We start from the raw sequence: 54757 nt of genomic DNA on the forward strand, positions 1-54757 counted from the left end.
ATTCATTCCTTATTGAGTATTATTTTATGAGGAAAACATTTTGTTTCCCTTCATTATTTTAGTTGCAAACAAAGTGTTTTCTAGGGAAAACATTTAATTTAGACCGGATTGGATCAATTGGACTGGACTAGATCTGATTTGTATGAGGTTTGGACCAGATTTGGTCCAATCCATTTGTAAATGGACCAATGTTGGACTGAACCAGATTGGACCAAATCCAATCCAAATGACAGCCCTAGTTGCATTTGACATTCTTTGCAATTAATATTTCGATGAATTTTTTCATTTCAAGGATTATTTTAAGTTTTGAGTTATCAAAACTGTTAGAGTTAATCTTTCTGGTTCCAAAATTCATTTTAAGACTTGATACTTTGGAATTAAAATAATCAATTAACTTTTAATAATTTTTCGCTCAAAAACTCATTTTATCTTCAAATAATGACATTTTTTTAGTAAAATTTTAACCAACAATTGTTGATTGCATTTTGGAGTAAAATTCAACATTAAATATATATTCATTATTACATTCTTATTGACAATGTTGCTAGGAAGCATTAAGCATTTAGAATTTTTTTTTTTTTGGGGGGGGGGGTGAAAAATTAAGGACGACCTTTGAGGATGAGAGGAGTATGAAGTCGAACCCAAACAGTCTGCCCCCGCTAGGGTTGTAAGCGAGCTTAGCCAAATAGCCAACTATAGTTAGTTACTTAGACTCAATTCATTAAATACACAAACTTGGGTCAAGGATTATTAAGTTGAGCTTGAGCTTAGTCTAGCCAAGTTTAAGCTTTTATAATACCCGATTCAAGTAGTTCATGAGTCACGAGCCTTATTGAGCTTCTAACAAAATATTATTTATGATGAAGGAAGATTTGGCCCGACCTCGCAATCACTCCATGTGGCAAAAGCAAATAGCTCGGCACTTAAAACAGCAAACCCAGGGCGCAAGCATCAGAGGGAAGAAACCAGCAGTCCGAACTCCCTTCGAGGAGCCTGAACTCCCTATGAGGAGCCCGACCTCCCTACTAAGAGCTCGAACTCCCTACGAGGAGCCCGACCACCCTACGAAGAGCCCGAACTCTCCCTTAAGCCCCGAGCCACACAAGGCAGTGACCCAAACTGGCCCGCCTCATGGCAGTTCGGGACACTCCCCTATCCGAACTCAAGACTTCACCTCGTTCGCCACTCCCGCACTTCGCCTCCGAGACGCCGAACTGAACAAACGTACCATACCTGACAACGAGGTGGTCCGAATCCAAGGGCGCCGCATCTGACTGACTTGGGATCTGACGCTTGACAGCCGCACTTCAACAGTCACCTACCACCGCCACCTGCCACCGTCATCGCCAGTCGCAGTCGCAAAGACGGCTCCGACAAAAGGGAGCAGTGGCGGTTCTGACCAGCAGAGGGGATGACACCCGAACTGGCAGGAGACCAGAGGTAATCGTACCCGACCTGACAGAAGCTTAGGAGTAAGTGCACGAGGTGGCTATAAAAGGCTCCCTACCCCCAAGAACAAGGTACGTGAATTTTGCGCCATCTGGTTTTATCTTGCCTTTTAAAGAATTCTAACTTGAGCTTCGAAGCATTCATACCGGGTTCCTCCCGAAGCTTCCTCATCTTCTCTGTTTCAGGCTCCCTGTGGCTCCGTTCAGAGGCAAGGTCGTTGACAGCTAGGACCAGCCGGAGTGCACACCATCAACCGTGGTCAAATTCCTCAAGCTCGCGGATAAGTTCATGAGAACAGAGAAAGAAATGAACCAACGAACCGAAAGCGGGAACGAGAAAAGAAAGAGGGAAGGCAAGCCCTCCAACCCAGTCGACAGAAAAAACCCGACCCGGGAACCAGTCGTTCTGAGCTCCCTTAGCAGTTCGAACGGATTACACGCCGTTAAACACGAGGCGGACCGAGATCTTAATGACGATCAAGGACGCCCCATACGTAAAGTGGCCACCTCGCCTAAAGGGAAATTCGAACGAGAGAAATAAGAATTCGTACTGTAGTTTCCATAGGGACCACGGTCATAGTACCGAACAGTAATAATCTCCGGAATGAGATAGAGGGACTCATCCGTCGCGGATACTTAAGGAATTTTGTACAGCATGACAATAATAACAACAACAAGGTAGGTCGGCAAGGGGAGCACGGAAAGGATGCCCCCGAATCTAGCAGTAGACCAGCCGAACCGTTGCAGTGACAGCCTCCGGAAGAAAGGCCGGTTCGGGGAACCATCCATGTAATTGTGGGAGGTTCGGTGGTAGCAGGGTGTACTTCGGCAGCGGCCCGGACGTCAGTTCGCAAAGCGACCCTCGAGGAACAGAACCCCCCAGAAAGACCCAAGACTGAAGAGTCGATCTTCTTCACGAAAGACGATGCGCGAGGGGTCCACTACCCCCACGATGACGCGCTTGTCATTAAACTAAGGATCAGCGACTTCAAGGTCCGGCGCGTACTCGTCGATTCGGGCAGCTCAGCGGACATCCTCTTCAAGTCAGCATTTGACCAGCTACAGTTATAGAGGAGCGAGCTGAAGCCTGCGAACACTCCTATGGTGGGTTTCAGCGGAGAGGAAGTCAGGCCCCTCGGAAAAATAATAGTACCTGTGGAATCAGCACATGACCTTGTGCGGTCAGACTCAACCATGATTTTCTGGTGGTCGCGACCCCCTCCCCATACAATGCCATAATAGGGCGGCCAATTACGCATATCCTGCGGGCAGTGGTCTCCACATACTATTTGGCAATGAAGTTCCCTACAGACTTCGGTGTGGGGGTAGCGCGGGGTGACCAGCTCGAGTCCCGTAAGTGTTATGTTGCCACCCTGAACGGAAAAACCAAGGTGGCTGACGACCTTGAACTGGAGCGACCTACGGAGCAAGGCGAGGAACGAGCTTCGCCCATAGAGGAAACGGTCACAGTCCCGACTTCGGCTACAGACCCAGCTCGCACACTACAGATCGGTGCTTCCGTCAAGGAACCACTACAAACCGAACTGTCAGACCCGTTAGACAGAAGAAACGCAACTTAGCCCCAGAGCGCTGGAGGGCGGTCGATGAAGAGGTCGAAAAGCTCCTCGCAGCAGATTTCATAAGGGAAGTCCATTACCCGAGCTGGGTAGCCAACCCAGTGCTGGTGAAAAAGGCAAACGGCAAGTGGCGCATGTGCGTCGACTACACTGACCTAAACCGAGCTTGCCCGAAAGATTGCTTCCCCCTCCCCAGAATTGACCGCCTAGTGGACACGACCTCGGGACATGAGTTGCTAAGCTTCCTAGACACCTACTCGGGCTACAACCAAATCAGGATGGACCAGTTCGATGAGGAAAAAACCAGCTTCATAACTGAGTTCGGCCTGTACTGCTACAAGGCCATGCCCTTCGGATTAAAAAATGTCAGGGCAACCTTCCAAAGACTTGTAAATAGGTTGCTTCAACTCTTGATTGGCACGAAGATAGAATGTTATGTAGACGACATGGTCGTCAAGACGTAGTTTTCACAGGAATTAAAACAAGATTTAGATTCTGTCTTCCAAATCTTGCGTCAATTTAGCATGAAACTGAACCCTAACAAATGTGTCTTCGGTGTCACCTCGGGCAAGTTCCTAGGGTACATTGTCAACCGGCACGGTATTGAGGCCAACCCGGACAAAATAAAAGCCATCCTAGATATGAGATCACCCCGGAAAGTAAAAGAAGTTCAGAGGCTAAACGGCCGCATAGCCGCTCTAAGCCGCTTCATGTCCAAATCAGCAGACCGCTGCCTGCCCTTCTTCAAAGCAGTCAAAGGCAAAGGGTTCGAATGGACCCGAGGCTGCCAGCTCGCAATCGACGAGCTAAAAAGCTACCTCACTAGTGTGCCAACCTTAGCCTGGCCCGAGGAGGGCAAGGTCTTAGAACTGTACCTCTCAGCAAGCGACGAGGTGGTCAATTTGGTACTAATAAAAGAAGCAAACCGGGTCCAACGACCCATCTATTATTTTAGTAAAATTTTGCAGGGAGCAGAGACAAGGTACCCGCAGATAGAAAAGCTAGCATACGCACTGGTGATAGCAGCTCGGAAACTCCGCCCGTACTTCCAGGCTCACACCATCATCGTCCTGACTGACAAACCTCTGAGGCAAGTTTTACTCAAGCCCGAGGTTTCCGGTCGACTGACGAAATGGGCCACCGAACTCAGCGAGTACGACCTCCAGTACAAGCCAAGAACTGCTATTAAGGCCCAAGCCTTGGCAGATTTTATCGCCGAGTGCACGTTTAGCCTCGAAGCCCTTGAGCCGGTCGAGCCCGAGATCCCCAGTTCGGGCAAGCTCGGAGCTCCCAAGCCAATAGAGTCCGAACCCCGTGAAGTAGCAGCCAGTGTAGCATCTCTCCTGGTTAGGCCAAACGCGAACTGGGATGAGGAGCCCTGGATCCATCACGTAGATGGCTCCTCGAACCAACAGGGCAACGGGGCTGGAATAGTACTACGCGGCCCGAGCAAAACGAAATCGGAATACGCACTACGCTTTGAGTTTGCGGCATTCAACAATGGGGCAGAGTACGAGGCACTGATAGCCGGGCTGAACCTAGCGCACAAGGTCGGAGCAAAGCACGTAGTTATCTGCAGTGATTCCCAGCTCGTGGTCAACCGGGATACAGGCGAGTACGAAGAACGCGAGCTCACTATGATTGCATACTTGGCAAAAGTAAAGGAGGCTCTGCTCAACTTCCAATCACACTTCATCAGGCAAATACCGAGGTCAAAGAACACTGAGGCCGACGCCCTGTCCCGGTTAGCCAGCACGAGTCACAACGCCATGAGAACCGTGTACATAGAGGACTTACCTCGGCCAAGCATTCTCGATGGGGCCGAAGGGGTCGCTCCCATTCTTGAAGCAGAGCCGAGCTGGATCGACCCACTCGCGAGCTTCCTACTAGATGGAACCCTCCCTGCGGACCGCAATGCATCCAAGAGGGTGCAGCGCCAAGCAGCCAAATACGTCATAATAGACGAACGGTTGTACCGACGATCCTACACGCTCCCCTACCTGCGTTGCTTGCGACCTGCTGAAGCCGAGCTCGTACTCCGTGACACTCATGAAGGTCTGTGCGGCGGACACCTGGGGGGCAGAGCACTCGCTCAAAAGGCACTTCGACAAGGATACTACTGGCCAACGATGAAGGCAGAAGCCGTTGAGCTCGTTAGAAAATGCGACAAGTCTCAGAAGCATGCCAATATCCACCATCTGCCAGCTACCGACCTCAAGTACCTCACCAGTCCATGGCCCTTTGCACAATGGGGCATCGACGTTCTAGGACCATTCCCGCCAGCAACAGGTGGGAGAAAGTTCCTAGTGGTGGCAGTATATTAATTCCCAAAGTGGATAGAAGCTGAACCTCTGGCAACAATTACAGCCCGAAACATACAGAACTTCTTCTAGAAGAACATAGTATGTCGCTTCGGGCTACCTCGGGTACTGATCTCCGACAACGGCACATAGTTCGAGGATATCAAGTTCCAAGAATGGTGCCAAAATATGGGAATTCGTTAAAACTTCACGTCGGTCGCACACCTGTAGGCAAACGGTTAGACAGAAGTAATGAACAGAGCCATCCTCCGCGTACTGAAAGCACGACTAGACCAAGGTAAAGGGTTGTGGGCGGACGAGCTACCAAGTGTCTTGTGGGCTCACCGAACTACGGAAAAAACCGCCACGGGAGAAACCCCCTTTAACCTCACCTACGGCACCGAAGCGGTAATCCCGACGGAAATCGAAATACCTACACTACGACTAGAAGATACGACGACCAGACAAACGGAGACGAGTTACGCACCAACCTCGACCTACTGGATGAGGTAAGAGATCTCGCGCACATCCGAATAGCGGCCTACCAGCAAAAAGTAGCTCGGTACTATAACGCCAGAGTGAAGAAGAGGAGTTTCCGCGTTGGCGACCTGGTTCTCCGTAAGATCATGGTACCCGAACCCGGCATGGGCAAACTCGGGCCAAATTGGGAAGGACCCTACAGAGTAAAGAAAGCACTCGGGGGGGCATACGAGTTTGAAACCTTGGAGGGTAAGCAAGTACCCTGAGCATGGAACATCGTCAACCTAAGGCGATACTACCTATAGACCACCAAGCAAAGTGGATAAAATCACCACCAAAACAGGCCGCGAGAGTGCGGTAACCCGGGCAGGAAACAGATCAGACGTATGGTCAGTTCGGAAAATACGCTCAGTTCAGGAGAAAGAATAACCAACACTTAACCAAAAGAAAAGTCATTCCATTTCAAAGTAAGGTAGTACATTTCAAAAAAAAAAATTTACAAGCCCGGAGCTACTTCTTCATTATCAAAAGGCACTTCAACGATACCCGAAGGCCCCGCCTCGCCCTCGGAGTCTGGCTCACCATCAGCAGCATCGGCCATCTCCTGAGTTATGCGCGAAGTGGATATGGCGCTAATATCGAGCTCGGGGTACGTATTCCGGATCATCCACTGTCTTAGTTTAAAACCCCTCCTATATGAATCCACCATCAGATCATCAAAGCCCGGCGAAGCAATGTACTCATCGACAGCCTTCTTCTTGGCATCTTCAATACCTTGAGAAAAGATCTGCGTCCTCTCCCTGATGTCCTCCTGAAGGTACTCAACCTGATGTTGCAGATCTAGCCTCAAGTCCACCATGTGCTTCACCACCACTCCCATAGCCTCGACATCTCTCTGAGACCTCGCCTGCCTGATCCGTGCAAAACGAGCAGCCTCGGCAGCACAAGCAACCCCTTCAGCAACTCGCGAAGTCGTCTTAGCAACGCGAAGAGCCTCTTCGGCAGCTCGCGCCTGCCTCGAGCTCCTCTCCACCTGGGCTGCCAAGGCGTGAATAGAAGAGTTCACATACCAAAAAGAACCGAGTGATAAAAATAACCAACAAAACGAAAGCCAAAGAACTCTAAAAAAGGGAGATCACTTACCACCATGGCATGGGTAACGGCACGACATGCCACTTGATGCAGAGGGAGATCAATCCACACCGTGACCTCCTCGGGGAAAATGGTCTCCTTACTCTTTTTAAGAGCATGGGTCGGTGACAGCACACTCCTGAAATCCCCCGGGGCCCCCGAGCCTGAGGGCCCAGCTCGCGTATGAGCAGACCCAGAGTTAGCAGGAGCACCAGAGTATGTAGGAGCCCCTGTGTAAGTAGTCTCAGCATAAGGGACCCCTACCGGCTCCTGCATTGGAGGAACCATCTCGGGCTCCCTGGGCAGATCTTCTGACGGATAGTCCGGCACCTCGGGCTCCGCATCCCGGGGCAGCTCGGCGCGAGTTCGCTTGGCAACCCGCTTCCTCCTCTTCATGCCTTGGAAACAGTGCCCACCACGGGTCCCTCGAGAGTCCATCACACCTGCGAAAAGAAGTTCGCCATCAGTAAAAAGCAAGAAAGATAGCAAGACATAATCTCTAAGTGAAGAACCTACCCGAGCTCAGGCCGGCCGCAATGAGCTTGAACTCCGTCAGATACTGTTGACACTTCAGCCCAAGCCGCGCCCATTGCCGGAGGCCCTTCGCCGTCTCTTTATCAAGCGTGACCCCGGAGTCAGGAGCGGCCATCCCCCACCCGGTCTGAAACGGCCACCCTAGCACACTTCGCACCCCGAAATAGTCCCGCTTCCACGCCGGAACCTTGTTGAGGAGTTCATGTAAAAGCTTAAAGCCCGGGCGAGGAGACAGGTAATATGCCCGCCTACGCCCGGGGAGGGGACCCACTTGCTTCTTAAGCATTAAGATTGAAGAAAAAACCTCTAAGTCCAAAGGAAAGCTCTCTTCGCAAAATAAGGAGATTGTCCCCACCAAATTTCGAATGGAGTTCGGGTGAAGCTGGCCGACCGTCACGCTGAAGTGGTTCAAGACTTCGACAAGGAGGGATGGAAAGGCAATCGCAGCCCCGTGACGAGCTGCTCCCGGAATATCACAATCTCATCAGGACCGTGTTCCCAAGGAAAGCTACCCGAAAGTATGAAATAAGCGTACTCCCCGGGCAAGTTATAGTAGGTAATAAGGGATTGGAGCCCCTCAGGCGTCATGGTCGAAGGGCCAAACTTGTCTAACATCCGACCCCGATGAGAGGTGGACGCCAAACTACCCGAGGTGCCTCGGCCTACGAGTTCGAACTCTTCCTCGAGCTCTACCTCCTGCTCGCTAGAGCTATCAGGGGATGCAACTCGGTTCGTAGAACCTGCATCAGACCCACTTGAAGGACTATCTGAGCTATCCAAGCTAGACATTGGGGAGTAAGATGGATTCCAGGAAAGTACTCACCCAAAAAATGGCTGTAGACCACGGGAGCTCGAATGGGCAAAAAACCTTGAACCCGAACTGAAAAAGCCTGGACACGAACTGAAAAAACCTAGATGCGAGCTGAAACTCGGACGCGAGCTCGAGATAAATACAGAAGTGACATCGACTGGGGTCCCCCCCGCTATTTATACTCACAGTGATCGAAAAGCGACGGCTTAGATCAAAGCCAATCCGACGGCCCACAGTCGCACTGACCGCACGTCCCCTGAGACCGTGGCGTGATTGGCACACGTCTTTCTGAAATTGACAGAGCGCTGGCGCACGTCTTTTTGAAACTGACGGAGTGCCGACGCACGTCTTTTCGAAACTAACGGAACACCAGCGCACGTCTCCTCACAATAAAAGAGGCAGTGGCACGTTTTCAAATTTGAAAAGACGCCTGTTGTCGCGTCTCCCAAGCGGCGCTTTTTGAAATTTCGAAATAAAGCGCACGCTGTCGCATCTATCAGCGTTCAGGCAGGTCGGCACGTTTCCCGCCTTTTGGGCGCTCGAAGAAACCCAAGGAACCTTGACAACGCACCTCGCGCCATCAGAACCAAGGTTCAAAGTACATGGCAAATCCACCTGACACTTGCGAACTCCCCGCGCCAGGGCAAGACCCTTAGCGCGAGGAATGGGGGGCAATTGATGAAGGAAGATTTGAACCGACCTCGCAATCACTCCACGTGGCAAAAGCAAATAGCTTGGCACTTAAAACAGCGCACCCAGGGCGCAAGCACCAAAGGGAAGAAACCAACAGTCCAAACTCCCTTCGAGGAGCCCGACCTCCCTACGAGGAGCCCGAACTCTCCCTTAGGCCCCGAGCCACACAAGGCAGTGACCCGAACTGGCCCACCTCATGGCAGTTCGGGACACTCTCCTATCCGAACTCAAGACTTCACCTTGTTCGCCACTCCAGCACTTCGCCTCCGAGACGCCGAACTGAACAAACGTACCATACCTGACACCGAGGAGGTCCGTATCCAAGGGCGGCGCATCTGACTGACTTGGGATCTGACGCTTGACAGTCACACTTCAACGGTCACCTACCACCGCCACCTGCCACCGTCATCGCCAGTTGCAGAGACGGCTCCGACAAAAGGGAGCAGTGGCGGTTCTGACCAGTAGAGGGGATTACACCCAAACTGGCAGGAGACCAGAGGTAATCGTACCTGACCTGACAGAAGCTTAGGAGTAAGTGCACGAGGTGGCTATAAAAGGCTCCCTACCCCCAAGAACAAGGTACGTGAACTTTGCGCCATCTGGTTTTATCTTATCTTTTAAAGAATTCTAACTTGAGCTTCGGAGCATTCATACCAGGTTCCTCCTGGAACTTCCTCATCTTCTCTGTTTCAGGCTCCCTGTGGCTTCGTTTAGAGGCAAGGTCGTTGACAGATAGGACCAGCCGGATTGCACACCATCAATTTATATTAATTAAGGTTCAAAATATTGATATGTATCAAGTCGTATCAACTGATATATATTGTATTAGTAGCTTCCTGATACAGTCTTATAATGGGTGTTCAGGGTCTGACTTGGTTTAGGGGGTACATAGGCTTTAAACCGACCCCTTTTTGAATCTTAAATATTAATTTATTTATAATATAATAAACAAACTTATAATCAAGTTTTCTAATATCTTTTTTATTTAAAATATTTCATAATATTGATTTGTTTATAATTTTTAGTGAGAATTAATTGGCTTAAGCCGAGTCAGACTCGAATAGCACACAAGTATCAACTCGAGTCAAGTTCAAATATGAAATTCAAACTAGATTAAGCGTGAATTGAGTTTCAAGCTTCGAATTTTTGAATTGAGCTTCAACTTAAACTATCCAAAATTGATTCAACTCGGTCCGATTACACCCATAGTCAAGTGACTTTCGTGAGGTCTTTGGCAATCATAAAAACCTCCTTGAGGTTTCATTTTCACAAAAATCTCCTATATTTAAAAAAATTGCAATTGCCTCACTTTTCTTGTTGTCATGAATGAAAAATATTGGCATAATGTATTAGTTTTTCAAAAGTATATATCCATTTTACCCTTATATATATATCAATTTATATGAAAATCTACTAAAATATCCATCCTCCCAAAATTTCACTTTTAATTAAAAATTCTGAGTTAGATTGAAAAATGAAAAGAACAAAAGAACTTTACTTTATAAAAGCATTAGGTATAATGAAGTTTAGAAGGACAAATCTGGCATTTTGATTATATTGAAGGAAGCCCAAAACAAAGATGAAAGGGAATAAACTACAGATTTTTATTAACTACAGGGAAGGATTTTATACTTTACCCTTCGCATGGCTGATAATGGGCACGTGAAAAGTGAGTTAGGGCACGTGTTAACATACTTTGGGTTTGGGCACACCCGAGTTACACATTTTGTTTTCGGCGGGCCCGGGTTCGTCCGTTTGGTCTCTCTTCAATGTCTTCTGATTTTAAAACTCGAACCCAGAAGGCCAGAACAGAAGATTCCTGTACTACTCCCGCTAACCACGATTTAATCATTACCGTCCATTTCTACTTTTCCTCATCGACGGTTCATTCCCCTCGATCCGTGTCGAAGAAAGGAAGCCAATCACATCTCAAGTCCTAATCTCTATATAAACAAACCTCCTCACTCACTCCGAAATCAACCAAATCGAAGAAGTTTATTGCATACCCCATAGCCCCGTAGTACTCCATTCTCCTCTAAGCCTTTTTTCAGACATTCCAATGGCGCCCAAGGCAGAGAAGAAGCCCGCAGAGAAGAAGCCAGCAGAGGAGAAGAAGGCCGAGAAGGCTCCAGTTGCAGAGAAGAAGCCCAAGGCAGAGAAGAAGCTTCCCAAGGACGCTTCCGCACCGGACAAGAAGAAGAAGCGAACCAAGAAGAGCTCTGAGACCTACAAGATCTACATCTTCAAGGTCCTGAAGCAGGTTCACCCCGATATCGGTATCTCGAGCAAGGCTATGGGAATTATGAACAGCTTCATCAACGATATCTTTGAGAAGCTTGCTCAGGAGGCTTCCAGGCTTGCTAGGTATAACAAGAAGCCGACCATAACCTCTCGGGAAATTCAGACCGCCGTCCGCCTGGTCTTGCCTGGAGAGCTTGCGAAGCACGCTGTATCTGAAGGAACCAAGGCTGTTACTAAGTTCACAAGTTCTTAAGGTTCATAGGTTGGGTTATTTTATCTGATTGTGTACCTTGGATATGCTGTTAGGGTTTTTTGAATGTAAAGATTGGATCCTTTCTTTATGTGTAATTTGTGGATTCGATGAACCGAAGGACTCTATCAATGAAAAAGCGCCAAGTTTTCGGTCGCAATTGCTCTGTCCCATGTGTTGTCTACACTTTTTTTGTTTATTATTTCTTTGTTTATATGATCAAACTTCTTGTAGAAGCTGTTGGTGTGCGTGCTCAAGCAAAAGTAAAGAGAAACGTAAGAAACATGTCGTTTTTCATCATAGTGTGTATAGACTAGTCTTATTGCCCCCCCTCCGCCCCTCGAATTGGGATCTGCTCCTCACACAGGGCGCCTCACAGGCACATCTGCGAGATGCTCCGATGGGGTCAATTGGACTGGATTTGGTCAAATCCGAAATCCGTTATAAATGGAACGTAACTTTTCGTCCAAAACTCACACTCACCATGCGAACAGACATCACTAATTTACTATTTTATCCTATTTTATAATATCTCAAAATTACTGTCATTCTTCAACACAAAACCTTTAACAGTGAGAAAGTATTGGGTGCTAACAGTGAGAAAGTATTGACTGCTTCCACATTGGCCCCTTGCTTCTCCCATCGTCTGGGAACGTGAAGATTTGAGATTGACTTTCGTAGAGAAGGAATAAAATCAGAAGAATCAGGAGGAAAGCCACCACCGACCCGACCCGATTGTGATTCTTGCAATAGTTCCTCCAGACAACTTTTAACCACTGTTACTGTTGTTGGAGCTGCTCCCTCCGCTTATCGGCGGCACCGCTTCGTTGAGGACGGAGGAAGCGGCGAGCCGCAGAGCTAAGTGCTAAGGAATGAATCGGCTTTAAACTTCTGCAGACTCGTTGGAATCGAGACATTCGTTAGGCTCAGCTCCGGTATCAGACCAGTCAACTTATTGTTCTGCAGATACAGAGTCGCCGGTGAGATTGTTGAAGGACGGAGAGATCCCACCGGAGAAGTTATTCAAAGCAAGGTTCACGCGGACAAGTTTTCTTGAGTTCGAACAAGGACGACGGAATCTCGCCGGAGAAAAAATTTCCCTGCAAACATAAATTGTGGAGGTTCGTACATGCGGCTAGATCGGACGGCAATGGACCAGTGAGAGCATTAAGCCAGAGGATAGGCGTGTGGAGCTGCACCAGATTTCCGAAGATTCCTACGAGGATTTGGCCGATGAGTCCGTTGCTAGGAAGACGCAAGACGGTGACTTGGTTGTTCTCGCAAGTAACGCCTTGCCACCGACAAGGACTTTGCTAGGTTTTGTTCCTCAAGAGTGACCTTCCACCGACTGCCAACCGGAGGGCGACGAGCGCCGTCTGTTCCGCTGTAAGTCTGATTTTCCAACGGTCGTGTTCCACAAGAGTGACCTTCCATCGACAGCCAACCGTAGGACAACGAGCGCCGTCCGTTCCACTGCAAGATCACGAGAGATAAATAAAACCCAGCTGTAGCTTCTCTGCAATTCTATCCTCGTCTCTATTGTAATTTCATAAGGTTTGTTCGATTGATTGCAAGTTCAAGAACATCTCTCTCTAAAACCCACTATCACACTTTTTATGAAATTCACCGTAACTTCTAAAATTGCCCGCAGATTGGTTTCAATCCAAACCTGATTCATTAATACATATACACTTATTTTATATCAATGGATCCAACTCAATCTAATATAAATTTGTATGTAATATAAATTTGTTAGGGATGGATCAAGTTTAATCCAATTTAATAAATATTTTAGACTAAATTGATTTTGATGCAGATTGGTTTCAATCCAAACCTGATTCATTAATACATATACACTTATTTTATATCAATGGATCCAACTCAATCTAATATAAATTTGTATGTAATATAAATTTGTTAGGGATGGATCAAGTTTAATCCAATTTAATAAATATTTTGGACTAAATTGGTTCAATTCAATATGTCTTGTTGGTCCGTTCAAAACATCTAAATTGATTCTGGACTAGATGGGATCCAATCTAAAATCGGTCGATTGACACTCTTACTTCAGAGCACCTTTGTTAATTTTCCTTCCATCTTCACTTCTCTTGGCGTCCGGCGTTCATTCCAATATCACCAGCGACTATCGGCACCATTGAAGAGATGCAGCTTTTTTCTTCATTCCTCTTTTTTTTTTTCTGTATTTTCCTGAACCCATTATAATGTTCTGCATTGCCGAATACATCACTGGCCAACATGAAGGTTTTTTTGCTTCCCGCTAGCATGGACGATCTGTTATTTCATTGCCCTCTTACTTATCTTGTATGGTGCCACAGCCACTTTTTTATGCAGGTTCAATGGATTCTCCCCAAGAACACGTACCTATTCTCAAGCAAAGGAAAATTCATATAGAGCTATCTTCCTTTTTTGCCATCTGTTTGATAGTTTGGGAGAAACTGAATTTTTTAGGTTAATTCTGTTCCGGTGGAGGTGATCATAAGCAAGATGGAATCAACTCTGAATAGATGGGCTGCCAGTTCAAGACTTTCTGTGGTAATTCCAATTAGTCATTTCAGTGATCATTGGACTTCCCTTATTTTTTATTTCAATATATAGGAATTTTACCTTCGAACGATGTGATTGCCGGAATGAATGCCGGCACCGGAGAAGGAAGTGGGAGACGGAAGGACAGTGAACAGGGTACTCCAAAGTTGAATCGAGAGGAAGGGTCGAGCGGGAATGGGTGCTGATTTGCCTGGCGTTGATTACTTTGAATGGTGTGATTGTCGAACAGGGGTACTCGAAGTCGAATTGAAAGAGGGCAGAGCGGGAATGGGGGCTTTTGGGTTTTTCACTGTTTCTGAGTGAAAATTGAGTCCGCGCGCGTTAAGAAGGAGCTCGTGCGGAAGGGCAAGTGTCTCCATTGGATTGTGTGGGGTGCTGATGTAAACTCAATAAATTCACGAGAAAAAAAAAAGAAAAAAAAGGCATTTAAAATAAAGATGGCAATTTTGTGAGAATTTTTGGGTATCCAATCCATGCCAACGCTTATATGGTTATTTATAAAAATCTTATAAAGTTTTGGATTTTAAATTAAAACGCCATAGATATTCATAAAAGTTGGTTTTGATTTATGCGTACATCGATCATTGGGAGAAGATTGATGTAATGTCTACTTATCAATAAATGGTTTATCAAATACTTTTTTTGATTTTAAAAATAAATCAATTATAAGCGTTTATTTAATAAGGATAAGTAGACTGTACCCCCCCTAAGACGGTCACCTCCTAGTCTACTAGTACCCCCCCCTAAGCCACATCCTGACCGTGAATTCCATAGATTTGGCATCAATCTATGGTCAGGATTCATTCTATTCCTAAGGTGGAGTTAAGATTTCTAAGCGGGACTTCAATGATTGATTATCATTTTGACATAAATTAATTGATTATAAGTTCTAGTGTTATAGTCAAACAGCAAATTAAATTTTTTTGACACACATATGCATATAGACAAATAAATACATGCGTATAAACATATGAGGAGAGTACAAACTGCATAAGTGAAAAAAAAAGGTAACCAATCATGTTATAAACGTCATGTGATCTAAATGATCTATTAATTTTTCATTGGTCCATGTTTTATAAGGTATACTTATCAATACAACGTGAATATGTAACATGTAACGTATCACTTTATAATTGGTTTATTTTTTTGCTTCACGGTGTAATTTCTACATCGCAGATTTTTCCATGTTTATATCATATTAATATATACAGTTATAAAATTGGGTTTGGATTGGCCAACGCCTCAACCCTAATGCAACCTGAATTTCAACCCTGGCCAAGTCTAAATTGACATTTTTGGGTTGGGTTCAGGCTAATTCTGCCCAAGTTGAAGCCTGCTTAGGTCCTATCAAATGAAACATCTGAAATTATTTTCTTAAAACTCAAAGGTTGGTGCAAACAAACACTCTTTAAGGTTGCATTTAACATTTTTTTTTAATATTTTCATGAATTATGCCATTCTAAGTAGAGATGTCAATGGATCGGGTTTGGCATGGGTTTGCTTTAATCCTAACCTGATCTTATAGTGCTTCAACCCAATCGGATCTGTCCCACCTTGAAATACATGATTTCCAAACCTGACCCAATACTATAGGGTCTAACCCGATACCAACCCGACTTGACCCGTAGCATTTCAATTATATTTTTTAACACATTTTGAAGATCTAAAATCCATTAATTTAAGTTAGGAAATTGTTTTAAAAAATCTAAAATCTCACTTTTCCCATTAAAAAAAAAAAAGAAAATCAAAATCAAAACCAACATGTAAATAAATCTTAAACTTTAACGCTATAGAGTTAGAAATCAAAAAGTTACAAGAATACTTTGTATATATGCAGGCTATCATGACCCAAGGTAGGTCAGCCAAAACCCGAACCTGACCCAAATCCGACTTGGGTTGAATAATCAAAATCCTAACCCAATCCTAAAACTAAATATATTGACCCTAACCTAACCATATAGGGTTGGGTCAAGCCAGGTTTACCACTTAACCTGACCCATTGACATCCCTAATTCTAAGGATAATTTTGGATTTCGAGTTATGAAAATGGATAGAATTGGTTCTTTTCTAACCCCAAAATTCATTTTAAGATTTGATGCTTTGGAATTAAAATAACTAATAGAGGGAGAAATTAAATTATTGTATAGAAAAAAAAAAAGAAGTTGAGAAGTTATTTTTTTAGTGAGAGCATCTTAGAAAAAAAAGTTGCTTAAAATAAATCAAAATTTATATCTAATTTGTTTTGCTAACATTGATTCCCTGGATGCATCTCTTCTTAAATTGATCCAACAACATGCAATAGAGGAAAACACCAAACTTTAGCTTTCCATTACTCTATCATCTTCTTGGTTAAAGTTCTAATTTGAAATGAAGGGTCCTTGTTTTGGATAATTGAAACTTCTGTTAGGGTAAAAGGAAAAAGGAAAATGACAAAAATGATGAAAAGACCAAAAAAAAATGAAAATTTTTCCTGTTGCTAGTTGCTGTGCCTTTTGTTTGCTTCTATTGCTTGCATGGAAACATAGTCATATACAATTTATAAAGTTTTTCTTAAATAAGTTTTATTTTTACTATAGAAAAAAGGACATAAAACTATATAGGGGGGGAGTCCCTGTCAATGGTGGTTGGCTCATGCTCACTAACTTTTTGCAAGCCCTGCAAGCTCTCTCTGATGATGGGAGGCTTAATTGTAGCCTAACGATGGCTTCCAATGTGAGGCTTCTGGTTATTTGTAGCCTGATGATGGCCATTAGTAGTCTTGCAAGCCTACTAATGTAGTAGGCTTAATTGCTAGTGTTCTTGGTGACAAATTCTTCTAGTGGATTGATTCTGCCGGAGCCATTATTCTTGCAATTTATACATTTACAAATTGATCTGGAACTGTTCTGGAAAGTGCAGGTCTCTCTCTTTTTGGAACTCTTTTTGTGTGCATGTGCGTCTGTTTATTGTTTGTGAGGAACAATTTGCCTCAGTAACCTCATCTTCAATAAAAAATCATATGAAAAAAGTCAGCAGTCAGTTGCTTCAAGTGAAAAATGCAACTCCAATTTTTCTCTTGATTCCTGTGCAGAAGTCAAACAAGAATTTGAGGAAAACTGCTCAGTTCAGGTCTACATTGTCCAAGCTTGCATCCCAAAGTATCCAGCAGTGCTTTGGAATACTGAATTTGTACAAGCAGAAGAACTCTTTAATCAATCTTCAGCTGTGAATAATTTCTTGATGGACAGCAGGTGAGATTCCTTGTTTTTTTATCGATGTACCTATTTTTCATAATATTCAGTGACAACAGGGGCAACAGCTGTGAATCCCCTTCCATAATCAACCTTGTGTTTCCTTGGATTTTTGTACCCCAAAAACAGCAGCCATTAACCCTGCCCTAACTGAATCACCTTGTCCAATTGGCCCCGTAAACAATCCACATATGTTCCCCCTTCATCCGGAATCACTCCTCAACTTCTGAAGAAATCTTCTACAGTAAAATATGAAAAAATCTTCAAGGTCTTCACCTAGTGTGCTACCCTTAGAGTAACAATCTCAATAATTGCCTCTTTATTCTTCTACCAATAATCTAACTTCCCTCAACAAGTATCTAAATTTCCATGTTCCCAGAGCATTATTCCTCAACAAGGTCTTCACCAAATGTTGGTCCCAGCTATCCAGATTCTTGGGAAGGGTGGATCAGATACAGACCTAGCCTTAGAATGCAGCCCTTGTTCTCAGGCTTGTTGAGACCAACTATGTCTTCTGCTACCTTCTTTTTTTTTTATAGTAAAAAACAGTTGCTACTTGGTCAATGTTTTTTAAGAGTGTCAAAAATGGGGGAAGCTTCCTTAACTTTATTTGGCAGAAATTATATCAACATTTGGGGAAATTATATCAACTTAGGTCCATACTTTTGTAGTCACTACTTTTTGTTGTACATGACTGGTTTATGGTATTGGTAACTAATATTTTGCACTGGATGTACTAACTACCAAGCTAACCTAATGCAATAACAAATTTTGATAGTCTTGGTCAATGGTCAAAAGCTGAGAATGTCCTGAACTTGAGGCCCTTTTGATAATAGTTATATTTAGCCAAACTTAATGACTTATTGCTTTGTCTTTTAGTAGATGGTCATGTAATAAAATTCGTTAATGACTTATCCATTAAGAGACAAGGCAAGAAGTCATTCAGTTGAGCTACTTCATCTATCATCAAAGGACTCATGAACAATAAAAGGTGAACTTTGATTGCAATGCCAATCTGAACCAGATATAGCACCCAGTTCAGTGTTGTTGATGCAAAATTTGTACTCATTGGCAGTACAAATTTTGCATCTAAACCACCTTCCTCCTGCCTTACTTCTTATTTTACTCCTCACAAACAAGCAAAGTCAAAATGAAACGAAAGTAAACCAGAATTTACACAGCCCATTTGCACTCCCATGCACTTTGCACCGTAAACAAACAGAGCTTTATGTGTGTATCTACACTTAGATTTTCCAAAGTCACTATGTTAGGCATCCATTATGTTGAAATGACATCTGTAGTTATTGATAAAAAAAGTGACACCCGTAGTTTGTACTTGTAGAACAACACTATTGCATGATGTGAATTTTGGATGTGAACTAAAGGATCATATACTATTTGATTTTACTTAACCATTAGGTCTAAAAATCTTCATGAAAACCATTAGGCACATAAATTTTCTATGCCTCATGTATTATGTAAATGCTTTGGTGTGACCTCTTTGATCCATAAATGTATCCTTGTTACAGAAGATGAATGTTTATCATTATTTCCTGTATATGATATCTTATAAATAGGCCCTCTCTTTTCTTAAGTTTGAGAAGGGTAACCAAATGCTAGAAGATTATATGAAGTCTTTTAAAGAAGCAGTTGCAGTTTTTTGGCATGCTAGAATGTATGTTGAAGATGATCAATTTAGCAGTTGATCTATTATCAATTCTTATTGCTTCCCCTAATGAATGGAATTGATCTGTCACTCTTTTTTATGTAGATAAGATGCTGGCTCAAAGATTTCATTTGAGGTACTTGAGCTGAAGTTGAATTTGACTAGTAGGCTCTACCTGAGTTGTTTATGTTACTTCACTTCTTCCTCATAAATTTGATGCTCCACTTGACATTTCGTTCTCCTCAAGGGGAAGAGCTGGAGTATGACCTTGGAAGAGCATGACATGTCCAAATATAAAGAAACATAGAATTTTTGGGGACATTCAAGTTGCATTCGATACCAAGGCTTTGTTTCAATCCAAAGAAGGTATATATTTTTCAATATGAAATATTTTATTTATATTTCAATAAAAACAAAAAGAACTTAACCCTCTATACCTTGAAATCTTAAATATGTATCAGGCCACAAAATTAAGTAGTGTTTTGATGTAAGACTAGGAATGGGCTACCTTTCAAAGCTTGTTTTGAAGGTAAGAATCATGCAACATGTAATTAGATGATTAAAGATATTTTATTTTTGAAAAATTGTAGTTACTAATTTGACTAATTTTTTTTCTTTTTGTTGTATTATTTTTTTCTTGTAGGTTGTGGAAGAAAAAGAATGCAGATGGTATTAAGATGAACTACTTTTTTTCTTTTCTTAGAGTAGGAAGTGAATTGTTTTTTGTATTTTTATTCCATATATTTTTGTAGATGGATTGTTCTTTTTTCTTTGAATTTGTATCAATTAATATGAAATAATATTCAGAAACAATGACTACCTTTTAATTTAATATTCAGAAACAATGGCTATCAATTAATATGAAATAATTTGTATCAATTAAAGGCGGTCACAAGTGCCTCTAAATAAGAGCAACCAACACTTTTAGTGGCAATTACAAGTGCTACTATAAAGTATAAGTAATATTCTTAAAATTATTTTTAAAGCAAATAAATTTGCTTTAAATTTAATTAAAATGCCTCTAAAAATGTACATTTTGTGACATTCATATATGACTCTATATAATACTTTTTAGCAACAATGCTTTGGAGGCATGATTATGTGCCTCAATATTTTGTTTTTTGGGGCATTAATCAGATGTGACTCTATAACATTTAGAAGTTAGACATTTAAAAGCAATCACCTAAGTGCCTCTAATTCTTCTTAGAGGCATTTTTTCCTCTTTTAGAAGCATTTTTTGTTGTCTCTGTAAGTATTTTTTCTAATAGTGTAATAAAAATCATTAATATTTATTATATATATATAATAACTTCCCCATAATTAATGCAGGGTCATTCACTAATTTAAATACAAAATGAACAGAACTAAAGGTGGGATCCCCCAAGTTCCCTAAATTTGGTTCCAATACCGTTATCCAATAATTTTGAGATGCTTTTGTCTTGGACATGTAGCTTGGGGTACATAAAGTCAAAAATAAATAATTAAGTTTACTTGTCCTTGGAAGTAACTGATGGAGGGTGATTTGACCCGACCCCTTGGGACAGTGACACGTGGGCATGACTCGGTATAAGTAACAGCTCAGCATCACAGCCTGACCGCGACTAAGTAACGGGCCCATAGGAGAGCTCGCTACGTCATAGCTCGCTACAGGGAGAGCCCACTACAACGCGAGCTCAAGGATCCCCGATGTACTGAAAGGGAATACTCCAAGACAAGTCTATCCCGGCACGCGAGCTAGGATAACCAGCTCGCTCCAATACTTAGGCAGAAAAACTACCTAAGGGGCCATTTCAAGAGGAATCGCCTCGCAGTACCCTCAGGAGCTCGCTACAAGGTAGCTCGCGACAAGATAGCTCGCTATAAGGCAGCTCGCTACTAAGCAACGCTATGTTTTCAGGAAGCTTCTATTTGACAAAACCGTACCCATCAAACTGCGCCATGTCTCATGACCGACGGTGCAGTCCCTGCCAGTCCGACAAGTCTGCGCCCACATCTCTTGACAGGTGGTGGCGTGTCTGTCCTTCCGGGACGTGTCACTCACCCGATTGGGTAGTACACTGCAACGGTTACCTGCGTAGTCCTGACAGATAACGGCTGCGACAGAGGTCTAGTGGCGGTTACACCCGATTTGACAAGAACGCTCATATATAAGAGCCCCCTAGTTGAAGGGAAGAACTTTCTCTGGAATATCTAAAGATTTGATGTTGAACTTTCTCTCAAGCTAACTTAGTGATCTAGCGCGACCTACACTGTTAACATTCTTTGCACTCTTAACTGCTTTCTCCAGTGTTCTAATTTAAGCATCGGAGTATTCCCACCAGGCAAGTCCCCCGGGAATCCTTCACCGTTCTCTTCTCAGGTACCGTCCATGACCAGCGAGGAGCCAGTCAGCTGCCAGGTAGGAATGCCCGGATTGCACAGTATCAGTAACCAACATGGATAAGGCGGGAGGCTATTAATTAAGTTCACCAGAATTTCTTCTTTCTTAAAACGGAAGTAGAAGAGGATACGCCTCCCTCGAACAAAAGAATCCCTAGACCCTTAGCAAGAAAGAGATAGCTAACAAAGCAAAAAGACGATGAGCAACTTTTGTTTTTCTAGAAAAACCTAGCACTGAAAATGGAAAACAAAATACACCGACAAAAAAACCATCAACCGAAAATACAAAACGTCTGCACATAATGAGAGAAAAAACCCTACTTCAATAGTGGTAGATCTTTGGATGCAACATTGGTTGCAACCATCTCCATAACATTTCATGGGGTGGTGTTAAGAGATGCCCCTGTTAATTGGGAGTCATTCCATTCAATTTCCTAATAAAAAAGGAAACCGATTTTGTTGTAAACAACCTATGTTTAAATATATTAAAAAAAAAACTACAAAATTCTAAAGGGATTGGAAAGCAAAAAAGAGAGTAAGATGATGTGGACAACTACATTAAATATAAAGGTGGGGTTACAACTTGGGTGAGACCAACCTAATACAACCCAATTGGGTTTAGCGTTATTAAGTTTTAGCTAACTTTTATTATTTTATAATAGTTTTTTTATTTATATTATTTTAGTCGATTTTAAATTAAACATTTATAAGATATATTTATTATAATTAATGATAATTTATTTTTATATTATTATTTATATTTTTTAATGAGATTAACTTATATGAAATTAGTAAAATCTAATTTTGAAACAAATAATTCTTACAATTTCAATAGTTTCTAATAATTCACCCATAACTAAAAATAATTTACTATTAGTTATTACAAATAATATAATGATAATTGTTGTTGTAAATTCACCCATGACCGATGGGCATGTCAGCCAAAACCCGAACCCGATCCAAACCCGATCGGGTTGAATAACCAAAATCCTAACCCAATCCTAAAATCAAATATATTGACCCTAACCCAACCCTATAGGGTTGGGTCAAGCCGGATTTATCATTTAATCCGACCCATTGACATCCCTAGTTCTAAGGATCATTTTAGATTTCGAGTTATGAAAATGGTTAGAATTGGTTATTTTCTAACCCCAAAATTCATTTTAAGACTTGATGCTTTGGAGTTAAAATAATTACCTTCAAAAATAATCATTTTTATGATTTTTTGGGGTAAAATTTTAACCAACATTGTCTGAGTGCATTTTGGATTGTAAATCTTTCACTTCCCTTTCCAAAACATTTTTTTTTGTAAATCCTTTTCTAAACAATGTCAAGGAAATTCAACCTCTTACATTCATCATTACATTCTTATTTACAATGCGGTTAGGAGGCATTAAGCATTCATCATTACTTTTACACGGCATTCAAATGAAGCCTAAATGTATTGCATATGATGATATGGAGTAGGGTGAGATGGGTTCGGTATCCCCTGGGCCAAATGGGTTGGGTTTGGATCGAGGCAAACTTGTATTGGGCCCGATAGTTGGCATCCATAATCAGCCCATGCCTTTTTAATTAGAGATGCAAATGAATCAGATTAAAGGTGTAAATTAGGCCGGGCTGCCTGTTGCACGATTTTGGACCGGCCTGGCTCAGCACGGCACGACAGCTCAAGGGCCGTGCTAGGCCCGACACGATAGGGTATGATCAAGCGGGACGTGCCATTCGTGGCCCGCGTGCTGGCACGACCCATATATACTATTTATATATATAATATTTAATATATTATATAAATTATAATATATAATAATATATAGTATATAGTATATTAATAAAATAAACATTTTTTCAAATTTTTAAATAAATAGGCAAAAATAACTTTGGCCCAGTCCATGGCCCGACTTGGGCCAAGGCTTGGCCCACGGGCCAGCCTGGCCCGCTAGGGGTGTCCACGGTTCGGTTAACCAAACCATGGCCCCTTTTTGTAAATCGAACCGGTGGTACCGGTCTTTTCATTTTGCCAAACCGAAATCGAACCAGTACCATCGGTTAACCGGTTTATCGGTTCGGTTCTTCGATTTTTTGGTTTTTTATATTTATAATATACATTATATAAATATATGTATAATATTATATTATAAATAATAAATGATATATAATATATTATAAATATTTTAAAAATATATAATATATTTGTAAATAGATCATTATAAATATAATAAAAGTATATATTTATATAAAATACATAGAAAATATGTGACGTATATTAAAAATATATATAAAATATACATATAAATATATATACCGGTCGGTTCGGTTAACCATCGATTTTTTTATAGGTTAATCGAAAACCGAACTGGTCCTTCGGTTTTTCAAAAATTCCAAACCGACTGGTTCTGTTAACTGCATTTTGCGATTTGGTTTTCTCGGTTCGGTTTTTCATGGACAACCCTATGGCTCGCGGCACGGCATGGCACGACTCACCATGCCATGCCAACCCCCTAAATTTTCATCGGGGAGGGCCGCACGACCTGTGACGGCCCACACTTTGCGCGAGTGGCAGAGCACGCTTTACACCTCTACATCAGATCAGCTTCAAATAAGGGTATATCTGAATAGATCCATAAACTAGATTCAATCCAATCAGATCTCATAAATATCTATTAGAATTTGAACCCAATAAGGATGTTGGATATCCAAATTTGGTTCAACCCGATTTAATTTATTAAAAATTTAAAAAATTAATAAATGAAAAAAATATAACAATTTAAATAAAAATAAAAAAATACAAGTATTTTTCAATTATTTTCATCATATATATACTTATTTGTTAAAAAATAAATGAAATAAAAATTACAAAAATACAATACAGATAACATATTTGTAAATAAAAAATAACATAGATACATATATATCAGATTGAATCCATCTCCGATAGGGGGTCATCCGAATTTGATCCAATTCTTAATCCTACTAATATGAGAAAATCCGAATTGAGGTTATCTGGGTCGGACAAAATCGGACGGGCTTCAGATAAGACCCAACCCGATCCATTTGCACCCTCTCAATTCTCATTCTCATGGCTTATAATGGGCAAGTGAGAGGTGAGTTACGTCACATGTTAACACAGTATGTGTTTGGTTCTGTGGCGTTTGTGGATGAGTTGACCATATATTTGTATTTTTTCACTTTAAATGTTTATTTATATTTTTTCACTTTAAACGTTTATTGTTTTTATTATTTGGTTGGACATTAATTTAATCATTTTTTACTTTTTACCTCAGATTAATACCCATTAAAGTGTGCCACATCAACATGGTTTTAAGCAACACTCAGGCATTGGGGGAACAAGAATTTGACACTTCCCAAATGCCCCATGCACAAAAATCAAAACATTTTAGTTTTCTATCATTTGGTAAATAGTGAAACCAAATAATTGTTTCATATGCAATAAATGTCGATGCCTATGTGGTGGCATTTTTTCAATAAACTCCCACATAACGAAGCATAGCCATTCTTTGGGTTTGCCCGTCTGGGTGTACCTGAGTTACACATTTTGTTTTCTTCTGACCCTGGTTCATCCATTTGGTATGTGTTTGGTTTCATGGGCGTTTATGGATTTGATGTTTATTTGCACTTTTTTTTCACTTTAAATGTTTCTTATTTTTGTTGTTTGGTTGAACTTCACTTTAAAACCTCATATTAATACCCAATAATGTGTTCCACATTACCATTTGGTTTCAAGAAACACTGAGGCATTGGGGGAAACAAGAATTTGACATTTCCCAAATGCCTATACATAAAAATTAAGAGGGTGTTTGGTTCCATTTACATTTATTGAGTAAACGTTTTGTACTTGTGTGACTGCAAAACCAAGAAAAACAATTAATGAGGGCGTTTATGACACATAAGCGCCATTAGGCACCACATCAACAAAATGCCAATAAATGCCTACCCGTTTTAGGAAGGTCCAAAATGAAGCTTCCTGAAACTAGAGAAACACATAGAAACCGAAGTTTGCTTTTGCAAAATTCGATACACACAAATGCAATTAATGAGGCACCATCCATAAATGTTTATTTAATAAATGTAAACGGAACCAAAAATATATTAAAACTTTCAATTTTCTACCATTTATTTGATAAATGGTGAAACTAAGTGTATGTTTGGCTCCGTTTACATTTATTGAGTAAACGTTTATGGATGGTGCCACATAGGCGCCCCGTTAGCAAATGCCTCATTAATTGCATTTGTGTGTATCAATGTTTACAAATCTGTGCGCCTCTCCCATTTTAAGAAACTTCACTTTGGAACTTCTTGAAATGGGTAGGTGTTTATTGGCATTTTGCTAATGTGGTGCCTAATGGCACCTATGTGTCATAAATGCCCTCATTAATTGTTTTTATGGGTTTTACAGTCATACAAGTATAAAATGTTACTCAATAAATATAAACGGAACAAAACAGCGTGAGTACTTTTTGGGACTGATTTTCAAGAAAAAACGCCCATATTTTCAAGACCCATTTTTCACAAAAAAACGCTTTTGCCACATAGGCAGTGAGCAACATTATGCTATTTGGTAAAGTGATTTTTATCACCGTTTTTCATGTATGTACTGATAAATAAACACCACATAGAATACACGTCAATCAACCATCGGGGAAAACAGTTCATTGATGCATGAAACGCCATGAGTGAGGTCCCAATTTTTGAGGCATGTCTAATCGGCTGAAAAAAAAATGAGATACATGGGCGTTTGTTGAAACGCCTATATAGATCCGACGTGGCACCGTTGTTTTGAAAAACGGCACGGTTCCCCTAAATAATTGTTTCATTTTGCTTCATCTCAGATAAACACCAACGCCTATGGCGCTGATGTGGCGGCGTTAACCAAACATACACTTGGTCTCTCTTCTAATTTAAAGTTTAATGTTAACAGCCGCGAAACTTGAAAGGCGCTATTTTAAAACTCGTACCCAGAAATTTCCTTTTCTTCTACTATTCCCGCTAACCACGATTTAATCCTTACCGCCCATTTCTACTTTTCCTCATCGACGGTTCATTCCCCTCGATCCGTGTCGAAGAAAGGCAGCCAATCACATCTTGCGTCCTAATCTCTATATAAATAAACGTCCTCTCTCACTCCGAAATCAACAAAATCGAAGAAGTTTGTTGCATACCCCGAAGCCCCGTAGAACTCCATTATCCTCTAAAAGCCTTTTTTCAGACATTCCAATGGCGCCCAAGGCAGAGAAGAAGCCCGCAGAGAAGAAGCCAGCAGAGGAGAAGAAGGCCGAGAAGGCTCCAGTTGCAGAGAAGAAACCCAAGGCAGAGAAGAAGCTTCCCAAGGACGCTTCCGCACCGGATAAGAAGAAGAAGCGAATCAAGAAGAGCTCTGAGACCTACAAGATCTACATCTTCAAGGTCCTGAAGCAGGTTCACCCCGATATCGGTGTCTCGAGCAAGGCTATGGGAATTATGAACAGCTTCATCAACGATATCTTTGAGAAGCTTGCTCAGGAGGCTTCCAGGCTTGCTAGGTATAACAAGAAGCCGACCATAACCTCTCGGGAAATTCAGACCGCCGTCCGCCTGGTCTTGCCTGGAGAGCTTGCGAAGCACGCTGTATCTGAAGGAACCAAGGCTGTTACTAAGTTTACAAGTTCTTAAGTTTTCATAGATTAGGTTATTTTCTCTGATTGTGTACCTTGGATCTATTGGTTGTTTCGTGTTGCTGTTAGGGTTTTTTGAATGTAAAGATTGGATACTTTCTTTATGTGTAATTTGTGAGCCCAATGAACCCAAGAGCTCTGTCAATGAAAAAGCGCCAATTTTTCACTTGCAATTGCTCTGTTCCATGTGTTTTCTGCACTTGTTTTTGTTTATTAGTTCTTGGTTTTTATGATCAAAATTCTAGGTGATTTGTAGTTGGTCTTGTCGATTAGTTTTGATGTGATTGATGCTGATTTCAATTAGGTTTCTTAACGTAGATTAATGTGATACGATGATAAATCTGGAATCACCAGTCTTTTACCATTTTTCTGTTTCCTAATACTGGAGCAAGTTAGTAAATGTCAGCTTCTAAATTCTATTGTGCACGTGGGGTGTTTATTATAGGGGTTAGTCTAATAATGTCCCTCACTGGTGATTACTCGTCTTATCCTTCGACCATTCAGTCATTACATAATCCCTGGCTTTTCTCTGGTGCCACTGCAGATGGCGCTCAACAACTCTATGCGCTTTAGCTCTTTCTCTGCTCCCAGAAAACCTCGAATTCCATGTTTTAGAAGTGCAGGTTTCGGTTTATTTTCGTCTGCGCGTAATACCCGTAAATTTTCTGTTAGCATTCTTGCAGATTCCACACCGAAAGCACGGTTTGTTGCGAGGCGGTCTGAATCAGTTTCTGTTCAGCAACTCGAACGTCCACTGAGTTAGTAATTATTGCGGATATGGCGAAAGGAAGCAGAGGGGTAAAGGTGGGTTTTCACTGATCTAAGTTTTTGTTTTCTATTTTTGTTGGTTGCAGGGGAGTATATGAGCTTGCCTGCAAGCCAGTATTCTGTGTTGGATGCTGAGCGGATTGAACGGGTTGATGACAACACCTTTCGCTGTTACGTGTACCGGATCAAATTCTTTTCTTTTGAAGTCTGTCCTGTCCTGCTTGTTAGAGTTGAAGAGCAACCTAATGGCTGCTGCATTAGACTCTTGTCCTGCAAGGTATCTTATTCATTTGCTCTTTGTTTCTCTGTTTCTTTCTCACTCTCTCTGTTCTGTCCCTCCTGCTGTCAAGAAAGAATGAGCAAATAAAATGAAATAATCTTTTTTTTTGTCGTATTTGATTGTATCGTGATTATTTGTTTATTGTGGCTGGTTATAGTTGGAAGGTTCACCAATCGTGGTTGCACAAAACGAGAAATTTCATGGTACGAAATTCCCTTCCTCTGTTCTGCGGGACAAAGTAATTAATTGCAACCCTGAAGCCTACCTACTACTTTTGGTTGAATAAGTGGATCTAAGTTAGTAACTGCTAGGCACTGGGTAGAGATAATGATACTATTCTTGGTAAACTCTTCTTGGTATGCTTGATTCTTTTGACAAATGTAGTGGTATATTTTTTTTCTCAGTTGGCTAAAGTTATCTGCAATTGAATATAAGAAATTGAATGTATAGGCAGCAAACATGGGGTTTTTTCTTTGGAGCTTTTAAGATTTAGGATTGTCACTTGGTTATTTTTTTTTCCTTTCTTGAGCAAAGGGTGCAATATTGTATTTATATTGAAGTGGGAACGCCATGTACAGAAAAAAGAATGTAGTGAGTAATTAGACTAAACAAATTGATTCAGCCCAAAAAAGGGGGCTTAGACATATCCCTCGAGAAAATAAAATTTCAAACTCAAAATATGCACGGCATGAAATGTCCTTGAATTTCTCCTGCATGGCCAAGGGTGAATTGCACCCATTTCTCTTCTTAATTCTAATTAACTCCTCTGAAGAACAATTCTCATCTTCAAATATTCTGAGATATCTCTCCCTCTAGATGCATCAAGTCACAACTGCTGGGATTGTACTCCATAGATTTCTCTCTCTGCTGTTGAGTTCTCCAGATTTCCAACCCAACAAATGTTCCTGTAAAGACCTTGTCAGGCACTAGCTGAAGGTTAGAATTCTGCACAAGTGTTCATCTTAGCAGTGGAACAAACAATTGAGGAATAAGTGATCTATTGTTTCCCTTTCCTACCCACAGAATACACAGCTTAGTGACCCCTTCTCTCCAGACCATCTCTGGTGAGACTTTTTCCCAACATTGCAGTCTAGAGTAGGAATCCCTCTTTCGATGGGATATGTGGGACCCAATTTCTTTGTATGGAAAGTTTGCCCACGTTATTACTTCTCATCTATTAGATATGCATGCCTCTAGGACCCAATATTGCATGTAAACTGCTTTATCATGAATAAAAAGTTTAGTTTCTTATACAGTTACTTGTGCCAATGGGTATATTTTTGTGAGTTGTCCTTGATGTAGATTTTAGGATTATGTTAATCATGAGGATGGTTTAAGACCATCATAATTAGTAGGCTAACTGTTCTCAACCTGTGAATAGACTGGGGTAGTTTATGTTGGCAATTTTGACAGACTTATGCTGCCCTAAGGGAAGGAGCAGTTTGTCTCAACTGCTAGGGTTAATACCAAGTAGACCTGTTCATGGGTTGGGTAACCTAATGGTCCAGGCTGGGCCATCATGGGTTGAGCTTGGATATGATTTTAGGCCAGTAGGCTCGGGCTTGGGTCCAAAACTCTAGGCTTGAGCTTGAGCCCAAGCCATTGCGAGATCTTTCAATATTTTTGGGTTTTGAGGTTGTTTAAATAATAAAATAAAGGGAAATTGTCTAAAACTCACCATGAGTTTTCAGCATTTCTCTTAAACTCACCAGTCTTTCAAAACGTCTAAAACTCACCATGTCAGTAAGTTTTTATTTTCCAAAACTCACCTTCTGTTAGTGCACCGTTAATGTTTCTTAACAGAGGTGTACACATCAGCATAAATAACAATTTTTATGACCAAATCACCCTTGAATGGTGAGTTAAAGGAAAAAGGGTCTTGTTAAAATTTCAATTTTATTTTATTTTTTTTAAATTTTAGTGTATTGTTCAAATTTATAATGCTTTTTATAATTTCTGTTTTTTTTACATATTTCTATTTTCTACAATCTATAAAATTTCCTGTATTTTTTGTTATTTATTTGTAATTTCTGTGTTTTTCTATAATTTTTGGTGTTTTTTCTACAATTTTTATTTTCTGATTTTTTTTTTCAATTCCTGTAGTTTCTATAATTTGAAAATAAATTTTTATTTTGTGTACAATTTCTATAATTTTTTATATTTTTTGCAATTTCTTTTTTTATGTATTTTATATTTGAAAATATTTTTTGAACTTTTTCCTTTTTTTCATATCTAAATATTAAAATATATGTATATTTTATATTTTTCTATGAAGGTTAAAATAGTAATATATTAACAGCCGTTAGTCTCTTTAACATCAAGTTAGTGACATGGTGAGTTTTAGACATTTTGAAAAGTTGTGGTGAGTTTAACAGAAATGCTGAAAACTCATGGTGAGTTTTTGACAATTTCCCTAAAATAAATCAGTTTTGTTGTTGAGTAAAAAGAAAGCTTCTTGCCCAATTTATAGGCTGGAATTCGGGCTTTATATGTGGGCCAGGATCAGGTCTAAATGTATTCTGTTTATAAAGAGGCAAAGCCCAACTTGAACCCGGCCTGTGAATAGGTCTAGACCCAAGGTATGTTGGTGCTTAAGAAACACTGAATTCGACTAATTCTAGATGGTTCCTGGATTTTATGATTGGTGGCGCATCTAGATTGTTGCACATGATCCTCATACTTGATGGTGGTAGTCTACTGAATTCCATACTTATTTGTTGCCAACTGGTGAGGTCCTTTCGTGGTCAATATCTGGGTATGTTGGTGCAGATAAGAATGGGAATTTGGGGTAATTGATCATTGTGATAGTGATCTGGAATTGTTTTAAAGTTGATTTGGAATTGTTTTTGCAAAATGTATTTAGTATGTAGTAAATAGTTTATTTAGAAAATAAACTATAAACTATTTATTTTCTAAATGGATTTGCAAAATGGTTTTTCTCGGGATTCGATCATGGCATAAGACACAACATTGATTTTCTTAGAGTGGGGAACATGTCTTTCCATTGTTCTCAGTACTGGGTATTAATGGTAGAAGGATTATGTTGTAAGTGTTTATTAGGCCCAAAATTTGTGTTTCCAGTTGCATTTAAACTTTCATCAACTTCTTGAAGAAAGGCCCAACTGAGAATTTGCCTGAGCTGTCCCACCTCTATAACCTTTAATTCCTCTCACCTGGCCATGAAGTTGTGTTTTTGAGTAATCTGATTAAAGCAGCCAGATCCTGTCTCCCAATCATTCAGATTTTCTTTCTAAAGGAAGGACACCATGTCACTGCACCCCCAATACTCATATAAATTTTCTACCTTTGCTACCCTATTATCAGCTAGGATGATAGGTGAAGGGAACATATCCATCAGAGCCCTGTTATCACACCAGATGTCTTTCCAGAAATTTATTCTGTCCCCTGCCCCTAGGTCCCCTACTTTCTATTTAATCCATTGGAGCTGCAGTGGAATCTTCCCAAACCTCTCCATGCCCCTGGCTACTTTGGACTTACAAATATGTCCCCAATCCATTAGGTTTATTCATGCTCCTTGCTCCAACCTCTCCACAAGAGGCATCTCTGTGATTTCTCTGATGTCTCTGCCATCCCAGCTGGCATGGGGAATAGGGACATGAAGAAATTAGGAAACTGAGATAAGGTGTTCTTTAGCAAAGTTGCTTTTGCTCTTGTTGAGAGATAATTAGAATTTTAGATTTCCATGAGGCTAGCTTCCTTTCCATTCATTAACACACTGGGTTCCAAATAGCTTTAGTGGTACATTTGGCTCTATGTGGGAGTCCCACCCTACACTGAGGATAGCGGTCAGCTCATCAATGTTTGGCACCTTCCCCACAGGTATGATTTCTCTTGCTTTAGAGGTATGCAAATGATAAGAAAGGGGCACTTGTAGTTTAAGATCAGGATCTTTTGGTCTCCTTAATCCTAAAGCATGCATGCCATTGGTTTTCTTCATGAGAATCAGAGTATGAATGTTTTACTGAAGAGGAAACAATAAAAACCTTCCAATCTGTGTTCTATGTGAAAGAGGGAAGGCAAATTGATGAATAATCTGCTCCTTCCCAGAAGGATGATATTTAGAGTTACTTCAAGTTAATGGAGTTATATCCAGTTGTCATTGGATATTGTTGACCTGTAGTCTAGTGGCACATCATTCTTGTTGACAGGAGCAAATCTTCTGTCCTCATTCTTCATTTGCTATTGTTTGGTGTGTTTTGAAGGCAAGAAAGAAATATTTCAAAGGTTACTGTCTCAAAGGTACTATGAGGGAGTGCAAGTTGATTGCTTGGTCCTCTTAATTGTCAAATGTTGATATCATGGTTGATAAGGAAGCCTCCTTGAGGTCTTAATACTTTGAAGTTTAAGCTTGAGGGTTGGCCTTTGGGTAGCCCTGGCCCTTTGCAATTGCTAACATATAGATTATAAAGCCATGGAGGTCAAAGTCATTTCCCCCTCTTAGGTCTGATTGGTAACTGCAACTCTAGCAAGATTGAGACAACAGTCTTCTTGAACTTGATGTTTTAGACTTTCCAAAACTTAAATTTTCTTAACTTGGCAGCGGAATGGAACTTTTAGTCTTACCATATATTGGACGACAGGTGGAAACTAGGGTCTTGTGAAGGGTTCCATATAAAGAAGCCATTACCCAATGTTGGTCCTAGCTATTGGGGTCTTGGGAGAGGTACACTGGATGCAAAACCTATCTTTTGGCAGTATTTTTTGTACGAACTGGGCACTGTCAGATTTGAACCTGCATTCTCATGCTTGTTAGTCTGAGATTTTACCATTACATGAAGCGATGGTATGGTCCTTAGAAGGTTTCTACACTATCAGAGTAAGTTTGAGATGTTTGTCTTTGCACTTCTTTCCCTTCAGCGCCAAAAAGTTAAGCTAAATGATTTGGATGAAAGTGCTGAGACATATCTTTAAGATGTTGATGTATTGAGAGCTTTTAATTTTATAGATATTTAAAACTTTAAAAATAGTTACATTTTTTGCGTATTTATAATTTTAGTGATAAAATGTGCCAAACTTTTTAAATGAGAACGCATTAAGCATGCAAATGAACATTTATCTTTTCCATATTCCTTGCTCAGTTTCAAATTGTACACAAGCGTTTCCCCTATTATATTCGTGATGTACATGTATTTACTAACTATGCTCTTAATCCAAAAGATGAATCCAATATTAGAAGTTTCCTGATAAACTCAAATCCTCTGACCCCCAACCCACCTAGCAAGACCATTAGCCAAAGGGGCAGTCAAACTCCATTTAATGAAATGTTCAATTTGGATGCTGAGGATCTAGCATCTATAATTTGATTATGTAATGAACTGGGGCCATCTGATCCCTCTTGCCTCCAGCTGATGACAATCTGAAAGTCCCTTGTTACTATGTCATATTGAAAAAAGAAAATGAAGATAGAGGTTGACATCTGAGTTTTACATGTTAATTTCTACCTACTAGATAATAAACTCCTATAGTTATATATTGTCAGATCAAACATGCAAAAGGAAGAAAAGAGAACTGAGCAATACAAAAACAATCTTCAGAGAACAGGTTAATTAGATCATAATCAGAAAAATCTTGAGGTTTTTAACTAAATTTGGGAAATATACAACAGCCCTCAAAGAATTAGTTAATTAAATTAGAGGCAAAAAAACTCTTAAGTTCTTAACTAACAAATAAGAAATATTCCACTGATAAAAATTATTTTAGGAAATGTATTTCGCACCAATTGGTGTTAATTAACTGTAAGAAACAAAGGCCATTCAGGTGTTGGGGAAGGTAGAAATGATGAGCCACCGTTTTGATTTTCTCAGGTCTGAAAGGAAACAGGGACCCTTTCAGAGCATTGGTTTTATTTCTATTTCTAGGGTTTAAAACTATCTAGTCCCAAGGCTTTGGTCTGTTGGAGATTGAAGGAGACTTTGGCAATGTAATTGGGATGCACTAAAAAGATTTGCAGGGGGCCTTGGGGCTAGCTTATGCTTTTATGGTAGAGGATAATTTCTAGGTTGAACAGCTTTTCCACTTGGATTCCTAGTTTGGCCAATGATTTGGTGAAAAGCGTTGGTAAAAGTGGAGTGGTAGGGCTGCCTACCATATAGGATGGCATTATTGTTGTAATTCTATCCTTTCCATCCTACACTCCATTTCCTTGAATTGTAGTCTGGGCTTGGACTCTTCCCTCTCTTCTTTCTAGTTAATTTTACTTTTAACTCATAGATAAAGAAAATCATTCAATTAGGTCATGAATCTTCCTCCAAAATTCCTGTTTCCTTACTTCTTTAGGGCCTCCAGTTCAGTGGTTTGCTATGCCATTGCCTTTCAGAGTCCTGTAAATTCTTGCCGTTAGTTGGTTTGCATTTTCATAGTGGGTGTGTTTCTGGTGGTGCAATTTGACATGAAATTTCTTTCATTGTGCATGTAAACTTTTGGGTCCTTAAGGTCTAAATTAAATTTGCAATTCATTTTCAGGAGTCCTTTGACACTGATTTAGTATAGGAAATGCAGCTTCAATGGTGAATCAAATATCTTGTGGTAGTGAGCAGAGTGACTCAGCAGTCCAGAAGCTAACCTCAGATACAGTCATTGAGGTAACTTTTGATATTTATGTAGGTTGAGGTTGTAATGTGGTGTACGATTAAATGGACTCTATTGCTCCCAACTTTTGACATTGCTGTATCATTATGTCATTCAGGTTACCATTGATATTCCATTTCCATTTCAACCAATTCCAGTGGGAGTGATTGAATCAACTGGAACTCAAGTCCTTGAACAAATATTGAGGATAATGCTTCCCCGGTTTATGACACAGGTTGGTGAAACTTCTAGAGATTTCTTGCTTATTTTCTTACCAATTTCATGATGATTATTTCTAGTGATAGACTTTTAGCTCCTTAATGTAAAAAAAGTCATTACCCAATATTGGTCCCAATGAGGAGGGTCTTGGGAGGGTGGACTGGATATGGAGATCAGCTTTGGCATTCTAGTTAGTTACCGAAGATTTTACCATTGCACTAAGCAATGACCCCTTACTATGACATGAGTGAATGTAGAAAAAAAATGGATAATGATGAACCTGCAAATTCAACTTATCAAAATTATATAAGCACATTATGACGGGAGAAGTGATGGGTAAAGAAGGTGGTTCAGATTTGAGAAGTTAGGAGGAAGGGATGGATTATTGTGGTGTGTTGATGAGAATCTATGGTGAAAGTGTCCCAGATCTGAGAATAGAACAGAGGTATGTTCAAAGCAGATAAAAAATGGAAGAGGGGGTAGGGGGAGGGGAGAGAGAGAGAGAGATAGAGTCTCCAAGGAATAATTTTTGAATCCACTCATCCCCCAATCCATGAGATTACCCCAAACTTATAACATTGTCAACAAGTATAAATGAGTTATGAGATAACAAAAGAAAAGTATAAATGAGATACATCTTGTACTTCTCTGTCTACTCTAAAACTTGGGTCACCTTCCTCTCATCTGCCATTCTTTATTAGTCAGCTAAGAACTTCAGTCACTAAATTAAATGGCAAAAGGGATAATGTGTCTCCTTGTCTAAGCCCTCTTGGAACCCAGAAGAAACCTTTTGGGAAAAGCAGGGGTACTACTTAAATCGTAGGTAAGAAAATAAACACATTTAAAAATAATATTAAAAAATCATAATATATATAAAATATAATATTAATTATGTGAGATGTGTCCATGAATCCTACTACTCTTTTTGGGTTTGCCAAGTTGGACTCCCAGACATGTATCACATTCCGAGTCTCCGACTCTTATGTCTGAATCCATGCAACCTTGCTTTGTAACATTTGAGTGAAGAGTAGTTTAAAGTTTTTAAAGTCAGGTGGGTTCATGAAGATGAAGGAAGGACACTTAAATAAACAGTTGAGAGAAGGGGAGGTTTTAGTGAACCCACTTATTCATATTGACCAAAATGATTTAACCATAACTGAAATAGACAATACCAGGTGGCAACCCACGGTTAAAATTACTACGGTCTCCTATAAAATTTTCTTTTTACAAACGTCTGATGCATATATGCTGCATTTCTGTTTGACAAAGTACTGGAAAAAACTCAGATTCACCGATCATTTTTCCCTCGTTCCGTTAATGTTGGTCTATGATCTTTGCATGCTTTATCAATCCCATTAAAGCATTCCCACCATTTATTTATTCATACTATCGTTCATGTTACCTGATGCTGCACGATCTGGGCGCTCCTACCTGGCTGTGACTTGGCTTCTGGTTGGAACGGACGACACCTGAGAGGAAGGAGAAGGTGAAGGGTTCCCGGGGAGTTCTCCCGGTGGGAACACTCCAATGGCTAAATTAGAACTTGAGAAATCTCACAGAAAGAACAGAGAGTAAGAGTGTTGAAAATGCTTAAGCTTCAATACCTTTGCTTCGTGAGGATTGGGGTTCTTTTATGTCGGAGCTCGGTCACACCTGGCATAACCGCCACTGCCCTAGTCGTTACTGCCAGGGCAGGTGTTGCAAGTGCAGGTTGCGGCTACAGACTGCTATTGCCAGGTACGGACTCGACAGACGCGTCACGCTTTTCGGAGACAACAAACAGAACGCCGCCTGGCAAGCAGAACACCGCCTAGCAAGGGATCAGAGCCCTGCCACTGGATCCGGCAGGTACGGATGTTAGGCAGGTTTCCTTGCAGCCTGCCGAGCTATTGTATGCCAGACCACCTGGGGCAGGTTTGTCTCGGCACCGAGGTGCCTGCATTGGAGGCAGTGCTGCCCCGAGGTGCTTCTCCCTCGGGACACTTAGCCAAAAATCGGGGTGCCCCCTTCTTAGGAAGGGAGAGCTCGGAGCCCCTTAGGAGGAGCTCGGGCCCTAGGAGGAGCTCGGGATCTCCTACACTTGGTGGGAGTCAAGGTTGGCCAGGTGTTAGTCCCCGACGAGTCGCTTAACCCGCCGAGTGGCCAGTGTTGGACTCGGCGTGTCTCTCCCGTCGAGTCGCGGTTGTGCTGTCAGGGTGGGCTGTTCGTTGAGCCAGGTCACGCACACGTGTCCCTGTGCTACGAGGTCGGGCCAAATCACCCTCCATCAATTGCCCCCACTCCCCGTGCTGGGGGTGGTGACCCAACGCGGGGAGTTCATGGTGTGCCGGGTGGATTTGGCTCGGTACTTATGCTACCCTGTCGGGCAACTCGTTGGCCAGACCGGTCTGGTGTTCGGTTCACTCGAAAGGAAAAACCTGGGTTGCGTACAACTTACGCGCGGACGCCACGCGATATGAACTTTGCGGATGCCAAAAAACGCGCTAAACTGATTTTGCCTTGAGAGTCGCAGCCGGTTTTCTTGAGGACCGTCAGATTGCTTTGATCTTGATCGTTGGTTCTCGGGCTCAGCGGCTATAAATAATGGGGGACCCTGGTCATTTTCTTTTGCCACTAAGTATCTTTTGTCTAGCTTGAGCTCACGTTTGGAGTCTTCAGCTCGGGTCTTCTAGTTTGTTCAGTTTTAGTTCGATTGTATTTTTCCCGGTGAGTCCCCGAGCTTTCCTTTCTCCTTTTTTCAGTTCATTTCATTCTATGTCTAGCGGGGACAGTCTTTTAGACGAACCCGAGGTGTGTACCTCGGGTCAGGGTGACCCTACTGTTGCCCGGCCTTCTCACGAGGCACGGGTGACCTCGGGTAGGCTGGCGTCCACCTCCCGCCGAGGTCAGGTGCCAGGTCAGTTCGGTCCATCTACTATGACGCTGGAGAGGCTTCAACACCTCATCCAGCACTTCAACCTGCCTCAGGGGTACTCATATAGTCTTCCTACCGGCAACTTCCCTTGGGAGCATGATCCGAATGAGATCGTGATCTTTAGGGAGCAACTCGTTGGCGGGCTTCGTCTCCCTCTTCACCGCCTTATTCCCGAGGTGTTGAGACGCTTCAACATCATGCTGGACCAGCTCCACCCAAACTCTATTCGGAACATAGTCGGGACTATCTCCCTTTGTTCCGCACATAACTTTCCCTTAGACGCAGACATCCTTTGTTCCATTCTATTAATAAAGAAGAGCGCCTCGGGCGTTCCCCCCGAGCGCGGGCGGACCTACTATCTGTCCCCTCGCCCGGGGTTCAAAATGTTACATAAATTCCCAAGCAAGGTCCCGGCCTGGAAGCGGGACTACTTTGTAGTCCGGAGTAGCACGGGGTGGCCCTTCCTTACTAGCTGGAGGGTGGCTACCCAAGCCCCCAGCATTACTCTCGACCGGAAGACGAGGGAAACATTCCACTCATGGGCTCAGGTCAGGTTCGATCACAGGGATTATATTGCTGAAGAGAAGCTCATTTAGGCCGGTTTGAGCTCGGGTAGGTCTATTTCTACTTTAGTGTCTTGCTTAATCAGCCAAGTGTTTTCAAGCTTACTGATGCCGAGCTCTATTGCAGGTCCATGGAGGAAGAAAGGATTACCGACCCGAGGCTCCTTCACCAAATGAAGAAGAGGAAAAAGCGAGCCGCTAAGAAGGCGCGCATGGAGCCCCCAAGTACCCCCGCCCCTGAACCCGACCTCCCGCAGGTCCCTTCTTCGGGGCCCGAGCTCCCACAGGCTCCCATCTCGGGACCTGAGCTCCCTAGTGCCCCTCTAGTGATAGATTTGGAGGGGGACTTGCCATCTCAGGAGCCTGGAATGGCGGCAGAGCCGGTCATTGAGCCAGTTGGGGCTGCCGCCGAAGTTCCTAATCCTGCCGAGGTTGTTGCTGAGGCTTCCAAAGGATCGACTCATCATGCTGTAGAGACGGCGTCATCCAGCTTGGGGAGCTAGGAGGAGGAGAGCATCCTGAACCCCCAGGTCAGCCTTGAAAGAAATAAAGGGGCTGTCATCTCCGCAGAGGTTATAGACTGGGCTGAACTCACCCCTGGTCAGCTCGGGGCCCGCGCTGCAACCCACGCTATGGTGGTGAGTTCGCACTCTAAGGGTCACCACTTTCCCATTCTTTCGTTCTTTCCTCTCTGGTATTGACCGACTTCCTTTTGCCAGGTGAACACTGCTGTGCACGCGTTGGCCTTTCAGTCTGACAAATACCTGAGGCGCGCTTTGGCTGCTGAGGAGTTATCTCGCACAGCTCATACTGATCTGAGGGTAGCTCGATGCAAGATTCATCAGTTGGAAAGTGATGCTACAGCTCAGAAGGGTTTTATTGAAGTTTTGCTATCAGAGAAGGAGGAGCTAGCCCACGAGAGGGACATGCTGAAAGCTGAGGTGAACGGGCTTAGAGCAGGCCAGGAGGCCTTAAAGCTCGAGGTGGAGAGCCTCAAGGCAGGTTAGAAGGCTTCGTAGCTCGAGGCACAGGCGCTTAAGGAAGCCAAGGGGGTCCTGGAGCACGAGGTGGAGTACCTCAAGGCTGACATTAAGGAGAAGACCGAGTTCTTCGATCAAGCTCTCAAGGAGACGAAGGTCCAAACTGTCATCGACTACGTCAAGTCATCTAAGTTTGACGATGTGATGTCGCAGGTCTACCGTAGGGGGTTTAAGCTCAGCAGGTGGTTGATAAGGCATACATACCCCGACCTCGACACAAGTGCCATCACCACCTGGAGGATCACAGACGACATGGCCCGCCAGGCCATGGATGACCCGGACTCCGAAGAGGAGGGCGGCGATGAGGAGGCCGGTGCTATCGACCTGGTTGACACCCCCGAAGAGGCTCCGAGTGAGGTCGATAAGCCCTCGAAGTAGTTGTGTGTTCCTTGTACCCTGGGCCTACGAGCTCAATTTTACTTTCTCCTTCTCTTGATCCCCTGTACTAAGGTTTTTGCAATGGAAACACATGTTGTGTAATGAGAGTGCATATTTTGTTAAGTGTTTGTGTAATTCTCTTTTGTCGAAGTGTTTGTCTTATCCCGAGCTATCGAGCTAGCGAGTTTAGTTCTCGAGGTGGGCGTCCTTTTACCGCTGTCACCCCGAATTGTTTTCCTATACTTGGTAGGGGTGACCATAAGATTTTACAACATACCCTGAGGGGGACATACTAAGGCACATGCCTGACATGGCTACTTAGGTCGGTGTTTACCCTTGTCACCATATATCGATTTAGGCTAAGTGTTTGGGAGTTCGTACCCGAGACTCCTTTTGTCCTTGTCATACTGAGCCTATGCTAGCGAGACGATTAAGTCATGCATAGTGCCGAGGTCCTCAGTTAGCTCGACGTGTTGGCCCTGCCGAGGTGGTGACTGGGTCTCGTGTTGCCGGGGTTGTCGCTAGCTCGGCGAATTGGCCCTTTGGCTCTAGGAGCGACCCGTGGTCTACTCAATTCGGTAATTTATGGGTAATGTTGTCGTAGTAAGACACAGTAAGGCAAAGTAAGGCATAGTAGTGCATGTGCCTGAATTGTCTTTTGGTTGTATGCCGAGGTGAGCTAAGAGTCGCGGGATCCACTGGTCTGCTTGCTCGATATGTCATGTACTGTGGTAGCCCCTTAAAATTTATCCGCGTCACAAAGGTGGTCCGCTCTCAGAGTTTTATTGCGCTGAGGTCTTTGTTAGCTCGACATTTTGGCCCTTTAGACCTGAGAGTGACTCGTGGTCCATTTTCCTAAGGTCTGCCCCTACTTATGGGGTGACTGGATCTCGTGTTGCCGATGTCGACGCTAGCTCGGCGAATTGGCCCTTAGGCTCTAGGAGCGACTCGCGGTCTACCCAGTTCGGTGATTTATGGGTAATATTGTCTTAGGTTGACAATATTCCACGCCCGAGGTACTTGTTTCCCTTCTAGGGTTTCGAGTTCGTATGTTCCTTCCCCGAGTACTCGCTTTACTCGGTAGGGTCTTTCCCAGTTCGGACCGAGCTTGCCAACGCCGGGCTCAGGCACCATAACCTTGCGAAGAACTAGATCGCCAACGCGGAGAGTCCGCTTTTTGACCCTGGTGTTATAGTACCGAGCTATCCTTTGCTGGTAGGCCGCGATCCTGATGTATGCGAGGTCCCGTACTTCGTTTAGCATGTCGAGGTTGGTGCGTAGCTTGTCTTCATTTGCTCTGTCTTCATATGCTTCTAATCTCAGCGAGGGGACTTCAATCTCGGCTGGGATGACTGTTTCGGTGCCGTATGTAAGGTTAAAGGGTGTTTCTCCTGTGGCGGTCTTTTCCGTGGTACGGTAGGCCCATAGTATACTGGGCAACTCGTCCGTCCACAGTCCCTTAGCTCGGTCCTGGCGCGCTTTTAGTCATCGAAGGATAGCCCTGTTCGTAACTTCCGTTTGGCCATTTGCCCGAGGGTGCGCCACTGAGGTGAAGTTCTGCTGAATTCTCATGTTTCGGCACCAGTTTTGGAACTTGATGTCTTCGAACTGCTTACCATTGTCAGAGATCAGTACCTGAGGTAATCCGAAATGACACACTATGTTCTTCCAAAAGAAGTTCTGCATGTTCCGAGCCGTGATTGTTGTGAGAGGTTCAGCTTCGACCCACTTTGTGAAATAGTCCACTGCCACCACTAGGAACCTTCTTTGTCCTGTTGCTGGCAGGAATGGCCCGAGTATGTCAATCCCCCATTGTGCAAATGGCCGTGGGCTAGTGAGGTATTTCAGGTCAGCAGCAGGCCGGTGGTGGATGTTGGCGTGCTTCTGACACTTGTCGCATTTTTTGACAAGCTCGGTCGCATATGCTTTCATGGTTGGCCAGTAGTACCCTTGTCGTAGTGCTTTCTGAGCAAGGGCCCTGTCCCCCAAGTGTCCACCGCACAGGCCTTCATGAGTGTCGCGGAGGACGAGCTCGGATTCCGAGGGTCGCAGGCAGTGCAGGTAGGGGAGCGTGTAGGATCTTTAGTACAGCCATCCGTCTATCATGATGTATTTGGCTGCCTGACGCTCTACCCTCCTGGCGGCATTACGATTTGCGGGGAGGGCCCCGCGTAGCAGAAAGCTTGTGAGCGGATCAATCCAGCTCGGCTCTACTTGAACGACGGGAGCAGCCTCCTCTGCCCCCCTGAGAATGCTAGGCCGAAGCAAGCTTTCTATACACATAGTTCTCATGGTGTTATCTCCCGTGCTGGCTAACCACGATAGGGCATCGGTCTTAGCGTTCTCTGATCTCGGGATTTGTTGGATGAAGTGTGACCGGAAGTTGAGCAGAGTCCCTCTTACTTTGGCTAAGTATGCTACCATGGTTGGTTCGCGAGCTTCGTACTCACCTAGAATCTGGTTGACCACGAGCTGGGAGTCACTACAGACGACGATGTGCTTGGCTTTCACTTCCTTTGCAAGATCCAGCCCGGCTAGCAGCGCCTCGTACTCTGCTTCGTTGTTGGATGCCGCGAACTCAAAGCGTAGTGCGTACTCCAGTTTCACACCGCTTGGCCCGTACAGAACGATCACTGCTTCACTGCCCTGCCGATTTGACGAGCCATCTACGTGAAGGATCCAGGGTTCTTCATCCCAATTCGGGCTTGGCCTAACTAGGAGAGATGCCGCGTTGGTTGCTACTTCACGACGCTTGAGTTCAACCAGCCTGGGAACTCCGAGCTCTCCCATACTAGGGGCCTCGTGTTCCACCGGCCAGGGGACTTTGGAGCTAAAGGTGCATTCTGCGACGAAATCTGCCAAGGCTTGGGCCTTGATAGTAGTTCGCGGTTTATACTGGAGTTCGTACTCGCTGAGCTCGATGGCCCACTTTGTTAACCTTCCCGAGACCTCGGGCTTGAGCAACACTTGCCTCAGAGGTTTATTGGTAAGGACAACGATGGTGTGAGGTTGGAAGTATGGGTGGAACTTTCGGGCTGCTATAACCAGTGCATAGGCTAACTTTTCTATCTCCGGGTACCTCGTCTCTGCTCCTTGCAACACTTTACTAACATAATAGACGGGTTGTTGGACCCGATCTACTTCTCTTATTAGTACCGAGCTGACCACCTCGTCACTTGCTGAGAGGTATAGCTCTAAAACATCACCCACTTCGGGTCGGGTCAAGACTGGGATGCTGGCGAGGTGCCTTTTGAGCTCGTCGAACGCGAGCTGGCACTCTTTGGTCCATTCAAAGCCTTTGCTTTTTATGGCCTTAAAGAAAGGCAGACAACGATCTGCTAACTTGGACAAAAAGCGACTTAAGGCGGCCAACCGGCCGTTCAGCTTCTGAACCTCCTTTAAGGATGGCTTTGATTTTTTCCGGGTTGGCCTCAATGCCTTGCCGGTTAACGATGAACCCTAGGAATTTACCCGAGGTGACACCGAAGATACACTTATTTGGATTTAATTTCATATTAAATCTACGCAAGATTCCAAAGACTGAGTGTAAATCTTGTATTAATTCTTGTGAAAATTGGGTTTTGACGACCATGTCGTCTACATAACACTCTACCTTTTTGCCAACAAGTGGCTCGAACAACTTCTTTACAAGTCTTTGAAAAGTAGCCCCATCGTTCTTCAGCCCGAAGGGCATCTTGTAGCAGTACAGGCCGAACTCGGTTATGAAGGCGGTTTTCTCCTCATCAGCTGGGTCCATTTTGATTTGGTTATAGCCCGAATAGGCGTCCAAGAAGCTCAGCAACTTGTGCTCTGAGGTCGCGTCCACTAGACGGTCAATCCTGGGAAGTGGGAAGCAGTCCTTTGGGCAAGCTCGGTTCAGGTCGGTGTAATCGACGCACATGCACCACTTACCATTAGCCTTCTTCACCAGAACGAGGTTGGCCACTCAGCTCGGGTAATGGACTTCCCTGATAAAATTGGCTGTAAGGAGTTTCCTGACCTCCTCGTCGACTGCCCTCCATCGCTCCGGGGCTAGGTTGCGTTTCTTTTGTCTAACGGGCCTAACTACGGGATGAGTATCAAGTCTATGAGTGATAATGTTAGGGTCTATGCCGGGCATTTCTACCGCTGACCATGCAAAAACGTCTAAGTTTTCGAGTAAGAAGCTTACCAATTGGGACCGCAGGGGCTCCTCGATAGAAGCGCCGATCTGAATTACCCGAGCTAGATCATCTATCGAAGTCGGGATGGGGATGGTCTCCTCGATAGGCGTAGCTCGCTCCGCGAACTGCTCTGCAGGTCGTCCTAGCTCGAGGTCGTCAGCTACCTTGGCCTTTCCTTTGAGGGCGGCAACGTAGCACTTGCGGGACTCGAGCTGATCGCCTTATGCCACTTCGACTCCAAAGTCTGTAGGGAACTTCATCGCCAGGTGGTAGGTGGAGACTACCGCTCGCAGGACGTGGGTGATGGGCCATCCTACTATCACGTTGTATGGAGAGGGGGTCGCGACCACCAGGAACTCGTGATTGAGCTTTACCACATTGGGCTAGGTACCGACCTCCACCGGCATAGTGACTTTCCCCAAAGGCTTGACCTCCTCGCCGCTAAATCCCACTAGTGGAGTGCTTGCGGGCTTCAGGTCGCTTTTTGGGAGCTGAAACTGATCGAAGGCTGTCTAGAAGAGGATATCCGCCACCGAGTCTACTAGGACGCGCTTGACTTCGAAGTCGTTGATCCTAATCTTGATGACGAGTGCGTCATCGTGGGGGTAGTGGACCCCTCGTGCATCATCTTCAGTGAAGAAGATCGGCTCCTCCACCCTTGGCCGCTTTGGGGGGTTTAGTTCTTCTCTGGCAGCTTCGCGGGCTGATGACCGAGCTGCTGCCGAAGTGCAGCCCGCGTGTTATGGGCCCGGGCGTAGGATCTCGTCACTGGGCGGTTTGTTGGGAAAACTCCCTGCCTTCCCTTTGCCTTCCCTTTGCGAGTTGACCCTGTGGTGGCGGACTGTGGGGTGATTTGTTCTAGAGATCACCTAACTCTCCTTGCTCTCTTCTTGACTGAAAATTCGATACCTTTATTGAATAAAATCATCTCCTTAAATAGGAGTTTACAAGAGGGTTTCCTTCTTGTATTCGGCTAAGGTAGCCCCTCTCTTATCGCAACTTAAACTTCTAGCGAAACTCAAACTCCTACTTCTAAGGGGAACACAAAAATAGGGGATAAGGGAAACTCAAACTCCTACTTCTAAGGGGAACACAAAAATAGGGGATAAGGGAAAGGTACAGCTGGCGTTGGCGAGCTGGGCTGCTGTGGTCGGATAAGAGTGGGCCCATCCGGATGAGCTGTCGTATGGGCCCCGCTCTACTGCTGGCGCGCGCGTCTCTCGTTGCTGTTGCTGTGAGGCGCGTGCTACTGCCGTGTGGTGCGTGCCGCTAGGCGTGCGACTGGCAGACTGTACTGCGGCGTGTTGCTGCCTGTGATTGCGACGCAGCATGTTGCCGGGTGTCGTGTCCATAACATTACACCCCTCCTGGACAACGAGCTTGTCCTCAAGCTCGAGGTCGGGGTAGGCGTTGTGCAGGTTGGTCCAGGGGATCCAAGTGGCCTCCGCTGATGGTAGTCCATCCCAGTCTACTAGAACTTCGAAGGTGCCCTGATTGATGCACGACCGGACCAAAGCTCTAGGTTGGAGGATGGGTCTGCCGTCCTTGAGAGGGGGTAGAGGAGGCACTTGCGTTGGGGGCGTCCCTGTAAAAGGCTTTAGTAGGGACACATGGAAGACGTCATGGATTTTGCTGTGCTCTGGAAATTCAAGTTGATAGGCAACCTTCTCGATCTGTCGAAAAACCTTGAAGGGCCCGTAAAACCTTGGTGTCAGCTTTTGGGGGCCCCGTCGCCTGAGGGAGAGCTGCCGGTAGGGCTGGAGCCTTAGCCAAACGAACTGTCCTGGCTGGAAGGTGACCTCGCGGTGGTGCTGATCGTAGGCTATCTTCATGCGTGCCTGTGCCTGCTGTAACCGTAAGGAGACTTCAGCCTGTAGGGCATCACGGTCTTGGAGGCTGCGGTCCACTTCTTCCAACCGTGTTGAACCCGGTTCGTAGGAGAGAAGACGAGGAGGGTCTCGCCCATACACCACGCGGAAGGGAGTCATGCCAAGGGACGAGTGGTAGGATGTGTTATAGCAGTATTCGGCCCAAGGAAGGCAGTCCACCCAGCGTCGTGGTTGGTCCCCGACGAAGCAACGAAGGTACATTTCTATGGTGCGATTGACAACCTCCATTTGCCCATCCGTTTGTGGATGATAGGCGGAGGAAAAGGCTAGGGTCGTGCCCTGTAATCTGAATAGCTCCTTCCAGAAGGTGCTAGTGAAGACTGCATCCCTGTCACTGACGATGGACTCAGGAAGCCCATCTAGGCGGAAGATGTGTGTGAAGAATGCGTGGGCCACAGAAACTACGCTGTAGGGGTGGGATAATGGAATGAAATGAGCATATTTGGAGAAGCGGTCCACCACTACGAATAAGATGGATTTCCCACCGACTTTAGGCAAGCCTTCAACGAAGTCCATAGAGATATTGGCCCACATCTGCGTTGGGAGTGAAAGAGGCTGCAGGAGTCCTGCTGGGTGTAAGTTCTCCCACTTTTGTTGCTGACATATGGAGCAGTTCTGGATGAAATCCCTAACCGAGTCTCGCATACCATGCCAATGTCCACGTTGGTGATTGGGGCAACATGCTCCTTAGGTCCTCCAGTAGGGTCACGTGGGGCTGGGAGACCGCGCATAGGTGTGCCGCGTCCTCTTCACGCCTGGACAACGCATCAACGGCCCGGTTAGAGGCTCCCACCTTGTGGTCTACGCGGAAGTCAAACCCTAGCAGTTTGCCTGTCCAGTGCTGTTGGGGTGGAGTAGTAAGCCGCTGCTCTAGAAGGTATTTGAGGCTATAGTGATCTGTCTTGACAACGAAGGGCCTGCCTCACAAATATGGCCTCTAGTGCTGGACGGCCTTGGCCAGCCTGATCAATTCGTGCTCGTAGGCCGGTAGTTTGAGGTGCCAATCTGCTAGTTTGCGGCTGAAGAAGGCTATGGGGTGCTCTTGCTGTTGCAATACTGCGCCGATGCCTATGCCAGACGCATCACACTCCACCGTAAATTCTTGGTCAAAGTTTGGTAGTTGCAGCACGGGGGTAGTGGAGAGTGCGTCCCTTAGGTTTGTGAAGGCGGTGTTAGCTGCCTCATCCCATTGAAATGCATTCTTCTTCAACATCTTGGTTAATGGGGCCGCTAGGAGTCCATAGTCCCTTACAAACTTGCGGTAGTATCCCGTGAGCCCCAAGAATCCGCGGAGAGCCCTAATAGTCTGAGGCTTGGGTCACTCCTGAATGGCTTGAATCTTGGAATTATCTACCGAGACTCCTTCCCTACTGACTATATGGCCTAGGTAAAGGACCTGCGGTTCTCCGAAGGAGCACTTGGTTCATTTTAGGAAGAGCTTGTGCTGTCGTAGCAGCTCCAGAACTGTCCTTAGGTGACAAACGTGCTCCACCCACGAAGTACTGTAAATTAAGATGTCGTCGAAAAATACTAGGACGAACTTGCGAAGGTGGGGCCAAAATACTTCGTTCATCAGGGCCTGGAACGTAGATGGGGCATTGGTGAGACCAAAAGGCATGACCAGGAATTCAAAGTGGCCGTGATGCATTCGGAAGGCTGTTTTCTCCACATCTTTAGGGGCCATTCGGACCTGGAAGTAACCTGACCTGAGATCCAGCTTAGAAAAGTACTGAGACCCGTGGAGCTGGTCTAGCAATTCGTCTACCACCGGGATCGGGAACTTGTCATTGATAGTTCTACTGTTGAGCTCCCTGTAGTCCACACAAAATCTCCAGGTGCCGTCTTGCTTTGGCACCAACAAGACTGGTGAAGAGAATGGAGAGCGGCTGGGGCGTATGATTCCCTGTTCCAGCATCTCTGTACACTACCTTTCTATCTTGTCATTCTGTAGGTGCGGGTAGCGGTACGACCTCACGACCACGGGTCCTACCCCTGGTATTAAGGGGATCCAATGGTCACACGACCGGCTCGGTGGAAGGCCCTTAGGCTCTAAGAATACGTCTGAAAAATCGGCAAGAAGCCTCTCCATCTCTGCGGTGTGCAAGGCGTCGCCATGGAGAGTATGCACCTGTGGTTTCCTTGTTCTTATCTTGGTCCCTTTCCAGGTGACCCGTTTCCCATGTAAGTCAAACGTCATGGTCAAGGCGCTGAAATCCCATAGGATGGGGCCGAGGGTGATGAGCCACTTAATTCCCAACACTATGTCGAACTCGTCTAGGGTCAGTACAAATAGATCTGCGAGGAATGGTTTAGAATCCACCTGGATTTGGACGCTTTGGCAGATCCTTGGACTGTGAACTCTCTCCCCATTTGCTACAGCCACTTGGAGCCGCGGTCTGTCTTCCATTGGTAGCTTCAGTTGGAGCGCAGCCTGCTTGCTGATGAAGTTGTGGGTGCTCCCTGAGTCAACCAGAATCCGTACCTATTGTCCTGCCACCTGGGCCTGCAGCTGCATGGTTTGGGAGTTTTGGACTCCAGTGATGGCATGGAGGGAGATCTCGGGTTCTAGTGTCGCATGTTCCTCTTCTTCATCCTCCAGCTCGTCTACCAGAAGGCAGAATAACCGCTTGCAACGGTGGCCGACTGAGTACAACTCGTCACAGTTGAAGCATTGGCCCTTGGCTCGGCGCTCTGCCATCTCGGCCCTGGATAAGCGCCTGATGGGAGGTGCTGTCGTGCTGCTACCCATGCTAGTTGCAGATCGGGTAGTGTTGCTGGTGAAAGGGCGTTGTTCCTTGTTGGCAGCCATCGAAGGCCCTCCCGCGGTAGACCTTGGGTTCGCCCAAGTCGTTGCGGGACGCCCCATGCTGGACGGCGCACGGCTGATTTGCAGCTTGCGCTCGAAGGCTCGGGCCAGATTCATTGCTGTGACCAAGTTGGGTGGGCTCTGCATCTCCACATCAACTCTCAGGGGTTCAGATAGGCCGGCTGTGAACATATCCACCTGCTGTGAACATATCCACCTACTGGTCTGGCCGAACTGAAGAGGCTCTGGCGAGGAGGGTCTGAAACTGCCGCTGATACTCCGCAAAGGTCCCGGTCTGCTTGAGGTTAATGAGCTCCCCCAAAGGGTTGCTCGTTAATGGGGGCCCGAACCGGAGGAGGCAATACGACTTGAACTGGCCCCAACTAAGGCCTGGTTCTTCCTGCTCCACTCGGTAGAACCAGAGCTGTGCTTCATCGGTCAAGTGGAATGCTGCTAGGCTGACCTTGTCCTTCTCTTCCGTGCGCTGATTGCGGAAGAATTGCTCACAGCGGTACAGCCATCCGAGTGGGTCACCGCTGCCGCTATATGAGGGGAACTCTAGACGACTGTATTTGGGTATGATTGCTGCTGTCGGTGTGTCGTTCTATCGCTCACCGGAGCCCTCTGTTCGATCTGGGCGGCGGCTGTGGTTAGTGGCTGCCCCTTTAGGGCTCCCTTCCCTGGTGGAGAAGTATAACTCCAGTAGACACCGAAGTTCCCTGACGTCCTCTTTAACTTCTCTTACCTCCGCGTGATTTTCCACGAGATGGTGTTCCAGCTCGTGAACCTTGGACGATAGCTGCTCCATGTCACCCATGACGCTTGGCTCTGATACCAAAATGTTATGGGCCCGGGCGTAGGATCTCGTCACTGGGCGGTTTGTTGGGAAAACTCCCTGCCTTCCCTTTGCCTTCCCTTTGCGAGTTAACCCTATGGTGGCGGACTGTGGGGTGATTTGTTCAAGAGATCACCTAACTCTCCTTGCTCTCTTCTTGACTGAAAATTCGATACCTTTATTGAATAAAATCAGCTCCTTAAATAGGAGTTTTCAAGAGGGTTTCCTTCTTGTATTCGGCTAAGGTAGTCCCTCTCTTATCGCAACTTAAACTTCTAGCGAAACTCAAACTCCTACTTCTAAGGGGAACACAAAAATAGGGGATAAGGGAAACTCAAACTCCTACTTGTAAGGGGAACACAAAAATAGGGGATAAGGGAAAGGTACAACTGGAGTTGGCGAGCTGGGCTGCTGTGGTCGGATAAGAGTGGGCCCACCTGGATGAGCTGCCGTATGGGCCCCGCTCTACCGCTGGCGCGTGCGTCTCTCCTTACTGCTGTTGCCGTGTGGTGTGTGCCGCTGCCGGGCGGTGCGTGCCACTAGGCGTGCGACTGTCAGACTATACCGCGGCGCGCTGCTAGGCAGCCTGTACCGCGGCGTGCTGCCGGGCGGTGCGTGCCGCTAGGTGCGCTGCTGCCTGTGATTGCGACGCAGCGTGTTGCCGGGTGTCGTGTCCATAACACCGCGACAATCGATCCTCCGACGATTACGTGGATGGTTCCCCGGACTAGCCTCTCGTCTGGAGGCTGCCTCTGCGGCTGCTCTGCTTGTTTGCTGGACTCGGGGGCTTCTTTATTCTGCTCCTCGTGCCGACCTGCCTTATTATTATTATTGCTATGCTGTACAAAATTCCTCAAATATCCGCAGCGGATGAGTTCTTCTATCTCATCGTGGAGATTCTTACAACTTTCGGTACTTTGACCGTGATCTTTATGGAACCTACAATACAAGTTTTTGTTCCTAACGTTAGGATCGGCCTTGAGCCGAGGTGGTCACTTTACATACGGGGCGTCCTTGATCACCATGAGGATCTCGACTCGTTTTGTGTTGAGGGGCGTAAACACCCTTTCTGCTACTGGAGCTCGGAAAGGCTGGACTGGCTTTGCCCCCCGAGCTTGGTCCTTCTTGTAGTCACTTGGAGCCGAGGGTTCCGATTCCCTTTTTCTTTTCTTGAGGGCGTGCTTGCCCTTTTAGTTGATCTCCTCCTCTGTCCCTATGAACCGATCTGCGAGCTCGAGGAACTCGGTCACGGTCTTGGGTTGGTTGACGACCACGTGCCATTTAAACTCTTTATGGGTGATGCCCCGTTTGGCCATGGTGAGCCGAACTGCAGGGTCCAGGTTGGGTATCTGCAGGCAAGCGTCATTAAACCACTTGATGTAGTTCCGGATGGACTCCCCCTCCCTCTGGACTATACTGAGGGGGCTTTCTTGAGTCCTCAGGCATCTCTTACTGGTGACGAAGTAGGAGGTGAAGACCTACACGAACTGTGCTCAGCTCCTTACTGAGCCCGGCGAGAGGTTTCGGTACCAGGTGCGGGCTACTCCCTTGAATGTAGTGGAGAAGGCCACGCACATGCAAGACTCACTCGCCCTGGCCAGATGCATCTGGGATTGGAAGGCATTGACGTGGTCGTTGGGGTCGAAGGACCCGTTGTACTTGTCCAATGGTGGGAGCTTGAAGTCCCTGGGCATGGGGACTGCGAGGAGCTCCGGAGACAGAGGAGAGGGGACTGAGAGAAGTGGCATAGCTCTTACCTCTCCCGAACTTATTTCTATTTTGCCCTTGAGCTCGGGCAGGTTGTGGGTGGTGGCAGTTCGGCGAGCCCGATGGCGTCTCCGTTGCCTCTTGGCCGGCTCGGCGTTGGTGCTGCTGGCCTTAGTGTTGCTGAGCTCGATGGGCCTAGGGGGAGGCAGGAATGGCTGTCGGTAGCTGCGGACAGAAGGACCTTGTTCCAGGTCGTCGGCTAGCACTTCAAACCTGTTCTCCGCTAGCAGAGGCTCGAACTGTGAGTGCTGAGGCGACGCAGGCCTAATCGGCTGGGAAGCCCCCGACCTGACTGCGGGCCGTGTGGCGGGGGTAGGGAGTCTTCCCTTCCTTCCACGAGATGATGCCGAAGTCTCTCCCCGGTGGGAAGGGAGTTCACTGCGACGATGAGGCTTAGTTGGCTGTGTAGCCGGATGCCGGGGAGGGAGTGACGAGAATTGTTGCTGGTACTGATACTGGGATACTTGGTGCAACACTTGCTGCTGGTGGAACTAGAGTTGTTAAAACTATTGCATCTGGGCCTGCATGGCCCGCATGCACTACATCAAGTCTTCAAGTTGACCTTGGCCGGCCATCGGAAGGGGGATGGTAGGTTCGGCGAAGGTCGTCCCGATTGCAGGGGGCAGCGGAACAGTCATGGGTGCCACCGTTGTAGGCACGTTCAGGCTAGGAACTCCGTCCGCAGAGAGGGGGACGGTGAACTGCCCGATGCAGACGGTGGGCAGTTGGAGTTGCTTCTCTAGGGTGTTGTTTCGGCGTCCGGAGTTGCTGGAAGAAGCCATGGGTGTCGGTGCTGATGAGTTAAAGAGAGGGAAGTTTCACAGAAGTTAGAGGGAGGCTTTTTGAAACGCTTCCCACAGACGGCGCCAAATGATGCTGCACGATCTGGGCACTCCTTGCTGGCTGTGACTTGGCTACTGGCTGGAACGGACGGCACCTGAGATGAAGGAGAAGGTGAAGGGTTCCCGGGGAGTTCTCCCGGCGGGAACACTCCAATGGCTAAGTTAGAACTGGAGAAATCTCACAGAAAGAACAGAGAGTAAGAGTGTTGAAAGTGCTTAAGCTTCAATACCTTTGCTTCGTGAGGATTGGGGTTCTTTTATGTCGGAGCTCGGTCACACCTGGCATAACCGCCACTGCCCTAGCCGTTACTGCCAGGGCAGGTGTGGCGGGTGCAGGTTGCGGCTACAGATTGCTATTGCCAGGTACGTACTTGACAGACGCGTCACACTTTTCGGAGACGGCAAATAGAACGCCGCTTGGCAAGGGATCAGAGCCCTGCCACCGGATCCGGCAGGTACGGATGTCAGGCAGGTTAACTTGCAGCTTGCCGAGCTATTGTACGTCGGACCACCTGGGGCAGGTTTGTCTCGGCACCGAGGTGCCTGCATTGGAGGCGGTGCTGCCCTGAGGTGCTTCTCCCTCGGGACACTTAGCCAAAAACCGGGGTGCTCCCTTCTTAGGAAGGGAGAGTTCGGAGCCCCTTAGGAGGAGCTTGGGTCTCAAGGGGAGCTCAGGCCCTGGGAGGAGTTCGGGATCTCCTACACTTGGTGGGAGTCAAGGTTGGCCAGGTGTTAGTCCCCGACGAGTCGCTTAACCCGCCGAGTGGCCAGTGTTGGACTCGGCGTGTCTCTCCCGTCGAGTCGTGGTTGTGCTGTCTATTCGTTGAGCCAGGTCACGCACACGTGTCCCTGTGCTACGAGGTCGGACCAAATCACCCTCCATCGTTACCCATGGATTTTCAATGTACACCAGCAACTTTGCTATGGGTCTGGATTAAAACAGATAATGATGCATACGGAAGCTCACTTTCATTTTTCTGACGAAAAGGAGAAGAAAAAGGAAATAAACATTGGCCGACATTTCTCTGCCGTGATGCAAACAAGCTCATCCCTCGGTGCACAAGCCACATCCTTCCCCTGTTGTATTCTTTGTATTGAGATGATTATTCTTTCTGTCTATTTGTTGTCGATTTTGAAGTTGTTTTGCTTGAAGACAGTTGACATTTCTTCTGATTGAGTTCTGATAATATTGCTTTTGTTTTGGCTGGTTATTCAGCTTGTAAAGGATTACCAAGCATGGGCTTCTGGTGATACGTCAAGGCAGCCTCTTGGAACCGGGAAGATTTGATTTTGAAGCTTGGATGGGACGCCGGTTTGAGTTTACCATCATCATGTTGGACCTGCAGGCTACACACTAGCTGAGCCTTATCCATGTTTTTATGTATTGTAGCTGTTTATTTCTCAGATGTGGTCTTGTTCTCAAACAATTCTTGCTTCTTTTAAGTATAAAAAGAGAAGGAAAAGAGAGAAAATTTTGAAAGAAGAGATGTTTTTCCAGAAATAATGGTCCCGGACATTGGACGAAGACCAAAACCGCTTGCCGCTGCCCTATGTGTATGTGATGGGGCAGGTGTTTCTCCCAATTCCAAAACCCTTGATTGTTATATCGATAAAAAAAAAAACCCGTTTCAATAAAGGATCATTAGCTAGTTATATCATTGTTAAAGAAGCGATTGCTCACGAAGCGTTTTTAAGGTGTAACTACTCTATTAAGATTATCGTCTAATGTTCGAGACTATACTAGCAATGTTTTAAAAACCTGAACTGGAACCGTTTTGGTCACCGGTTTCTGGGTCAACGGATGGACCATTTGGTCAAAATATCAGTTCATTGAAATTTAAAAAATAAAAAATGGTAAAAAATCTAAGGTTTAAATTATCGACACGTATCGGCTTGTATTAGTCGATACATATCATTCCGGGACCTTTCGATATGCCCTTACAGTGAGTGTATTGGAGGTTTGACCAGTTCAAAGGGTAGAGGAGACCTAAACCGGCCCCTTAAACCGGTTGCAAAAAAAAAAGGCTTAAAACACCGTATCAATTCGCCTGATACGCCCGGGCATATCAATATTTTGAACTTTGCAAAAACGTTATTTAAGTCGAATGGATTGATAATTTAACGACCTGGGTCGGGAGTTATGATCAAATCAATGGTTTTTGACAAAGGAACGGTTCAGTGGTGAAACCGCACCAACTGCCTGGCCAGTTTCTAGGCTGAGCAGTTAACTGTCCAAGTCAGTTCCAAAACCACGATCCGAGTTTTTTAAGTATTCAGTGCCATGCACCATTAATAACATCCATTTGACCCGTTCTTTCCCAAAGTGAATCGCATCAGTTCTGGAACAAACCAACATACCGATCCAGCCATCGGTTGGTTATATCTTTTCCAGGTTATATCACCTGTTTTGAAGTCTGTCTTCCTTCCCCTTGCAGGGAGTATGCCAACAAGGGTGTCAAATGGACTGAATTTGGTCCAATCTGATCCAATCCAATTGTGAGTCCATTACAAATAGACCAGATCCAATCTAATCTAATAAATATTTTGGCTAATTCAATTCAATGTTTAGACCGTTTAATCCATAGTTTCTAAAAACGAACTGGTGATCGAACCGATCAAGGGTCCGATTATCGGTTTGAACAGTCCAATCGTTCGACCCAAATGGCCAGCCCGTTTTGACAAAAAATAAAAAATTTAAAAAATTAAAAAAAATTAAAAAAATTAAAAA

At 44.7% G+C, this 54757-nt stretch overlaps 3 protein-coding genes across 4 annotated transcripts; all 3 read left to right on the plus strand.

Moving 5' to 3' along the window:
• The first annotated feature begins 10515 nt into the window (after positions 1-10515).
• Positions 10516-11625, plus strand: LOC148802246 (histone H2B.7-like). Its single transcript, XM_088897122.1, has one exon. It carries the CDS (start codon positions 11034-11036, stop codon positions 11466-11468), a length of 435 nt encoding a protein of 144 aa, XP_088753248.1. The 5' UTR covers positions 10516-11033; the 3' UTR covers positions 11469-11625.
• Positions 11626-26440: 14815 nt separating this feature from the next.
• LOC104587324 (histone H2B.1) lies at positions 26441-27150 on the plus strand. The gene has a single exon (XM_010244879.3). It carries the CDS (start codon positions 26541-26543, stop codon positions 26973-26975), a length of 435 nt encoding a protein of 144 aa, XP_010243181.2. The 5' UTR covers positions 26441-26540; the 3' UTR covers positions 26976-27150.
• A 145-nt stretch (positions 27151-27295) lies between these two features.
• Positions 27296-53665, plus strand: LOC104587326 (uncharacterized). Of its 2 annotated transcripts, none has more exons than XM_010244881.3 (6): positions 27296-27735; positions 27832-28022; positions 28183-28228; positions 34536-34627; positions 34732-34848; positions 53246-53665. In XM_010244881.3, the coding sequence occupies exons 1-6, from the start codon at positions 27522-27524 to the stop codon at positions 53315-53317; spliced, it is 732 nt and encodes a 243-aa protein (XP_010243183.1). In that variant the 5' UTR covers positions 27296-27521; the 3' UTR covers positions 53318-53665. The 2 variants fall into 2 exon arrangements, with proteins under 2 accessions (XP_010243183.1, XP_088755067.1); XM_088898941.1 differs by having other exon boundaries at positions 34545-34627.
• Positions 53666-54757: the final 1092 nt, after the last annotated feature.

The sequence above is a fragment of the Nelumbo nucifera genome, chromosome 2 (genome assembly GCF_055504915.1).
Source record: "Nelumbo nucifera cultivar China Antique chromosome 2, China Antique-T2T, whole genome shotgun sequence".
Classification (NCBI taxonomy): domain Eukaryota; kingdom Viridiplantae; phylum Streptophyta; class Magnoliopsida; order Proteales; family Nelumbonaceae; genus Nelumbo; species Nelumbo nucifera.

Coding starts and splice junctions, on each gene's coding strand:
- LOC148802246 (XM_088897122.1), top strand. CDS start 11,034: ATGGCGCCCAAGGCAGAGAAGAAGCCCGCAGAGAAGAAGCCAGCAGAG.
- LOC104587324 (XM_010244879.3), top strand. CDS start 26,541: ATGGCGCCCAAGGCAGAGAAGAAGCCCGCAGAGAAGAAGCCAGCAGAG.
- LOC104587326 (XM_010244881.3), top strand. CDS start 27,522: ATGGCGCTCAACAACTCTATGCGCTTTAGCTCTTTCTCTGCTCCCAGA. Junction 28,023..28,182: donor TTAGACTCTTGTCCTGCAAG/GTATCTTATTCA, acceptor GGCTGGTTATAG/TTGGAAGGTTCACCAATCGT. Junction 28,229..34,535: donor ACAAAACGAGAAATTTCATG/GTACGAAATTCC, acceptor GATTTAGTATAG/GAAATGCAGCTTCAATGGTG.